Raw genomic sequence first — 72,089 nt, forward strand, 5'->3', positions numbered from 1 at the left:
TGATCGGTCAAGACCACAATACGGTGCTTGGCTCCCTCAAGCCAATGTTGGCATTCCTCAAACGCCCACTTCATAGCCAACAACTCCCGATTGCCGACATCATAATTGCGTTCAGCAGGTGAAAACTTACGGGAAAAGAATGCACATGGTTTCATCAAGGAACCATCAGAATTCCTCTGAGACAAAACGGCCCCTGCCCCAATCTCAGAGGCGTCAACCTCAACCTGAAACAGAAGAGAAACATCCGGCTGACGCAACACCGGGGCAGAAGTAAATCGGCGTTTAAGCTCCTGAAAGGCAGAGACAGCCGCAGAGGACCAATTCGTCACATCAGCGCCTTTCTTCGTCAAATCGGTCAGGGGTTTAACCACACTGGAGAAGTTAGCAATGAAACGGCGATAAAAATTAGCAAAGCCCAAAAAATTCTGAAGGCTCTTCACGGATGTGGGCTGAATCCAATCATGAATGGCCTGAACCTTAACCGGATCCATCTCTATAGATGAGGGAGAAAAAAGGAAGCCCAAAAAAGAAACCTTCTGCACTCCAAAGAGACACTTAGACCCCTTCACAAACAAGGCATTATCACGAAGGATCTGAAATACCATCCTGACTTGTTTCACATGAGACTCCCAATCATCGGAAAAAATTAAAATGTCATCCAAATATACAATCATGAATTTATCAAGATAATTCCGGAAGATATCATGCATGAAGGACTGAAAAACAGATGGAGCATTAGAGAGCCCGAATGGCATCACAAGGTATTCAAAATGGCCTTCGGGCGTATTAAACGCAGTTTTCCATTCATCACCCTGCTTAATACGAACAAGATTATATGCCCCCCGAAGGTCAATCTTAGTAAACCAACTAGCCCCCTTAATCCTAGCAAACAAATCGGAAAGCAAAGGTAAAGGGTATTGAAACTTGACCGTGATCTTATTCAAGAGGCGATAATCAATACAGGGTCTCAAGGAGCCATCCTTCTTAGCAACAAAAAAAAATCCCGCTCCCAATGGTGAAGAAGATGGCCGAATATGCCCTTTCTCCAAAGACTCCTTAACATAACTCTGCATGGCGGTATGTTCAGGCACAGACAGGTTGAAAAGTCGGCCCTTAGGAAACTTACAGCCTGGAATCAAGTCAATAGCACAATCACAGTCCCTATGCGGTGGAAGGGAACTGGACTTGGGCTCATCGAATACATCCTGAAAATCAGACAAAAACTCAGGAATTTCAGAAGAGGAGGAAGAGGAGATTGACATCAAAGGAACGTCATTATGAACCCCCTGACAACCCCAACTAGTCACAGACATAGACTTCCAATCCAACACAGGATTATGTACCTGCAACCATGGAAAACCCAGCACAATAGCATCATGCAAATTATGCAACACCAGAAAACGACAATCTTCCTGATGGGCTGGCGCCATGCACATGGTCACCTGTGTCCAAAACTGGGGTTTATTTTTAGCCAAAGGTGTAGCATCAATGCCCCTTAAAGGAATAGGGTTCTGCAAAGACTGCAAGGGGAAACCACAACGCCTGGCAAATTCAAAGTCCATTAAGTTCAAAGCGGCCCCTGAATCCACAAACGCCATGAGAGAAAATGACGACAATGAGCAGATCAAGGTCACAGATAACAGAAATGTAGGTTGTACAGTACTGATGGTAACTGAACTAGCGATTCTCTTTGTACGCTTAGGGCAGACTGAAATGACATGAGAAGCATCGCCACAATAAAAACACAACCTATTCTGACGTCTGAATCCTTGTTGTTCCGTTCTAGACAGAATCCTATCACACTGCATAGGCTCAGGCATCTGCTCTGAGGACAACGCCACAGCGCGCACAGTTCTGCGCTCCCGCAAGCGCCGATCAATCTGAATGGCCAGAGACATAGAATCGGACAGACTGACAGGCGTGGGATACCCCACCATAACATTTTTAGTGGATTCAGAAAGACCCTTTCTGAAAATTGCCGCCAAAGCCTCCTCATTCCATTTAGTCAGCACAGACCATTTTCTAAATTTCTGACAATACAATTCTGCCGCTTCTTGACCCTGAGACAGGGCCAACAAGGTCTTCTCCACTTGATCCACAGAATTTGGTTCATCATATAATAATCCTAGAGCATGAAAAAAGGCGTCTACATTAAGCAAGGCCGGATTCCCAGATTCCAGGGAAAATGCCCAATCCTGAGGATCGCCACGCAGCAGGGAGATGACAATTTCAACCTGCTGAATGGGATCACCAGAGGAACGAGGTTTCAGAGCAAAAAACAGTTTACAGTTGTTTTTAAAACTCAAAAATTTGGACCTGTCCCCAAAAAACAAATCAGGAGTAGGAATCCTAGGCTCTAAAACCGGAGTCTGAACAATATAATCAGAAATACAGCAAGCTGGTCTACACGAGAAGCTAATCTCTGAACATCCATGCTAGCACAAGTCTCCTCAGTCACCCAGAGGAAAAGAGGGAAGGAAAGACAAAACAGGCTACAGAAAAAAAAATGGCTCAACACCTTTCTTCCCTTCTTCTGAGATGCATTTAACTCATTGTTGGCCAGTTGTACTGTTATGATCCGGTGACCTTGGAGCCACATGAGAGACTTTCTCAGGAGTAGGTGGTACCTGTACTGACCGCAAACCCTAAACTGACACCGCAACTAGAAGTAGCCGTGGGGTGTACCTAACACGTCCTAGACACCTCGACACAGCCGGAGGACTAAATACCCCTATAGATGGAAATGGGAATTCTATCTTGCCTCAGAGCAGAACCCCAAAGGATAGGCAGCCCCCCACAAATATTGACTGTGAGTATAAGAGGAAAGACACACGCAGGCAGAAAACAGGATTTAGCAAAAGAGGCACTTCTAGCTAAATAGAAAAGGATAGGACAGAATTCTAAGCGGTCAGTATTAAAACCCTAAAAATATCCACAGCAGATAATACAAATATACTACATCTAACTAAAGACATAGAATGTATATCTGCATCTCCTGAGAATCCAGCATGACTGAAAAATCCAAACCAAGTCTAAGCTGGACAAAAACACAATAAATTGCACTGAATTGTAAAGCACACTGCATGTGTGCTGCAGAGACAAAAACCAGACACTTTTCTTAGCTGAATTGGCAGCAGGGCTTGAGGAACCAGAGATGCAATCCCTCCAAGAACAATGGACAACTGGCAAGGACTAATGGATCCTGCACACCTAAATACCTAGTAGAGCTGCAATCAGCAGAAACACCTGCCCTGGATTACAACCCAGAGACAACTGCACTACCACCAACAACCAACGGAGGGAGCCCAAGAACAGAATTCACAACACAGGTGAGTATAATGTAGAGGATGAGCAGCATTGCACGATATTCACCTGTCCCCGTTCCACCACTCGGCTCCCTCTTCCGCGTCCTCTGCTGTGACGCTCAGGTCAGAGGGCGCGATGACGTGGTTAGTGCACACCCTCTGCCTGAACGTCAGTGCAGAGGACGCTGAAGACGGAGCCCGGCAGTGGAACGAGGAGAGGTGAATATTGCAAGTGCCGGGGGCCTGAGCGACGAGAGGTGAGTATGTCTTTTTTTTTATCGCAGCAACAGCATATGGGGCAAATATCTCTATGGAGCATCTTATGGGGCCATAATCAGCATTTGTGCAGCATTATATGGGGAAAATATCTCTATGGAGCAACTTATGGGGCCATAATCAGCATTTGTGCAGCATTATATGGGGCAAATATCTTTATGAGCATCTTATGGGGCCATAATCAACATTTGTGCAATGCAGCATTATATGGGGCAAATGTCTCTATGGAGCATCTTATGGGGCCCTTATTATCCTTTATGCAGCACGGTATGGGGCAAATGTGTCTATGGAGCATCTTATGAAGCCATTATTAACCTTTGTGCAGCATTATATGGGGCATATTTTAATATGGAGCATCTTATGGGGCCCATCATAAATTTTATGGAGCATTACATGGGGCGTATTTTGTATGGAGCATCTTATGGGGCCCATCAAGAACTGTATGGAGCATTATATGGGGCTCCTGATTCAATTTGGATATTCAAAAACACTTAACCTACTGATATCTCAATTAGTTTTACTTTTATTGGTTTCTATTTTTATTTTTGAAATTTACCGGTAGCTGCTGCATTTTCCACCCTAGGCTTATACTCGAGTCATTAAGTTTTCCCAGTTTTTTGTGGCAAAGTTAGGGGTCTCGGTTTATACTTGGGTCGGCTTATACTTGAGCATATATGGTACACATATACGTACATGCGTATTTATTTATGCTTCTTGTTTTGTTCACTCAATGCTTTTTTCCACTTTTTTTCCACATTTATGCATTTGACTTCACATTTACAACTTTGGTGCATCAGTTTTCACATTAAGTCACATTTCACACATCCACACATTTAATCTACATGCATCCACACATTTTATATTATTTAAACGCCTTCCTCCTTTTTTTGTGCCTCTGTTCACTTTTACATATATACAGTGAGCTAATTTTCCCACCTATAAAGAGTGGAGAGGTCTGTAATTTTCATAGTAGGTACACTCCAACTGTGTTAGGGCTAGCGGAACGCACCGAGTAAATAGAGATGTTTTTATTGATATTGGTGCGTTCGCAGCCCGGGGTCCACCGTGCAGGAGTACCTGCTGCTAGCAAACGGCGGCACTATATGGCGGTATGGACAACCTCAGTTAATTATCCGAGTAGCCGTGAAAGCAAAGCACTGTGCCCTGTTAGACTTCACAGAGGCACAGGCTAACTGCCCAAACAGAGAGCAGTCAGTGGTCATGCATGCACACAAAACTCCTCGCCGGAGGTGCCAGCATTCTAGGGGCTTATTTCAGCCAGGTCCCTGAATACATACAAACACAAACTCCTCACCGGAGGTGCCGGCATTCTAGGGGCTTATTTCAGCTGGGTCCTTGAACATACTCTCATGTGACCTCACTGGCGCAAAGCACATAACAAAGAACAATACTAGCGCATGGCCGTGCGGCCATGCGAGCCTTAAATAGTTGCAGCACATACAGGACCTTCCTAATAGGACCAATGAGAGGTTGCCACAGAGCGTGAGCACCTACAGGACCTTCCTGAAGGACCAATGGCCTAGCTGCAGTATCTGATCATGTGACCCTCGATCTCCACTGAGATATCTTACTCTGGGCATGCTCAGAACGAGAAAAGCAGGACTTAGTCCCAGAAGCGTCTGCTCACCACTGCCCAGCACTGTCTTCAATGGCAGAAGCAGGAAAGGCAGCAATAACTCTTTGTACAGAGTCAGACTGAGCGAGATGCTTGGACCGACGTCTCTGCTGAGCAGGCTCCACTGCGGCAGGAGAAGAATGGGAGACCGCAGCGGAGATGGCCCGAGATTCCCCCTGTGCAGAGGCAGGAACTTGACCCCTAACAAACTGTGAGTCAGAATCTATAAATAAAAAACAGAAAATTGCATTGTATGATTTTTAAATAATGAAATTGCAATTTATAGCATGAAATACGTATTTCATCACCTACCAATCAGCAAGATTTCTAGCTCTCATAGACCTGTTTGTTTCTTTTTAACAAGCCCTCCTACTCTGCACTCATTGCCTCATTACTGAACTCGTTAACTATATAAAAGACACGTGTCCACACACTCAATCCATCACACTTCATCCTCTCTACTATGTCCAAGAACAAAGAGTTGCTCAAGGACACTAGGGACAAAATTGTAGAACGGCACAAAGTTGTGATCCGCAGGGCAATAAGCATGCAGCTTGGTGAGAAGGCAACAACTGTTGACACAATTATTAGAAAATAAACACTGAAAGTCCCAACAGGCTGATTAGAGCAAAAAGGGGATCATAGGGTATATTAGAATATAGGAAATAGAAAAAAATCCAGCTCAACGAGGTGGTGAAAAAGCAAAGTCTTGGTACTTTATTCACTTCATATCAAAAAATAGAGGATAAAACAACAGCACAATATAATTAAAAACACTATCTACGCGTTTCTGGTGACATGGCACCCTTAGTCATGAACTAGTCATGACTAAGGGTGCCATGTCACCAGAAACGCGTAGATAGTGTTTTTAATTATATTGTGCTGTTGTTTTATCCTCTATTTTTTGATATGAAGTGAATAAAGTACCAAGACTTTGCTTTTTCACCACCTCGTTGAGCTGGATTTTTTTCTATTTCCTGCATTCCTCACGCCTTGACACAGTGTTTCCGTGCTCCGAGCCTCCAGGGACTACAACTATGGTGAGCTGGATTTTTTCTTTTATATTAGAATATGCAGACAAATTTTATTAACACGAAATAACATTCCATTAAAACAAATGCAAACAGAGTATCACTACCAACGCAGGAACTGATTGGGTTTCCATGATAAAGAATGTACCGTATTTTCCAGCGTATAAGACGACTTTTTAACCCCTGAAAATCATCTCAAAAGTCGGGGGTCGTCTTATACGCCGGGTACAGCGTGTGCAGGGAGTGGTCCTGGATGGTTCCCAGGGTCGCGACCGCGACATCATCTAAGGTCTTTCGCTCAATGCATCCTTAGGAACAGAGGCCGCCGCTTGCACCGCTGAGAGCTGGGGGCCGTCGGAGGGCAAGTATATCCCATATTTTGTATCTTTATTCTTTTTTTTACATGAATATGGATCCCAGGGCCTGAAGGAGAGTCTCCTGTCCTCCAGACCATGGGAACCATCCGGACCGCACATGCCGTATAAGATGACTGGGCGTATAAGATGACCCCCATCTTATACGCCGAGTATATCCCAAACTCCATATTTTATATGGAAAAGTTGGGGGTCATCTCATACCCCCCAGTAGTCTTATACAACAGAAAATACGGTACTTGAAAACCATATATACAGCTCTGGAAAAAATTAAGAGACAACTGCAAAATATTCAGTTTGATGTTTCTCTTTATAGGCATATTTTTGAGTAAAATGTAAATTGTTCTTTTGTACTATAAAGTTCTGACAACACGTCTCCAAATTTCGAAAGCAATAAATTTTGTATTTTTTTTCTGACAAAGAAAAATGTTCGAAATTTTTTAAAAAACTGTACTTTCAGACCTCAAATAATGCAAAGAAAACAAGTTCATAATAATTTAGAAACAACAATACTAATGTTTTAACTCAAGATGAGTTCAGAAATCAATATTTTTTTTGAATAACCATGATTTTTAATCACAGCTTTCATGCGTCTAAGCATGCTTTCCACCAGTCTTTCACACTGCTTCTAGCGCAAAAAATGTAAGCAGTTCTTTGTTTGATGGCTTGTGACTATCCATAATCCCCTTGATTACATTCTAGAGGTTTTCAATGGGGTTCAGGTCTGGAGATTAGTCTGCCCATGACAGGGTTTTGATATATCAATATATACAGTTATATGAAAAAGTTTGGGCACCCCTATTAATCTTAAGCTTAATGTTTTATAAAAATTGTTTTTTTGGCAACAGCTATTTCAATTTCATATATCTAATAACTGTTGGACACAGTAATGTTTCTGCCTTGAAATGAGGATTATTGTACTAACAGAAAATGTGCAATCTGCATTCAAACAAAATTTGACAGGTGCATAAGTATGGGCACCCTTATCTTTTTCTTGTTTTAAATACTCCTACCTACTTTTTACTGACTTACTAAAGCACTTTATTGGTTTTGTAACCTCATTGAGCTTTGAACTTCATAGCCAGGTGTATGCAATCATGAGAAAAGCTACTTAAAGTGGCCACTTGCAAGTTGTTCTCCTGTTTGAATCTCATCTGAAGAGTGGCATCATGGGCTCCTCAAAACAACTGTCAAATGATCTGAAAACAAGGATTATTCAACATAGTTGTTCAGGGGAAGGATACAAAAGGCTGTCTCAGAGATTTAACCTGTCAATTTCCACTGTGAGGAACATAGTAAGGAAATGGAAGAACACAGGTACAGTTCTTGTTAAGGCCAGAAGAGGCAGGCCAAGAAAAACATCAGAAAGGCAGAGAAAAAGAATGGTGAGATCAGTCAAGGACAATCCTCAGACCACCTCCAGAGAGCTGCAGCATCAACTTGCTGATGGTGTCACTGTGCATTGGTCAACTATACAACGCACTTTGCACAAGGAGAAGCTGTATGGGAGAGTGATGCGAAAGAAGCCGTTTCTGCAAGCACGCCACAAACAGAGTCGGCTGAGGTATGCAAAAGCACATTTGGAGAAGCCAATTTATTTTTGGAAGAAGGTCCTGTGGACTGATGAAACCAAGATTGAGTTGTTTGGTCATACAAAAAGGCGTTATGGATGGTGGCAAAAAAACACAGCATTCCAAGAAAAACACTTGCTACCCACAGTAAAATTTGGTGGAGGTTCCATCATGCTTTGGGGCTGTGTGGCCAATGCCGGCACCGGGAATCTTGTTAAAGTTGAGGGACGCATGGATTCCTCTCAGTATCAGCAGATTCTTGACAATAATGTTCATGAATCAGTGACAAAGTTGAAGTTACGCAGGGGATGGATCTTTCAGCAAGACAATGATCCAAAACACTGCTCCAAATCTACTCAGGCATTCATGCAGAGGAACAATTACACTGTTCTGGAATGGCCATCCCAGTCCCCAGACCTGAATATCATTGAACATCTGTGGGATCATTTGAAGAGGGCTGTCCATGCTAGGCGACCATCAAACTTAACTGAACTGGAATTGTTTTGTAAAGAGGAATGGCCAAAAATACCTTCATCCAGGAACCAGGAACTCATTAAAAACTATAGGAAGCAACTAGATAGAGGCTGTTATTTTTGCAAAAGGAGGATCTACTAAATATTAATGTCACTTTTCTGGTGAGGTGCCCATACTTATGCACCTGTCAAATTTTGTTTGAATGCAGATTGCACATTTTCTGTTAGTACACTAAACCTCATTTCAAGGCAGAAACATTACTGTGTCCAACAGTTATTATATATATGAAACTGAAATAGCTGTTGCAAAAAAAACTATTTTTAGAAAACATTAAGATTAAGATTAATAGGGGTGCCCAAACTTTTTCATATAACTGTATATACATTATATATATATATATATATATATATATATATATATATATATATATAGTGCCATGTGAAAATATTCGGCCCCCTGGAACTTTTCAACCTTTTCCCACATATCATGCTTCAAACATAAAGATGCCAAATGTAAATTTTCCGTGAAGAATCAACGAGTGGAACACAATTGTAAAGTAGAACAAAATTTATTGGTTATTTTAAACTAGATGGTGGCCCGATTCTAATGCATTGGGTATTCTGGAATATCTATGTATGTATGTATATAGCAGCCACATAGTATATAGCACAGGCCATGTAGTATATCGCAGACAAATACTACGTGGCCTGTGCTATATACTATGTGGCTGCTATATACATACATACATATTGTAAAATACCCGATGCTTTAATACAGGCCACACAGTATATAACTGTGGCCACGCAGTATATAACACAGCCCACGTACTCTATAACACAGCAGGGTCTCTGCCGACTACAGAAGGTAAGAATAGCAGGTTTTTTGTTTTTTTATTATTTTTAACATTACATCTTTTTACTATTGATGCTGCATAGTTGGGGACACACAGGGTTAATAGCAGCGTTAACGGAGTGCGTTACCCGCGGCATAACGCGGTCCGTTAATGCTGGCATTAACCCTGTGTGAGCGCTGACTGGGGGGGACTTGGGAGTATGGAGCGGGCGCCGGGCACTGACTGGACGGAAGTAGGGAGGGACTAATCGGACTATGCCCGTTGCTGATTGGTCGCGGCAGCCAGGACAGGCAGCTGGCGAGACCAATCAGCGACGCGGGATTTCCGGGACAGACAGACAGATGGAAGAACCCCTTAGACAATTATATAGTAGATTTTTGTGGAAATTCAAAAACTGAAAAGTGGGACGTGCAATATTATTCGGCCCCATTACTTTAATGCAGCAAACTGACTCCAGAAGTTCATTGTGGATCTCTGAATGATCCAATGTTGTCCTAAATGCCTAATAATGATAAATATAATCCACATGCATGTAATCAAGTCTCCGTATAAATGCACCTGCTCTGTGATAGTCTCAGGGTTCTGTTTGAAGCACAGAGAGCATCATGAAGACCAAGGAACACAACAGGCAGGTCCGTGATACTGTTCTGGAGAAGTGTCTGAGGACTTGAGAACTCAAATTGTTGAAAACTATCAACAATCTCAAGGTTACAAGAACATCTCCAGAGATCTTGATGGTCCTTTGTCCATGATGCACAACATTGTCAAGAATATTACAAGTTTATACAGGCACTCTTCTTCTGGTATATCCAGTTTTTTATGTCTTATAGTCTATTTCTATTTTAAATTAATACTATTAAAGCTAAGTGATTTTATCTCTTGAAGCTGGATTCCCTTTTTTCCACATGTGCATCTCTAGGCATCTGCAGAGACGCGAATCCGTTCTCAAGATTTCCTGGACTCATAAGAAAATTCATCTAAAGGGTGAGCTGAATTCATCTTTTTTTCTGCAAGAATATTACAACCCATGGTAATTTAGCTAATCTCTATGGATGTAGATGGCAGGGGAAAATTGATGAAAGGTTGCATGTTCCGATTCTGGATAAGCAGCCCCAATCACATTCCAAATTAATTCAAGCTGTCCTGCAGGCTCAGGGTGCATCAGTGTCAGCTTGAACTATTCGTTGACATTTAAATGAAATGAAACGCTATAGCAGGAGGCAGAGTAGGACCCCACTTCTGACACAGAGACATAAAAAAGCTAGACGGCAGATTGCAAAAATGTACGTGAGTAAGCCAAAATCTTTCTAGGAAAGCATCTTGTGGACAGATGAGAGCAAGATAGAGCTTTTTGCTGAAGCACATCATTCCACTGTTTATTGAAAATGAATGATGCCGACAAAGAAAAGAGCATAGTACCTACAGTAAAATACAGTGGAGGTTCAAAGATATTTTGGATTTTTTTTGCTGCCTCTGGCACTGGGTCCCATAACTGTGTGAAAGGCATCATGAAAGCTGAAGATTACCAAAGGAATTTGGGTTGAAATGTAGTGTCCAGTGTCAAAAAGCTGGGTTTGCATTCAAGGTCATGGATCTTTCAGCAGGACAGTGACCGAAAACATACTTCAAGAAATACCCAACAATGGAAGGAAACAAAGCCAGCAGTGACAGAGCCAATTTGGTACTTAACCCCTTCACCCCCAAGGGTGGTTTGCACGTTAATGACCGGGCCAATTTTTACAATTCTGACCACTGTCCCTTTATGAGGTTATAACTCTGGAACGCTTCAACGGATCTTGGCGATTCAGACACTGTTTTCTCGTGACATATTGTACTTCATGATAGTGGTAAAATTTCTTCGATATAACTTGCGTTTATTTGTGAAAAAAACGAATATTTGGCGAAAATTTTGAAAATTTCGCAATTTTCCAACTTTGAATTTTTATGCCCTTAAATCACAGACATATGTCACGCAAAATACTTAATAAGTAATATATGTGCAAGTAGAGATAGAATGGCACCAGGTGTTTTCACCACCGATTAAATATCACGTGGAACTTGCCTTGATCTCAGATTCCAAATGTGGACAAAAAAAGACTTGATTTAGAAACACTACGGCGTGCATTTAAGCAATAGCGTTGGGGCGGTGCTCAACATCAGCAGCAATGCAAATCCAAAATGTGAAGAAAAAGAAGTGGCACTCACCCGATGATGCTGTACAAAAAATGTCCTTTATTCAGAGTATACACTCACAGACATATAATGGAGAGGCGGCTGGTGAGGAGAGGAGTGCAAGGGGAGGCAAGAGGACGACGGCCGTTTCACGCCTGCGCGCTTCCACGGGTCCAGGTGCGTGAATTAAGAACGTCATATCCTATATAGGAGACTAAACATCTTAATGTGAACAGGTGATACAGTTAAAAACACATTTGGATGCATGCACCAAATTACGCTGATAAGTAAAATAAACAAATTCATTAACATTATACATATAGAGAATACAAAAACTATAGCTTTTAAAGGAAAATAGCCATATCCAATTTGTCATTCAGTCCGATAGCGCCCTGAGCGTTTGTTTCAATGATCCACCTCGCTTCACATTGCAGCAGCATTTTTCCGCGATCGCCCCCATTTTGAGGAGTTTTTACAATTTCCAGACCCGCAAATCGCAATATATTCGGGTCTGCACAATGAGCTTCACGTATGTGTTTTATGAGGCGAGGACAGCCCTTTCCAGATGAGACTGAATTATAATGTTCTCTGAATCTATGGAACAATGGGCGAATAGTCTTGCCAATATAAAAGAAATGGCATGGACATGTAATTAAATAAACTACATATTGTGATCTACATGTTATCAATTGACGGACTGTATGACAAATGGGGCCGATACGAATGGGATTATCAAGCAATCTAAATTGGCAATAACTACAGTTTCCACATTTGTGGTTACCTGTAGGTTGTAATTTCTTTAACCAATTAGAATTTTCGTTAGCTGTCAAACGATTTTTTACTAAAAGATCACCCAAATTCTTTGTGCGTTTATAGGCGAAAGTTGGCTGGTTCATTGTCAAAGATGATAGTTCCCTGTCAGATTGTAAAATATGCCAATTTTTCTGTATAGCCGCATAAATTACTTTATTCATTGGGCTATGCATGAACGTAAATACAAACTTATTATTGGCGCTATCAGTATGAGGATATTTAGATTTGTTGCGGCTTTTAAGCAAGTCATTCTGTTCTAATTTTCTGACCCTATTTTCCGCTCTGGATAATATTTTAGGGGGATAATTTCTTTTCAGAAAATTAGTTTTAAGCTCAGTTATTTGTTGATCAAAAGCTTCCTCATTGTTGATAATTTTCCTATATCTGACCATCTGGCTGTAGGGTATACTATTTTTTGTGTGAAAAGGATGAGCGCTATTAAAATGCAATAGACTGTTTGTCGCTGTGGGTTTTTTATATACACATGTATTGATTTTACCTTCTACTATTTCAATTTTGACATCGAGAAATTCTAGCAATGACCCCCCAAAACAAGCAGTAAATTGCATATTATCTAAGCTATAGTTTTTGTATTCTCTGTATGTATAATGTTAATGAATTTGTTTATTTTACTTATCAGCGTAATTTGGTGCATGCATCCAAATGTGTTTTTAACTGTATCACCTGTTCACATTAAGATGTTTAGTCTCCTATATAGGATATGACGTTCTTAATTCACGCACCTGGACCCGTGGAAGCGCGCAGGCGCGAAACGGCCGTCGTCCTCTTGCCTCCCCTTGCACTCCTCTCCTCACCAGCCGCCTCTCCATTATATGTCTGTGAGTGTATACTCTGAATAAAGGACATTTTTTGTACAGCATCATCGGGTGAGTGCCACTTCTTTTTCTTCACATTTTGGATTTGCATTGCTGCTGATGTTGAGCACCGCCCCAACGCTATTGCTTAAATGCACGCCGTAGTGGTTCTAAATCGAGTCTTTTTTTGTCCACATTTGGAATCTGAGATCAAGGCAAGTTCCACGTGATATTTAATCGGTGGTGAAAACACCTGGTGCCATTCTATCTCTACTTGCACATATATTGTTTAAACTTTGATACTTTTTGAATAGAGCACGAGTGTTATAGAAAGCCGAACTCAGTAAAATGGACATTAATCATGAAGATAACATGGACTCGGACCCAGGCTTGTTATTGGAGGATGGTTTACAGGCTGGTAGAGAGGGTGCAGGGGAGTTCTTTATGGATTGCAACCATAAAGATGAATTATTGCTGATAAGTACAAAAACGTTGGAAACTAAAATATACTCTCTGGCTGAGAGGGAAATTAGACTTTATTGGACCATCCAATCGTTAAAATCATATACAGAATGTGGACGTGTCCCAAGGGGACTGCGCGTTTATAAAGAAATATCACAATTTAGTGGCGATGAATCATTCCAGAAAGCGTGGGAGGATATTCACTTGCAGTGTTCCCGGAGCCTCTTGGCACTAGTAATTTCACAAAATGAAAAGGAATACGCTGCATTGTGTGAACAGTTGGATGGCGCTAAACAAGAGTTGAATTCACGTGTTACAGAAATCCAAAATAAGGCATTTTTAAAGAAACTTAATAAAAAATTGGTTTTAATACAGATTGAAACAAAACAAAAGAAAAAAGATAAATTTTTGAGAGATAAAAATGATTTTGCCACAGGGCAGATTTTTTCCTGGAACAAGTATAACAACAAAAAAAGAAATTTTCAGAGAAATCAGTCTTTTAGAAGGTTTAATAAGCGTAAAATGCAAAGAGATGGATGGGTAACAGATTCCGACTCCAGTGGGGTTGAAGAAAGTCTAGAAAATATGGGTGTTACATCTGCTTCTCTGCAGGGAGATATCCCTTTAGGAACAAGACCCGACGTGGCGGACGAAAAAAGAAACCCACAAAAGAAACGCAAACAAGTGTCCTGGAGAAAGTGACAACTGATAGTAATGAATTACAGATAATAAACCTCTCCAAAAGAGTGCTTACTCAGGAACAAAAACATGTACTATCGTTGGGTTTAAATTTTTGTGTTCCAGAGGAGTTTAATTTTACAGATTTTAAGATCGATTTGTTTAAAGCTACAAGAAAGCTGCACCTAAAAAAATTCTTTTCGAGCGTTAAAGAGAAAAAATCCTCTATTGATGTTTCTACGGAAAGCCCGGCCCTTATTGGGAGCCTAGGCTTTATGGCTTTTCCACCTGCCGATCAGAAAGACATTGAGGATGCATGGCTTCTTGCTAATCTGGACGAGTCAACCACCCCAATACGTGACTTTAAAACTACTGCAGAAGTTACCCCTGACATAGAACCCTTTAAAGGAGGTACAAAATCTACGTTTATGCCACCCATTTCACCAGGGAACGTTGTGGACTTGTTCCAGGACATGGTCATAAAAGATGTGGAAGCCATCCTATATCGGCATCCCCAAAAAAATTTATCCAAGAAGGAAGAGAGTGCTATTTATGAAATGCAACAGTGGAATGATACAATCATAAGGAGAGCGGACAAGGGCGGTAATATAGTTATTCTAGACAGAAGTTATTACATCGAGGAAGCGATGTCCCAGTTGAATGATAAATCTACATACGCCCCTTTGGAATCTAACCCTACTTTGAAATTCAAAGAAAAATTGAGAAAATTATTGAATAAATATGTAACAAAAGGTGTATTACTAAAAAATAAAGCGGAGAAATTACTTCCTGAACACCCTACCATTCCCAACTGGTACAGTCTGCCAAAGATTCACAAACATGCCACTAGACCGCCCGGAAGGCCAATAATATCTGGCATTGGCTCCTTAACGGAACCCTTGTCCAAATTCCTTGATTGGCTACTCAAACCCCTGTTGCATAAAATTCCCTCTTTCGTTAAAGACTCTGGGGACTTTTTATTAGCTTTACGTACTTTGGATTGGCAGCCCACTTTTTCATTAGTCTCAATTGATATTGTCAATTTGTATACACGTATCCCCCACGATAAAGGCATCGAGGCTATAAGTATGATCCTGCAGAATTGTAACAAAGACCAGGACTTCATTGATTTTATCACTGAAAGCCTGGACTTTGTCTTATCGCATAACGCATTTAGGTTTATTAATAAATGGTTCTTACAACAGACCGGAACCGCGATGGGTACGCCCGTCGCGTGTGTATTTGCAAACTTGTTTCTTGCAGTATTTGAAGAAAAATATATAACTTCAACCACTAATCCCTTTTTGCGGTTCATACGTGCCTATTATAGGTTTGCGGATGATGTCTTTATCGTGTGGGATAGCTCAAAACAGAACTTTGAGAATTTCGTTTCTTATTTGAATAATAATAATGAAGATAATATGCAATTTACTGCTTGTTTTGGGGGGTCATCGCTAGAATTTCTCGATGTCAAAATTGAAATAGTAGAAGGTAAAATCAATACATGTGTATATAAAAAACCCACAGCGACAAACAGTCTATTGCATTTTAATAGCGCTCATCCTTTTCACACAAAAAATAGTATACCCTACAGCCAGATGGTCAGATATAGGAAAATTATCAACAATGAGGAAGCTTTTGATCAACAAATAACTGAGCTTAAAACTAATTTTCTGAAAAGAAATTATCCCCCTAAAATATTATCCAGAGCGGAAAATAGGGTCAGAAAATTAGAACAGAATGACTTGCTTAAAAGCCGCAACAAATCTAAATATCCTCATACTGATAGCGCCAATAATAAGTTTGTATTTACGTTCATGCATAGCCCAATGAATAAAGTAATTTATGCGGCTATACAGAAAAATTGGCATATTTTACAATCTGACAGGGAACTATCATCTTTGACAATGAACCAGCCAACTTTCGCCTATAAACGCACAAAGAATTTGGGTGATCTTTTAGTAAAAAATCGTTTGACAGCTAACGAAAATTCTAATTGGTTAAAGAAATTACAACCTACAGGTAACCACAAATGTGGAAACTGTAGTTATTGCCAATTTAGATTGCTTGATAATCCCATTCGTATCGGCCCCATTTGTCATACAGTCCGTCAATTGATAACATGTAGATCACAATATGTAGTTTATTTAATTACATGTCCATGCCATTTCTTTTATATTGGCAAGACTATTCGCCCATTGTTCCATAGATTCAGAGAACATTATAATTCGGTCTCATCTGGAAAGGGCTGTCCTCGCCTCATAAAACACATACGTGAAGCTCATTGTGCAGACCCGAATATATTGCGATTTGCGGGTCTGGAAATTGTAAAAACTCCTCAAAATGGGGGCGATCGCGGAAAAATGCTGCTGCAATGTGAAGCGAGGTGGATCATTGAAACAAACGCTCAGGGCGCTATCGGACTGAATGACAAATTGGATATGGCTATTTTCCTTTAAAAGCTATAGTTTTTGTATTCTCTATATGTATAATGTTAATGAATTTGTTTATTTTACTTATCAGCGTAATTTGGTGCATGCATCCAAATGTGTTTTTAACTGTATCACCTGTTCACATTAAGATGTTTAGTCTCCTATATAGGATATGACGTTCTTAATTCACGCACGTGGACCCGTGGAAGCGCGCAGGTGCGAAACGGCCATCGTCCTCTTGCCTCCCCTTGCACTCCTCTCCTCACCAGCCGCCTCTCCATTATATGTCTGTGAGTGTATACTCTGAATAAAGGACATTTTTTGTACAGCATCATCGGGTGAGTGCCACTTCTTTTTCTTCACATTTTGGATTTACTTAATAAGTAACATTTCCCACATGTCTACTTTACATCAGCACAATTTTGGAACAAAATTTTTTTTTGTGACGGAGTTATAAGGGTTAAAAGTTGACCAGCAATTTCTCATTTTTACAACACCATTTTTTTTTAGGGACCACATCTCATTTGAAGTAATTTTGAGGGGTCTATATGATAGAAAATACCCAAGTGTGACACCATTCTAAAAACTGCACCCCTCAAGGTACTCAAAACCACTTTCAAAAAGTTTATTAACCCTTCAGGTGTTTCACAGGAATTTTTGGAATGTTTAAATAAAAATAAACATTTAACTTTTTTTCACACAAAATTTATTTCAGCTCCAATTTGTTTTATTTTACTAAGGGTAACAGGAGAAAATGGACCCCAAAATTTGTTGTACAATTTGTCCTGAGTACGCTGATACCCCATATGTGGGGGTAAACCACTGTTTGGGCGCATGGCAGAGCTCGGAAGGAAAGGAGCGCCATTTGACTTTTCAATGCAAAATTGACTGGAATTGAGATGGGACGCCATGTTGCATTTGGAGAGCCCCTGATGTGCCTAAACATTGAAACCCCCCACAAGTGACACCATTTTGGAAAGTAGACCCCCTAAGGATCTTATCTAGATGTGTGGTGAGCACTTTAACCCAACAAGTGCTTCACAGAAGTTTATAATGCAGAGCCGTAAAAATAAAAAATCATATTTTTTCACAAAAATTATCTTTTCGCCCCCAATTTTTTATTTTCCCAAGGGTAAGAGAAGAAATTGGACCCGAAAAATTGTTGTGCAATTTGTCCTGAGTACGCTGATACCCCATATGTGGGTGTAAACCATTGTTTGGGCGCAGGGCAGAGCTCGGAAGGGAAGGAGCGCCATTTGACTTTTCAATGCAAAATTGACTGGAATTGAGATGGGACGCCATGTTGCGTTTGGAGAGCCCCTGATGTGCCTAAACATTGAAACCCTGTACAAGTGACACCATTTTGGAAAGTAGACCCCTGAAGGAACTTATCTAGATGTGTGTTGAGCACTTTGACCCAACAAGTGCTTCACAGAAGCTTTTAATGCAGAGCCGTAAAAATAAAAAATCATATTTTTTCACAAAAATGATCTTTTCGCCCCCAATTTTTTATTTTCCCAAGGGTAAGAGAAGAAATTGGACCCGAAAAATTGTTGTGCAATTTGTCCTGAGTACGCTGATACCCCATATGTGGGTGAAAACCATTGTTTGGGCGCATGGCAGAGCTCGGAAGGGAAGGAGCGCCATTTGACTTTTCAATGCAAAATTGACTGGAATTGAGATGGGACGCCATGTTGCATTTGGAGAGCCCCTGATGTGCCTAAACATTGAAACCCTGTACAAGTGACACCATTTTGGAAAGTAGATCCCTTAAGGAACTTATCTAGATGTGTGTTGAGCACTTTGACCCAACAAGTGCTTCACAGAAGTTTATAATGCAGAGCCGTAAAAATAAAAAATCATATTTTTTCACAAAAATGATATTTTCGCCCCCATTTTTTTATTTCCCCAAGGGTAAGAGAAGAAATTAGACCACAAAAATTGTTGTGCAATTTGTCCTGAGTTTGACGATACCCCATATGTGGGGGTAAACCACTGTTTGGGCGCATAGCAGAGCTCGGAAGGGAAGGAGCGCTATTTTACTTTTCAATGTAAAATTGACTGGAATTAAGATGGGATGCCATGTTGCGTTTGGATAGCCCCTGATGTGCCTAAGCATTAAAAACCCCCACAAGTGACACCATTTTGGAAAGTAGACCTCCTAAGGAACTTATCTAGATGTGTTTTGAGAGCTTTGAACCCCCAAGTGTTTCACTACAGTTTATAACGCAGAGCCGTGAAAATAAAAATTCTTTTTTTTTTCACAAAAATGATTTTTAGCCCCCAGTTTTGTATTTTCACAAGGGTATCAGGATAAATTGGACCCCAAAAGTTGTTGTCCAGTTTGTCCTGAGTACGCTGATACCCCATATGTGGGGGGGAACCACTGTTTTGGCGCATGACAGAGCTCGGAAGGGAAGGAGCGCCATTTGGAATGCAGACTTAAATGGATTGGTCTGCAGGCGTCACGTTGCATTTGCAGAGCCCCTGATGTACCCAAACAGTACAAACCCCCCACAAGTGACCCCATATTGGAAAATAGACCCCCCAAGGAACTTATCTAGATGTGTTGTGAGAACTTTGAACCCCCAAGTGTTTCACTACAGTTTATAACGCAGAGCCGTGAAAATAAAAATTCTTTTTTTTTCACAAAAATGATTTTTAGCCCCCAGTTTTGTATTTTCACAAGGGTATCAGGATAAATTGGACCCCAAAAGTTGTTGTCCAATTTGTCCTGAGTACGCTGATACCCCATATGAGGGGAGGAACCACTGTTTGGGCGCATGACAGAGCTCGGAAGGGAAGGAGCGCCATTTGGAATGCAGACTTAAATGGATTGGTCTGCAGGCGTCACGTTGCATTTGCAGAGCCCCTGATGTACCCAAACAGTACAAACCCCCAAGTGACCTCATATCGGAAACTAGACCCCCCAAGGAACTTATCTAGATGTGTTGTGAGAACTTTGAACCCCCAAGTGTTTCACTACAGTTTATAACGCAGAGCCGTGAAAATAAAAAATCCTTTTTTTCCCACAAAACTTATTTTTTGGCCCCCCGTTTTGTATTTTCCCAAGGGTAGCAGGAGAACTTGGACCCCAAAAGATGATGTCCAATTTGTCCTGAGTACGCTGATACCCCATATGTTGGGGTAAACCCCTGTTTGGGCACACGGGAGAGCTCTGAAGGAAAGGAGCACTGTTTTCCTTTTTCAACGCAGAATTGGCTGGAATTCAGATTGGATGCCATGTCCCGTTTGGAGAGCCCCTGATGTGCCTAAACAGTGGAAACCCCCCAATTATAACTGAAACCCTAATCCAAACACACCCCTTATCCTAATCCCAACAGTAACCCTAACCACTCCTCTAACCCAGACACACCCAACCCTATTCCCAACCGTAAATGTAATCCAAACCCTAACCCTACCTTTAGCCCCAACCCTAACTGTAGCCCCAACCCTAGCCCCAACCCTAGCCCTAACCCTAGCCCTAACCCGAGCAATAACCCTAGCCCTATCACTAGCCCTATCACTAGCCGTAACACTAGCCCTAACCCTAGCCCTAACCCTAGCCCCAACCCTAGCCCTAACCCTAGCCCTAACCCTAGCCCAACCCTAGCCCTAACCCTAACCCTAGCCCCAACCCTAGCCCCAACCCTAACCCTAGCCCTAACCCTTGCCCTAACCCTAGCCCTAACCCTAGCTCTAACCCTAGCCCTAACTCTAGTCCTAACTCTAGTCCTAACTCTAGCCCTAACCCTAACCCTAATGGGAAAATGGAAATAAATACATTTTTTAATTTTTCCCTAACTAAGGGGGTGATGAAGGGGGGTTTGATTTACTTTTATAGCGGGTTTTTTAGCGGATTTTTATGATTGGCAGCCATCACACACTGAAAGACGCTTTTCATTGCAAAAAATATTTTTTGCGTTACCACATTTTGAGAGCTATAATTTTTCCATATTTGAGTCCACAGAGTCATGTGAGATCTTGTTTTTTGTGGGACGAGTTGACGTTTTTATTGGTAACATTTTCGGACACGTGACATTTTTTGATCGCTTTTTATTCCGATTTTTGTGAGGCAGAGTGATCAAAAACCAGCTATTCATGAATTTCTTTTGGGGGAGGCGTATATACCGTTCCGCGTTTGGTAAAATTGATAAAGCAGTTTTATTCTTCGGGTCAGTACGATTACAGCGATATCTCATTTATATCATTTTTTTATGTTTTGGCGCTTTTATACGATAAAAACTATTTTATAGAAAAAATAATTATTTTGGTATTGCTTTATTCTCAGGACTATAACTTTTTTATTCTTTTGCTGATGATGCTGTATGGCAGCTCGTTTTTTTGCGGGACAAGATGATGTTTTCAGCGGTACCATGGTTATTTATATCAGTCTTTTTGATCGCGTGTTATTCCACTTTTTGTTCGGTGGTATGATAATAAAGCGTTGTTTTTTGCCTCGTTTTTTTTTTTTTTTCTTACGGTGTTTACTGAAGGGGTTAACTAGTGGGGCAGTTTTATAGGTTGGGTCGTTACGGACGCGGCGATACTAAATATGTGTACTTTTATTGTTTTTTTATTTTATTTAGCAAAAGAAATGTATTTATGGGAATAATATATATATTTTTTTTTTATTTAGGATATTTTTTTTATTTATTTTTTTACACATGTGGGGAATTTTTTTTTTACTTTTTTACTTTGTCCCGGGGGGGACATCACAGATCATTGATCTGGCAGTGTGCACAGCACTCTGCCAGATCTGCGATCTGCTGTGCAGGGCTGCAGGCTTACCAAGTGTCTGCTCTGAGCAGACACTCGGTAAGCCACCTCCCTCCCTGCAGGACCCGGATGCCGCGGCCATCTTGGATCCAGGACCTGTGGCGAGGAGGGAGGTAGGAGACCCTCGGAGCAACGCGATCACATCGCGTTGCTCCGGGGGTCTCAGGGAAGCCCGCAGGGAGCCCCCTCCCTGCGCGATGCTTCCCTATACCGACGGTACACCGCGATCATGTTTGATCGCGGTGTGCCGGCGGTGTGCCGGGGGTTAATGTGCCGGGGGCGGTCCGTGACCGCTCCTGGCACATAGTGCCGGATGTCAGCTGCGATATGCAGCTGACACCCGGCCGCGATCGGCTGCGCTCCCCCCGTGAGCGCGGCCGATCGCGTATGACGTACTATCCCGTCGGTGGTCATATGGGCCCACCCCACCTCGACGGGATAGTACGTCAGATGTCAGGAAGGGGCTAATGACCGAGCCAATTTTTACAATTCTGACCACTGTCACTTTATGAGGTTATAACTCTGGAACACTTTAACGGATCCCGCTGATTCTGAGATAGTTTTTTCATGACATATTGTACTTCATATTAGTGGTAACATTTCTTCGATATTACTTGAGATTATTTATGAAAAAAATGGAAATATGGCGAAAATTTTTAAAATTTTGCAATTTTCAAATTTTGTATTTTTATGCCCTTAACTCAGAGAGATATGTCACACAAAATAGTTAATAAATAACATTTCCCACATGTCTACTTTACATCAGCACAATTTTGGAAACAAAATTTTTTTTTGTTAGGGAGTTATAAGGGTTAAAAATTGACCAGCAATTTCTCATTTTTACAACACCATTTTTTTTTAGAGACCACATCACATTTTAAGTCATTTTGAGGGGTCTATATGATAGAAAAAACCAATTGTGACACCATTCTAAAAACTGCACCCCTCAAGGTGCTCAAAACCACATTCAAGAAGTTTATTAACCCTTTACGTGCTTCACAGGAACTGAAACAATGTGGAAGGAAAAAATTAACATTTAACTTTTTTTGCAAACATTTTAATTCAGAACCATATTTTTTTATTTTCACAAGTGTAAAAACAGAAATTTAACCATACAATGTGTTGTGCAATTTCTCCTGAATATGCCGATACCCCAATGGGGGATAAACCACTGTTTGGGCGCACCGCAGAGCTTGGAAGAGACGGAGCGCCGTTTGACTTTTTCAATGCAGAATTGGCTGGAATTGAGATCGGATGCCATGTCACGTTTAGAGAGCCCCTGATGTGCCTAAACAGTGGAAACACTCCACAAGTGACACCATTTTGGAAACTAGACCCCTTACGGAACTTAACTAGATGTGTGGTGAGCACTTTAAACTCCCAAGTGCTTCACAGAAGTTTATAAAGTAGAGCCGTGAAAATAAAAAATCTCATATGTTTACACAAAAATGATCTTTTCGCCCACAAATTCTTATTTTCACAAGGGTAACAGGAGAAATTAGACCACAAACCTTGTTGTGCAATTTCTCCTGAGTACGTCGATACCCCATATGTGGGGGTAAACCACTGTTTGGGCGCACCGCAGAGCTAGGAAGAGAAGGAGTGCCGTTTTACTTTTTCAATGTAGAATTGGCTGGAATTGAGATCGGACACCATGTCGCGTTTGGAGAGCCCCTGATGTGCCTAAACAAAGGAAACCCCCCACAAGTGACACCATTTTGGAAACAAGACCCCATATGGAACTTAACTAGATGTGTGGTGAGCACTTTAAAACCCAAGGTGCTTCACAGAAGTTTATAATGTAGAGCCGTGAAAATAAAAAATCAATTTTTTTCTACAAAAATGACCTTTGGCCCCCAAATTTTTATTTTCACAAGGGTAACAGGAAAAATTAGACCACAAAAGTTGTTGTGCAATTTCTCCTGAGTACATAAATACCCGATATGTGGGGGTAAACCACTGTTTGGGCGCACTGCCAAGCTTGGAAGAGAAGGAGTGCCGTTTTACTTTTTCAATGTAGAATTGGCTGGAATTGAGATCGGACACCATGTCGCGTTTGGAGAGCCCCTGATGTGCCTAAACAGTAGAAACTCCCCACAAGTGACCCCATTTTGGAAACTAGAACTAGACCCCTTAAGGAACTTATCTAGATGTGTGGTGAGCACTTTAAACCCCCAAGTGCTTCACAGAAATTTATAACGTAGAGCCGTGAAATTAAAAAATCCTTTTTTTTCCCTCAAAAATGATTTTTTTAGCCTGCAATTCTTTATTTTCTCAAGGGTAACAGGAGACATTGGACCCCAAAATCTGTTGACCAGTTTGTCCTGAGTACGCTGATACCCCATATGTGGGGGGGCACTATTTGGGTACCCATCAGGGCTCGGAAGGGAAGGAGCGCCGCTTGGAATGCAGACTTTGATAGAATGGTCTGCGGGCATTATGTTGCGTTTGCAGAGCCCCCGATGTACCTAAACAGTAGAAACCCCCCACAAGTGACCTTATTTTGGAAACTAGACCCCCCAAGGAACTTATCTAGATGTGTTGTGAGAACTTTGAATGCCCAAGTGCTTGACAGAAGGTTATAATGCAGAGTCGTGAAAATAAAAAAAAAATATTTTTTCCACAAAAAAGATTTTTTTAGCCCCCAAATTTTTATTTTCACAAGGGTAACAAGAGAAATTGGACGCCAAAAGTTGTTGTCGAATTTGTCCTGAGTACACTGATACCCCATATGTGGGGGGACCACTGTTTGGGCGCATGGCTGAGCTCGGAAGGGAAGAAGCGCCGTTTTGGAATGCAGACTTTGATAGAATGGTCTGCGCGCGTTATGTTGCATTTGCAGAGCCCCTGATGTACCTAAACAGTAAAATTTTGGCCCGGTCATTAACGTGCAAACCACCCTTGGGGGTAAAGGGGTTAAAGACTTACAGAAAACGTTTGACTTTTGTCATTGCCAAGAAAGGATATCTAGCAAAATATTGAGATGAACTTCTGTTAATGACCAAATACTTATTTTCCACCATAATTTGAAAATTCAGACAAGGTGATTTTCTGGACTTGTTATTTCTAAACTGTATCTAAACTATCTGAATAATATATACTCGCCTAGATAACTAACTAAAAATAAAAGTGTATCCTGAATTATATGTATTGGTGAAACTATATAATATGTGCAAACCCCGCATAATCTATAATAAATATATTTATATAAAACAATTGTACAATTATCGCGCATAAGGTACAATAAATGCACAATATCACACACAATAATATTTCTTATATAATATTAAATAACAAAATAATTATATAAATAACACCATATATATAACAAATGACTAAAAACAATATAAATACATTATAATTACAATACCAATATATAGTGTCCATAAATAAACTATAAAGTGACATACAAATATACATAATAACATGATGCTCAAAAAGAATACATGAAAAAATCCTCCCACATATCTACATTGAATCCACTACCCATAAATAAACAGCCCCATAAAGTACCTACTCCCTAATTAATTATTGATGAAAAATAGAACAACATACACTGCATAATAAAATAGTCCATAACGAATGAATCTGTAAAACCGGACCCAATAATGTTCTGAAGGTACGAAGGACAGACGAAGTAGAACTACTTGATGAGCCGCATCTAATTAATAAAACAACGAAAATTAGAAGTTAAAACCAACAAACACACAAATTAAAAACAGAATAAACAATTGGAGAAATGTTGAACAATTATAAAAATGCAGAAAAGCCCATGGTTTCATTAAGGCCCTGTGGAACCATAGTACTCAACAAACAGATCCAGCGACTCTCTTTCTGTGCCAAAATTCTACCAAGATTATCACCTCTGAAGCTCAAATTTACCTGATCTATGGCTTGAATCTTAAATTCACTTGGATCACAGTTGTGATGTGATCTAAAATGTTGTGGCAGAGTCTTTAGTCCACTTATATCTTCTATAGTACGGGCCTTCTCAATGTCCCTTATATGTTCTCTAGTTCTAATTTTCAACTCTCTAGTCGTCATCCCTATATATATTTTACCACAGGGACACCGGGCATGGCAAACGACCCCTTTCGAAGAACATGTAAGCATTGTGCGTATATCAAATGTCCTTGATCCATCCCAATTCTCAAAAGTTTTGCTTTTAAAGTGATTCCCACAAACCTTGCAGGAATTACACGGGAAGAAACCATGCAACTCTACATTCAGTTGCTTCAATGGAGTTGCAGAATAGTGACTACGCACTAAAAGATCTTTTAGATTTCTTTAACGTCTTGCAGTCATCAACGGATTATTGGGCAACAATTTTCTCAAAATGGGGTCTGATTGTAATATTCCCCAATGTTTCCGCATGATACTTACCAGTTCTGACCATTGCTTATTGTAGCCTGTGATGAACCGAACATGATTAGCAACTTTTGCCTTCTTTTTCCTCCTATTACCATAGAGTAACTCGTTCCTAATTGACCTTTCTGTAATCTTAAACCCATTCTTTATTTGCCTTTTGCTGTATCCCCTATCCACAAATCTATGGGCCAAGTCAGATGCCTGTTCTTTATATTTCTTATCAAGGGTACAGATTCTTTTAATCCTCATGAACTGACCAATGGGAACACCTTTAATTGTAGATCCGTGATGGGCAGAAGAGGCATGTAATAAAGTGTTAGTTGCTGTTTGTTTTCTAAACACACTTGTAACGAGTTTACCATCCGAAAGCGCCTCTATACTTAAATCCAAAAAATCAACTTTCTTACCAAAATTAAAAGTCAATTTGATATTTAAATTGTTCTGATTTAATTCCCCCATCAAAGACAACAAATTATTGGTAGGGCCTTCCCATATGAACAGGATGTCGTCGATGTATCGACTCCATCCATGTATTGCATCAACACCCTGGACTCCGTCTAACTGGAAGATCATCCTTTCCCAGTACCCCATAAATAAATTGGCATACGAGGGGGCACAAGTGGCCCCCATCGCAGTAGCTTGTTGCTGCAAATAAATATCATTATTGAAAGTAAACACATTGTGCTCCAATACAAATTTCAATAAAGTCAAAATCAGCTCAATAAGTGGCGGGTCCAAATTGCTTTCATATAGATAATGTGCCACTGCAACCAAACCATCAGTATGCCTAATAGAGGAATATAACGCTTCCACATCAGCTGTAACTAAAATTGCATCTTCATCTAAATGCAAAGAGTCTAATCTTTGAAGCATCATGGTGATATCTTTAATATATGAAGGCAGGCTGTCATGGTTCCCAATGGCAAGGGAACGTAAGAAACATATAAGTAACGAACGAGCTCTCGGGTGATGGAAACTCGAGTTGACCGTGAGCTAAATCTACCACACAACTAACAGTAGCCAGGGAGCATACCTACGGCTTCCTATATGCCACGCGCCAGCCGGAGGACTAACTACGCCTGGTAGAGGAAGAAACAGACCTGGCTTACCTCTAGGGAAATCCCCCAAAAGATGATAGCAGCCCCCCACATGTAATAACGGTGAATTAAGAGGAAAAGACATACACAGTATGAAAGTAGATTTAGCAAAGAGAGGTCCACTTACTAGATAGCAGAAGGATACAAAAGAGGACTTCACGGTCAACTGAAAACCCTTTCAAAAACCATCCTGAAATTACTTTAAGACTCCTGTGTCAACTCATGACACAGGAGTGGCAATTTCAGCCCGCAAGAGCTTCCAGCTACAGAGAATTACAAAAACTGCAAACTGGACAAAAGGTACAAAACAAAAGGACAAAGTCCACTTAGCTGATCAGCAGACTAGTAGCAGGAACATGCAACCGAAGGCTCTGGTTACAATGATGACCGGCAAGGAAATGACTGGAGAGCAAGGCTAAATAGGAAACTCCCAAACACTGATGGAAGCAGGTGAACAGAAGCAGCAAAGTGCAAACAAGTCACCAGTACCACCAGCAACCACCAGGGGAGCCCAAAAAGCGGATACACAACAGTACCCTCCCCTTAAGGAGGGGGCACCGAACCCTCACAAGAACCGCCAGGGCGATCTGGATGAGCCCTATGAAAGGCACGAACCAAATCCGAGGCATGAACATCAGAGGCAGTTACCCAAGAATTATCTTCCTGACCATAGCCTTTCCATTTAACCAGATATTGAAGTCTCCGTCTGGAAATATGGGAGTCCAAGATCTTCTCTACGACATACTCCAATTCACCCTCCACCAGCACAGGAGCAGGAGGTTCAGTAGAAGGAACCACCGGTACCTCATATCTCCGCAACAACGACCAATGGAACACATTATGGACAGCGAAAGATGCCGGGAGGTCCAAACGAAAGGAAACAGGGTTAAGAATCTCCAAAATCCTATAAGGACCGATGAACCGAGGCTTAAATTTGGGAGAAGAAACCCTCATAGGGACAAAACGGGAAGACAACCACACCAAGTCCCCAACGCGAAGGTGGGGACCAACACGACGACGACGGTTAGCAAACTGCTGAGTCCTCTCCTGGGACAATTCCAAATTATCCACCACTTGTCCCCAAATCCGATGCAACCGATCCACCACCGCATCCACTCCAGGACAATCCGAAGATTCAACCTGACCAGATGAAAAACGCGGATGAAACCCTGAATTGCAAAAGAAAGGAGAAACCAAAGTGGCAGAACTAGCCCGATTATTAAGAGCAAACCGCCAACGGCAGAAAGGCAACCCAATCATCCTGATCCGCAGACACAAAACACCTCAAATAAGTCTCCAAAGTTTGATTAGTTCGCTCCGTCTGGCCATTGGTCTGAGGATGGAATGCAGACGAAAAGGACAAATCAATGCCCAACCTGGCACAGACTGCCCGCCAAAATCTAGACACGAACTGGGTACCCCTGTCAGAAACGATGTTTTCCGGAATACCATGCAAGCGAACCACATTTTGAAAAAACAGAGGGACCAACTCAGATGAGGAAGGCAACTTAGGCAATGGCACCAAATGAACCATTTTAGAAAAACGGTCACACACCACCCAGATGACAGACATCTTCTGAGAAACAGGGAGATCCGAGATAAAGTCCATAGAGATGTGCGTCCAAGGCCTCTTCGGAATAGGCAAGGGCAACAACAACCCACTAGCCCTAGAACAACAAGGCTTGGCCCGAGCACACACATCGCAAGACTGCACAAAAACACGCACATCTCGAGACAGGGAAGGCCACCAGAAGGATCTAGCCACCAAATCTCTGGTGCCAAAAATTCCCGGATGACCTGCCAGAGTAGAAGAATGAACTTCCGAGATGACTCTAGTGGTCCACTCGTCAGGAACAAACAGTCTACCAGACGGACAACGATCAGGTCTATCCGCCTGAAATTCTTGCAAAGCACGTCGCAAATCTGGAGAGACAGCAGACAAAACCACTCCATCCTTAAGGACACCAGCAGGTTCAGAATTCCCAGGAGAGTCAGGCTCAAAACTCCTAGAAAGAGCATCTGCTTTCACATTCCTAGAACCCGGTAAGTACGAGACCACAAAATTAAACCGGGAAAAGAACAACGACCAACGTGCCTGTCTAGGATTCAGGCGCCTGGCAGACTCCAAATAAATCAAATTCTTGTGATCAGTCAAAACTACCACCTGATGTCTGGCACCCTCAAGCCAATGACGCCACTCCTCAAATGCCCACTTCATGGCCAAAAGCTCCCGATTACCAACATCATAGTTTCGCTCGGCGGCCGATATTTTTCGCGAAAAGAACGCACAAGGTCTCATCACTGAGCAGTCGGAACTTTTCTGCGACAAAACCGCCCCCGCTTCGATCTCGGAAGCATCGACCTCAACCTGAAAGGGAAGAGAAACATCAGGCTGGCGCAACACAGGGGCAGACAAAAAGCGGCGCTTAAGCTCCCAAAAGGCCTCCACGGCAGCAGGGGACCAATTGGCAACATCAGCACCCTTTTTAGTCAAATCCGTCAGAGGTTTAGCAACGCCAGAAAAACCAGCTATAAATCGACGATAAAAATTAGCAAAGCCCAAGAATTTCTGGAGACTCTTCAGAGAAGTAGGCTGCATCCAGTCGTAAATAGCCCGAACCTTGACAGGGTCCATCTCAATAGAAGAAGGGGAAAAAATATACCCCAAAAATGAAATTTTTTGAACCCCAAAAACACACTTCGAACCCTTCACACACAAAGAATTCTCCCGCAAAACCTGAAAAACCCTCCTGACCTGCTGAACATGAGACTCCCAGTCATCAGAAAAAATCAAAATATCATCCAAGTACACAATCATAAATTTATCCAAATATTCACGGAAAATATCATGCATTAAGGACTGAAAGACAGAAGGTGCATTAGAAAGGCCGAAAGGCATTACCAAATACTCAAAATGGCCCTCAGGCGTATTAAATGCGGTCTTCCACTCATCCCCCTGCTTAATTTGCACCAAATTATACGCCCCACGAAGATCAATCTTAGAGAACCATTTAGCCCCCCTTATGCGAGCAAACAAATCAGTCAGCAAAGGCAACGGATACTGATATTTGACTGTAATTTTATTCAAGAGACGATAATCAATACAAGGCCTCAGAGAGCCATCCTTTTTAGAGACAAAGAAAAAACCAGCTCCTAAAGGTGATGAAGAAAGACGAATATGTCCCTTTTCCAGGGACTCCTTAATATACTCGCGCATAGCAGCATGTTCAGGTACAGATAGGTTAAACAAACGACCCTTTGGAAATTTACTGCCAGGAATCAGATCTATGGCGCAATCACAATCCCTGTGAGGAGGGAGTGAACCAATCTTAGGCTCTTCAAAAATATCACGATAATCAGACAAAAATGCCGGAATCTCAGATGGAATAGATGACGAAATGGACACCATAGGAGTGTCCCCATGAGCCCCCCGACATCCCCAGCTTAACACAGACATAGCCTTCCAGTCAAGGACTGGGTTATGAGACTGTAACCATGGTAATCCAAGCACCAAAACATCATGTAAATTGTACAACACAAGGAAGCGAATCACCTCCTGATGGTCTGGAGTCATACGCATAGTCACTTGCATCCAGAACTGTGGTTTATTACAAGCCAAAGGTGTAGAATCAATACCCTTCAGAGGTATAGGGACTTCCAGAGGCTCTAAATCAAACCCACAGCGCCTGGCAAAGGACCAGTCCATAAGACTCAGAGCGGTGCCAGAGTCCACATAGGCATCCACGGTAATAACTGATAATGAACAAATCAAGGTTACAGACAAAATAAATTTGGACTGTAAAGTGCCAATTGAAATGGACTTGTCAACCTTCCTAGTACGCTTAGAGCATGCCGATATAACATGAGCAGAATCACCACAATAGAAGCATAACCCATTTTTACGCCTATAATTCTGCCGCTCGCTTCTGGACATAACTCTGTCACATTGCATTTTCTCTGGCGTCTCTTCAGAAGATACCGCCAAATGGTGCACGGGTTTGCGCTCCCGCAAACGCCGATCAATCTGAATTGCCATTGTCATGGACTCATTCAGACCTGTAGGCGCAGGGAACCCGACCATAACATCTTTAACGGCATCAGAAAGGCCCTCTCTGAAATTTGCCGCTAAGGCGCACTCATTCCACTGAGTAAGCACAGACCACCTACGAAATTTTTGGCAGTATATCTCCGCTTCATCTTGCCCTTGAGATAGGGCTATCAAAGCTTTTTCAGCTTGAATCTCCAAATTAGGTTCCTCATAAAGCAACCCTAAAGCCAGGAAAAACGCATCCACATTGAGCAACGCAGGATCCCCTGGTGCCAATGAAAATGCCCAATTTTGAGGGTCACCTCGCAGCAAAGAGATTACAATCTTAACCTGCTGGACAGGATCTCCTGAGGAGTGAGGTCTGAGAGAAAGGAATAATTTACAATTATATTTGAAATTCAAAAACCGAGATCTATCTCCGGAAAACACCTCTGGTGTAGGGATTTTAGGTTCAGAAATAGGAGCATGTATAACAAAATCTTGTAAATTTTGAACCTTCGTAGCAAGATTATTTAAACCTGCAGCCAAACTCTGAGGATCCATCTTTAAACAGGTGAGCTCAGAGCCATTCAAGGATTATAAGGAGAGAAAGGCAAAGGCTGTAATTAAAGCTGAAATACAACTGATCCAACTATGGAGTAAGCATAGAGGAAAAAGGGAAAAAAAAAAAAAATTTACAGACTTCTTTTTTCTCTCCTTTCTTCTGCCAATAAGTTTAACACTGGCTGGTCATACTGTCATGGTTCCCAATGGCAAGGGAACGTAAGAAACATATAAGTAACGAACGAGCTCTCGGGTGATGGAAACTCGAGTTGACCGTGAGCTAAATCTACCACACAACTAACAGTAGCCAGGGAGCATACCTACGGCTTCCTATATGCCACGCGCCAGCCGGAGGACTAACTACGCCTGGTAGAGGAAGAAACAGACCTGGCTTACCTCTAGGGAAATCCCCCAAAAGATGATAGCAGCCCCCCACATGTAATAACGGTGAATTAAGAGGAAAAGACATACACAGTATGAAAGTAGATTTAGCAAAGAGAGGTCCACTTACTAGATAGCAGAAGGATACAAAAGAGGACTTCACGGTCAACTGAAAACCCTTTCAAAAACCATCCTGAAATTACTTTAAGACTCCTGTGTCAACTCATGACACATGAGTGGCAATTTCAGCCCGCAAGAGCTTCCAGCTACAGAGAATTACAAAAACTGCAAACTGGACAAAAGGTACAAAACAAAAGGACAAAGTCCACTTAGCTGATCAGCAGACTAGTAGCAGGAACATGCAACCGAAGGCTCTGGTTACAATGATGACCGGCAAGGAAATGACTGGAGAGCAAGGCTAAATAGGAAACTCCCAAACACTGATGGAAGCAGGTGAACAGAAGCAGCAAAGTGCAAACAAGTCACCAGTACCACCAGCAACCACCAGGGGAGCCCAAAAAGCGGATACACAACAGCAGGCCCTGTACTAGTGGTTGTAAGTAATGGTCAATTACCTTGCATATAATTTCACACAAGTTACCCACACCCAAAACAATGGGCCTCCCCGGCGGATCCACCGGATTCTTGTGCAGTTTAGGCAGCAGATAGAAGGTGGATAGTTTTGGCTGCAACTTAGTGATCACTTCCACCATTTTTTTTGTGATGATCCCATCTTCATAGGCCGTTTCCAAGATAGTAATTAATTTTCACTGAAATTCTGTTAAAGGGTTATACTGCAATTTTTTATAACATTCAGTGTTGCCCAAGATCTTTACTGCCTGTTTCTCATACATATCATTCGGCCATATGACGGTATTACCGCCTTTATCGGCCTGTTTTATGACAACACCATCCATTGCCTGTAATTCCCTTAATGCTTTACTTTCATCTCTAGACAAATTAGATATCCAACCTGGGACCAACGGTAAGTTCTTTACCTCTTTGGTCACCATTTTAACAAAAATTTCCACAGCAGAACAAGTGTTCAAACTGGGAAATTTCTGAGACTTCCCAAGTAAGTGAGTCGGGAACTTACCCTCCTCATTCATTTCACTTTCCTCCAGAAGATCTTCCACATTTTTCAAAGCCTCCTTTTCTAGCTCAGTGGGAAACATCAGATCCAGATCACTTCTGAAGTGTAATTTTTGTAAAATTACTTTGCGTGCAAATAGGTGTAGATCTTTCACTATTTGGAATTTATCTAAATGTGTAGAAGGGGAAAAAGTGAGACCCTTTTCCAATACCCTAATTTGTACATCACTCAGAATATGATCAGACAAATTAATTACCTTGGACTTATTATTATTACGCCTGTTGCCCTTTCTTTGATTGAAAATTTCTGGGAATTTTTTATTTTCCCGGTTATGGGTTCTTGTTTGCATACGGTAATCATTAATGCTTTCCGCCTCACTACATGAGGTGCTGCTTTCTGCATAAGAAGGCCCCTCACGTCCCAGATTACCAGATTTGCATGAGGCACCAATGGCTTTTTTCTTAGGGAGCTGCCATCTAAAAATCTTATCAGTTTCAAAATCAGTTAAATCTCTCATAAATTTCTTAAGCTTCAATTCACTGATATCATTCTCCCACTTGTCAATATCCTTCTCCATCATACTAATAAAATTTTCCATTTTGTCCACAGCAAGCTGTTTTTTCAAAGTTTTATGCAGTTCATTAATTTCCTCACCCAATGCATTCATACATGCTGTGTTTTTATCAATAATGATCTTTATAAATTCAAACGAACATGCAATAGCTGCCCTTTTCCATCTCTGAATCAATTCCGAGTTGTTGTGAATTCGGTTTGTGGGCTCCCCCGGTGGTCTGTTATGGTAGTGTCTCTTATGTGCCTTCCTCCATCTCTGATTACCTGTCGCCACCCTCTAGGGGAGTTTCCTATTTAAGGCTGCTTGGCTGTTAGTCACATGCCGGCCAACAATGTGCTAGTAGCATTCTGTTGCATTCACCTGCCTCAAGTCCCAGTTCAGCTAAGTTGAATTTTGTTTCTTGTTTTGCTATTTTTGTCCAGCTATCTGCAATGTGACTCTTCAGTGCTGGAAGCTCTGGTGGACAGAAAATTACTACTCCAGTGGCATGAGTTGTCACTGGAGTTTAAAGTAATTTCTGGATGGTGTTTTTGAATAGTGATTTTTAGGTCGACCGTGAAGTAACTCTTTCCTGTCCTTCTGCTATCTAGTAAGCGGACCTCACTGTGCTAAATCTGCTGTTCATCCTACGTATGTCATTTCCTCTGAACTCACCGTCAATATCTGTGGGGGCCTACTATCATCTTTTGGGGTTCCTCACTGGAGGTAAGGCAGGCCTGTATATTCCTCTTATAGGGGTAGTTAGATCTCCGGCTGGCGCGTGGTGTCTAGGGCATCGTAGGTACATCCCCCGGCTACTGTAAGTGTTGGGTCAGGTTCAGGTCACGGTCGACCTTAGTTTCCATCACCCGAGAGCTAGTCCGTTTTGTATTTTTTTCCCATGGTCATTGGGGTAACCATAACAGTTTGGCCGGCCCATAAAAAATCTATGTGTTAAAATATGCACTAAAGTAGGAAGGAGAAGAAAAGGTTTTTTTTTTTCTGTGTTTGAAAGTGCACCTTAGTTTGATCATTTGTATTCCTTGCTTAAACTGCAGTCTTCAGCCTTTTTTTTTTCTCCTCTCCTCTTAACCTCTGAATGCTTGGGTTACACCCATTTGAAACATGGATCCACAGAGTTTAGTTGCAGGTTTGAATAACCTTGCGACAAAAGTACAGAACCTACAAGATTTTGTTATACGTGCTCCAATGTCTGAACCTAAGATTCCTCTGCCTGAATACTTTACCGGAGACAGATCCCGGTTTTTGAGTTTCAGAGAAAATTGCAAATTGTTTTTGTCTCTGAGATCTCACTCTGCTGGTGATCATACTCAACAAGTTAAAATTGTTATCTCTCTACTGCGCGGCGACCCACAAAGTTGGGCATTTGCATTATCGCCAGGAGATCCTGCGTTGTTAAATGTAGATGCGTTTTTTCAGGCTTTGGGGTTGCTTTATGAAGAACCTAATTTGGAGATTTTGGCTGAGAAAGCCTTGATAGCTCTTTCCCAAGGGCAAGATGAAGCTGAGATATACTGCCAGAAATTCCGTAAATGGTCGGTGCTTACTAAATGGAATGAGTGCGCTTTAGCAGCTAATTTCAGAGAAGGTCTCTCTGATGCCGTGAAGGATGTCATGGTGGGGTTCCCTGTGCCTACAGGTCTGAATGATGCCATGAAATTGGCTATCCAGATTGATCGGCGTTTGCGGGAGCGCAAATCTGTGCACCATATGGCGGGGTCTTCTGAGGAAAAATCTGTGCACCATATGGCGGTATCTTCTGAGCAAAAACCTGTGCACCATATGGCGGTGACCTCTGAAAAGGCATTAGAGCATATGCAATGCGATCGTGTTTTGTCTAGAGGCGAACGTCAAAATTACAGGCGCAAAAATGGATTGTGCTTCTACTGTGGAGATCCAGCTCATGTTATATCAGCATGCTCTAAACGTATAAATAAGGTTGATAAAAAGGTTGATAAATCTTTTTCTACAGGTACCTTGCAGTCAAAATTTCTTTTGTCCGTGACATTGATTTGTACCTTATCATCTGTGACTGTGAATGCTTATGTGGATTCTGGCGCCGCTCTGAGTCTCATGGATTGGTCCTTTGCCAAGCGTTGTGGGTTTGATTTGGAGCCGTTGGAAGTTTCTATTCCCCTGAAGGGTATTGATTCTACACCTTTGGCTAGCAATAAACCACAATATTGGAGTATGTGGTGGAAAAGATCTTGGACTCCCGTGTTTCCAGACGGAAACTTCAGTATCTGGTTAAGTGGAAAGGTTATGGCCAGGAGGATAATTCTTGGGTGACAGCATCCGATGTTCATGCTCCCGATTTGGTTCGTGCATTTCATAGTGCTCATCCAGGTCGCCCTGGTGGTTCTGGTGAGGGTTCGGTGCCCCCTCCTTAAGGGGGGGGTACTGTTGTGAATTCGGTTTGTGGGCTCCCCCGGTGGTCTGTTATGGTAGTGTCTCTTATGTGCCTTCCTCCATCTCTGATTACCTGTCGCCACCCTCTAGGGGAGTTTCCTATTTAAGGCTGCTTGGCTGTTAGTCACATGCCGGCCAACAATGTGCTAGTAGCATTCTGTTGCATTCACCTGCCTCAAGTCCCAGTTCAGCTAAGTTGAATTTTGTTTCTTGTTTTGCTATTTTTGTCCAGCTATCTGCAATGTGACTCTTCAGTGCTGGAAGCTCTGGTGGACAGAAAATTACTACTCCAGTGGCATGAGTTGTCACTGGAGTTTAAAGTAATTTCTGGATGGTGTTTTTGAATAGTGATTTTTAGGTCGACCGTGAAGTAACTCTTTCCTGTCCTTCTGCTATCTAGTAAGCGGACCTCACTGTGCTAAATCTGCTGTTCATCCTACGTATGTCATTTCCTCTGAACTCACCGTCAATATCTGTGGGGGCCTACTATCATCTTTTGGGGTTCCTCACTGGAGGTAAGGCAGGCCTGTATATTCCTCTTATAGGGGTAGTTAGATCTCCGGCTGGCGCGTGGTGTCTAGGGCATCGTAGGTACATCCCCCGGCTACTGTAAGTGTTGGGTCAGGTTCAGGTCACGGTCGACCTTAGTTTCCATCACCCGAGAGCTAGTCCGTTTTGTATTTTTTTCCCATGGTCATTGGGGTAACCATAACACCGAGTCCTCTAACTCAAATGAAGGATATACTTGCCCCCTTAATAAAAAACACAGCAAGTATGAATGCACTGGATGAGGAAATTAATGAACTGCATAAAACTTTGAAAAAACAGCTTGCTGTGGACAAAATGGAAAATTTTATTAGTATGATGGAGAAGGATATTGACAAGTGGGAGAATGATATCAGTGAATTGAAGCTTAAGAAATTTATGAGAGATTCAACTGATTTTGAAACTGATAAGATTTTTAGATGGCAGCTCCCTAAGAAAAAAGCTATTGGTGCCCAAAGCAAATCTGGTAATCTGGGACGTGAGGGGCCTTCTTATGCAGAAAGCAGCACCTCATGTAGTGAGGCGGAAAGCATTAATGATTACCGTATGCAAACAAGAACCCATAACCGGGAAAATAAAAAATTCACAGAAATTTTCAATCAAAGAAAAGGCAACAGGCGTAATAATGATAAGTCCAAGGTAATTAATTTGTCTGATCATATTCTGAGTGATGTACAAATTAGGGTATTGGAAAAGGGTCTCACTTTTTCCCCTTCTACGCATTTAGATAAATTCCAAATAGTGAAAGATCTACACCTATTTGCACGCAAAGTAATTTTACAAAAATTACACTTCAGAAGTGATCTGGATCTGATGTTTCCCACTGAGCTAGAAAAGGAGGCTTCGAAAAATTTGGAAGATCTTCTGGAGGAAAGTGAAATGAATGAGAAGGGTAAGTTCCCGACTCACTTACTTGGGAAGTCTCAGAAATTTCCCAGTTTGAACACTTGTTCTGCTGTGGAAAGTTTTGTTAAAATGGTGACCAAAGAGGTGGAGAACTTACCGTTGGTCCCAGGTTGGATATCTAATTTGTCTAGAGATGAAAGTAAAGCATTAAGGGAATTACAGGCAATGGATGGTGTTGTCATAAAACAGGCCGATAAAGGCGGTAATACCGTCATATGGCCGAATGATATGTATGAGAAACAGGCAGTAAAGATCTTGGGCAACACTGAATGTTATAAAAAAAATTGCAGTATAACCCTTTAACAGAATTTCAGGGAAAATTAATTACTATCTTGGAAACGGCCTATGAAGATGGGATCATCACTAAAAAAATGGTGGAAGTTATCACTAAGTTGCAGCCAAAACTATTCACCTTCTATCTGCTGCCTAAACTGCACAAGAATCCGGTGGACCCACCGGGGAGGCCCATTGTTTCGGGTGTGGGTAACTTGTGTGAAATTATATGCAAGATAATTGACCATTACTTACAACCACTAGTACAGGGCCTGCCTTCATATATTAAAGATATCACCATGATGCTTCAAAGATTAGACTCTTTGCATTTAGAGGAAGATGCAATTTTAGTTACAGCTGATGTGGAAGCATTATATTCCTCTATTAGTCATACTGATGGTTTGGTTGCAGTGGCACATTATCTATATGAAAGCAATTTGGACCCGCCACTTATTGAGCTGATTTTGACTTTATTGAAATTTGTATTGGAGCACAATGTGTTCACTTTCAATGATATTTATTTGCAGCAACAAGGTACTGCGATGGGGGCCACTTGTGCCCCCTCGTATGCCAATTTATTTATGGGGTACTGGGAAAGGATGATCTTCCAGTTAGACGGAGTCCAGGGTGTTGATGCAATACATGGATGGAGTCGATGCATCGACGACATCCTGTTCATATGGGAAGGCCCTACCAATAATTTGTTGTCTTTGATGGGGGAATTAAATCAGAACAATTTAAATATCAAATTGACTTTTAATTTTGGTAAGAAAGGTGATTTTTTGGATTTAAGTATAGAGGCGCTTTCGGATGGTAAACTCGTTACAAGTGTGTTTAGAAAACAAACAGCAACTAACACTTTATTACATGCCTCTTCTGCCCATCACGGATCTACAATTAAAGGTGTTCCCATTGGTCAGTTCATGAGGATTAAAAGAATCTGTACCCTTGATAAGGAATATAAAGAACAGGCATCTGACTTGGCCCATAGATTTGTGGATAGGGGATACAGCAAAAGGCAAATAAAGAATGGGTTTAAGATTACAGAAAGGTCAAGTAGGAACGAGTTACTCTATGGTAATAGGAGGAAAAAGAAGGCAAAAGTTGCTAATCATGTTCGGTTCATCACAGGCTACAATAAGCAATGGTCAGAACTGGTAAGTATCATGCGGAAACATTGGGGAATATTACAATCAGACCCCATTTTGAGAAAATTGTTGCCCAATAATCCGTTGATGACTGCAAGACATTCAAGAAATCTAAAAGATCTATTAGTGCGTAGTCACTATTCTGCAACTCCATTGAAGCAACATGGTTTCTTCCCGTGTAATTCCTGCAAGGCTTGTAGGAATCACTTTAAAAGCAAAACTTTTGAGAATTGGGATGGATCAAGGACATTTGATATACGCACAATGCTTACATGTTCATCAAAAGGGGTGTCCCTGTGGTAAAACATATATAGGGATGATGACTAGAGAGTTGAAAATTAGAACTAGAGAACATATAAGGGACATTGAGAAGGCCCGTACTATAGAAGATATAAGTGGACTAAAGACTCTGCCACGACATTTTAGATCACATCACAACTGTGATCCAAGTGAACTTAAGATTCAAGCCATAGATCAGGTAAATTTGGGCTTCAGAGGCGGTAATCTTGGTAGAATTTTGGCACAGAAAGAGAGTCGCTGGATCTATTTGTTGAGTACTATGGTTCCACAGGGCCTTAATGAAACCATGGGCTTTTCTGCATTTTTATAATTGTTCAACATTTCTCCAATTGTTTATTCTGTTTTTAATTTGTGTGTTTGTTGGTTTTAACTTCTAATTTTCATTGTTTTATTACCGTATATACTCGAGTATAAGCCGAGATTTTCAGCCCAAATTTTTGGGCTGAAAGTGCCCCTCTCGGCTTATACTCGAGTCACGGTCGGCGGTGGGGTCGGCGGGTGAGGGGGAGAGGGCGCTGAGGCATACTCACCTAGTCCCGGCGATCCTGACGCTCCCTCTGCCTGTCACACTGTCTTCGGGTGCCGCAGCTCTTCCCCTGTTCAGCGGTCACGTGGGACCGCTGATTAGAGAAATGATTATGGACTCCACTCCCATAGGGGTGGAGCCGCAAATACATTTCTCTAATCAGCGGTGCCAGTGACCGCTGACAGAGGAAGAGCTGCAGCACCCGAAGACAGTGTGACAGGCAGGGGGAGCGCCAGGATCACCGGGACTAGGTGAGTATTTTATATTCACCTGTCCACGTTCCACACGCCGGGCGCCGCTCTGTCTTCGCGTCCTCTTGCTCTGACTGTTCAGGTCAGAGGGCGCGATGACGCATATAGTGTGCGCGCCGCCCTCTGCCTGATCAGTCAGTGCAGAGAGAAGCCGGGACGGGACGCTGAGGAGCTGCAAGCAAGAGAGGGGAGTATGTGTTTTTTTTTTTATTGCAGCAGCAGCGTTATATATGGCACAGATTTATGTGGAGTATCTATGGGGCAACGGTGCAGAGTAGGGTTGAGCGAAACGGGTCGGCAATTTTCAGAAGTCGCCGACTTTTGGCAAAGTCGGGTTTCATGAAACCCGACCCGACCCTTGTGTGGGGTCGGCCATGAGGTCGGCGATCTTCTGAATCTGGAATCGGAATTCCGATACCGATTCCCGATATGTTTAGGATATCGGGAATTGGTATCGGAATTCAGATTTAAGTGTAAAATAAAGAATTAAAATAAAAAATATCGCCATACTTACCCTCTGACGGGCCCTGGTACTAACCGGGAACCTTCCTTCCTTAGAATCAGCCTTCCAGGACCTTGCGGTGACGTCACGGTGACTGTTGTGAAATTGGATTTTGGGCTCCCCCGGTGGCCACTGGTGGAATTGAACTGGTGTGCATCATCCCCTCTGTTCACCTGTTTCCATCAGGATGTGGGAGTCGCTATTTAACCTTGCTCCTCTGTCACTTCCATGCCGGTCAACATTGTAATCAGAAGCCTTTCTGTGCATGTTCCTGCTGCTAGACAACTCCCAGCTAAGTTGGACTTTAGTCCTCGTTTGTTTTTGCATTTTGTTCCAGTTCACAGCTGTAGTTTCGTTTCTGTGTCTGGAAAGCTCTTGTGATCTGAAATTGCCACTCTGATGTTATGAGTTAATACTAGAGTCTTAAAGTAATTTCAGGATGGTATTTTGATAGGGTTTTCAGCTGACCATGAAAGTGCCCTTTCTGTCTTCCTGCTATCTAGTAAGCGGACCTCAATTTTGCTAAACCTATTTTCATACTACGTTTGTTCATCTAAATCACCGCCAATATATGTGGGGGCCTCTGTCTGCCTATCGGGGAAATTTCTCTAGAGGTGAGCCAGGACTATATTTTCCTCTGCCAGGATTAGTTAGTCCTCCGGCCGGCGCTGGGCGTCTAGGGATAAAAAACGTAGGCAACGCTACCCGGCTACTGTTAGTTGTGCGGCAGGTTTAGTTAATGGTCAGTTTAGTTTCCATCCTTCCAAGAGCTAGTACTTATGTTTGCTGGGCTATGTTCTCTTGCCATTGAGAACCATAACAGTTTGACCGGCCAGAAAGGGTTAAATTAATTGACAGAGAAAGGAGAGAAAAGAGAAGTCTGCTGAAGATTTTTATTTTTTTTTTTCCCCTTCCCTTCAGTTCTGAGTGTGCTTGTAATTGAATCTCTTGCAAGTCTGCCTATATTGCAGCCTTTCTCTCTCTCTCTCTCTCCTTCTAATCCTGGAATGGCTCTGTGTTCACCTGTTTAAAATGGATATTCAGAGTTTAGCTGCAGGTTTGAATAATCTCACCACGAAAGTTCAAAATTTACAAGATTTTGTTGTTCATGTTCCTATATCTGAACCTAGAATTCCTTTGCCTGAATTTTACTCAGTGGAATGAGTGCGCCCTGGCAGCGAATTTCAGAGAGGGTCTCTCTGATGCCATTAAGGATGTTATGGTGGGGTTCCCTGTGCCTGCGGGTCTGAATGAGTCCATGACAATGGCTATCCAGATCGATAGGCGTCTGCGGGAGCGCAAACCTGTGCACCATTTGGCGGTGTCTACTGAGAAGACGCCAGAGAATATGCAATGTGATAGAATTCTGTCCAGAAGTGAACGGCAGAATTTAAGACGAAAAAATGGGTTGTGCTTCTATTGCGGTGATTCAACTCATGTTATATCAGCATGCTCTAAGCGTACTAAGAAGCTTGATAAGTCTGTTTCAATTGGCACTTTACAGTCTAAGTTTATTCTATCTGTGACCCTGATTTGTTCTTTATCATCTATTACCGCGGATGCCTATGTCGACTCTGGCGCCGCTTTGAGTCTTATGGATTGGTCCTTTGCCAAACGCTGTGGGTATGATTTGGAGCCTCTTGAAACTCCTATACCCCTGAAGGGGATTGACTCCACCCCATTGGCTAGTAATAAACCACAATACTGGACACAAGTAACTATGCGGATTAATCCGGATCATCAGGAGATTATTCGCTTTCTTGTGCTGTATAACCTACATGATGTGTTGGTGCTTGGATTGCCATGGCTGCAATCTCATAACCCAGTCCTTGACTGGAAAGCTATGTCTGTGTTAAGCTGGGGATGTAAGGGGACGCATGGGGACGTACCTGTGGTTTCCATTTCATCATCTATTCCCTCTGAGATTCCTGAATTCTTGACTGAATTTCGTGACGTTTTTGAAGAACCTAAGCTTGGTTCATTACCTCCGCACCGGGAGTGCGATTGTGCCATAGATTTGATTCCGGGTAGTAAATACCCTAAGGGTCGTTTATTTAATCTGTCTGTGCCTGAACATGCTGCTATGCGAGAATATATAAAGGAGTCCTTGGAAAAGGGACATATTCGTCCTTCATCATCTCCCTTAGGAGCCGGTTTTTTCTTTGTGGCTAAGAAAGATGGCTCTTTGAGACCGTGTATTGATTATCGGCTTTTGAATAAAATCACGGTTAAATATCAATATCCGTTGCCACTGCTGACTGATTTGTTTGCTCGCATAAAGGGGGCCAAGTGGTTCTCTAAGATAGATCTCCGTGGGGCGTATAATTTGGTGCGAATTAAGCAGGGGGATGAGTGGAAGACCGCATTTAATACGCCCGAGGGCCACTTTGAGTATTTGGTGATGCCTTTTGGTCTTTCAAATGCCCCTTCAGTCTTTCAGTCCTTTATGCATGACATTTTCCGTGAATATTTGGATAAATTTATGATTGTGTATCTGGATGATATTTTGATTTTTTCGGATGACTGGGACTCTCATGTCCAGCAGGTCAGGAGGGTTTTTCAGGTTTTGCGGTCTAATTCCTTGTGTGTGAAGGGTTCTAAGTGCGTTTTTGGGGTTCAAAAGATTTCCTTTTTGGGATATATTTTTTCCCCCTCTTCCATCGAGATGGATCCTGTCAAGGTTCAGGCTATTTGTGATTGGACGCAACCCTCTTCTCTTAAGAGTCTTCAGAAATTTTTGGGCTTTGCTAACTTTTATCGTCGATTTATTGCTGGTTTTTCTGATGTTGTTAAACCATTGACTGATTTGACTAAGAAGGGTGCTGATGTTGCTGATTGGTCCCCTGCTGCTGTGGAGGCCTTTCGGGAGCTTAAGCGCCGCTTTTCTTCCGCCCCTGTGTTGCGTCAGCCTGATGTTGCTCTTCCTTTTCAGGTTGAGGTCGACGCTTCTGAAATCGGAGCTGGGGCAGTTTTGTCGCAGAGAAGTTCCGATTGTTCCGTGATGAGACCTTGTGCCTTTTTCTCGCGTAAATTTTCGCCCGCCGAGCGGAATTATGATGTTGGGAATCGGGAGCTTTTGGCCATGAAGTGGGCTTTTGAGGAGTGGCGTCATTGGCTTGAGGGGGCTAGACATCAGGTGGTGGTATTGACTGACCACAAAAATCTAATTTATCTTGAGTCCGCCAGACGCCTGAATCCTAGACAGGCGCGCTGGTCGTTGTTTTTCTCTCGGTTTAATTTTGTGGTGTCCTACCTGCCGGGTTCTAAGAATGTTAAGGCGGATGCCCTTTCTAGGAGTTTTGAGCCTGACTCCCCTGGTAACTCTGAACCTACAGGTATCCTTAAGGATGGAGTGATATTGTCTGCCGTTTCTCCAGACCTGCGGCGGGCCTTGCAGGAGTTTCAGGCGGATAGACCTGATCGTTGCCCACCTGGTAGACTGTTTGTTCCTGATGATTGGACCAGTAAAGTCATTTCTGAGGTTCATTCTTCTGCGTTGACAGGTCATCCTGGAATCTTTGGTACCAGGGATTTGGTGGCAAGGTCCTTCTGGTGGCCTTCCCTGTCTCGAGATGTGCGAGGCTTTGTGCAGTCTTGTGATGTTTGTGCTCGGGCCAAGCCTTGTTGTTCTCGGGCTAGTGGATTGTTGTTGCCCTTGCCTATCCCGAAGAGGCCCTGGACGCACATCTCGATGGATTTTATTTCGGATCTTCCTGTTTCTCAGAAGATGTCTGTCATCTGGGTGGTGTGTGACCGTTTCTCTAAGATGGTCCATTTGGTTCCCCTGCCTAAGTTGCCTTCTTCTTCCGAGTTGGTTCCTCTGTTTTTTCAAAATGTGGTCCGTTTGCATGGTATTCCGGAGAATATCGTTTCTGACAGAGGAACCCAGTTCGTGTCTAGATTTTGGCGAGCATTCTGTGCTAGGATGGGCATAGATTTGTCTTTCTCGTCTGCTTTCCATCCTCAGACTAATGGCCAGACCGAGCGGACGAATCAGACCTTGGAGACATATTTGAGGTGTTTTGTGTCTGCAGATCAGGATGATTGGGTTGCTTTTTTGCCTTTAGCGGAGTTTGCCCTCAATAATCGGGCCAGCTCTGCCACCTTGGTGTCTCCTTTTTTCTGTAATTCGGGGTTTCATCCTCGATTTTCTTCTGGTCAGGTGGAATCTTCGGATTGTCCTGGAGTGGATGCTGTGGTGGAGAGGTTGCATCAGATTTGGGGGCAGGTAGTGGACAATTTGAAGTTGTCCCAGGAGAAGACTCAGCTTTTTGCCAACCGCCGGCGTCGGGTTGGTCCTCGGCTTTGTGTTGGGGACTTGGTGTGGTTGTCTTCTCGTTTTGTCCCTATGAGGGTTTCTTCTCCTAAGTTTAAGCCTCGGTTCATCGGCCCGTACAAGATATTGGAGATTCTTAACCCTGTGTCCTTCCGTTTGGACCTCCCTGCATCTTTTTCTATTCATAATGTTTTTCATCGGTCATTGTTGCGCAGGTATGAGGTACCGGTTGTGCCTTCCGTTGAGCCTCCTGCTCCGGTGTTGGTTGAGGGCGAGTTGGAGTACGTTGTGGAAAAAATCTTGGACTCCCGTGTTTCCAGACGGAAACTCCAGTATCTGGTCAAATGGAAGGGATACGGTCAGGAGGATAATTCTTGGGTGACTGCCTCTGATGTTCATGCCTCCGATCTGGTCCGTGCCTTTCATAGGGCTCATCCTGATCGCCCTGGTGGTTCTGGTGAGGGTTCGGTGCCCCCTCCTTGAGGGGGGGGTACTGTTGTGAAATTGGATTTTGGGCTCCCCCGGTGGCCACTGGTGGAATTGAACTGGTGTGCATCATCCCCTCTGTTCACCTGTTTCCATCAGGATGTGGGAGTCGCTATTTAACCTTGCTCCTCTGTCACTTCCATGCCGGTCAACATTGTAATCAGAAGCCTTTCTGTGCATGTTCCTGCTGCTAGACAACTCCCAGCTAAGTTGGACTTTAACCCTCGTTTGTTTTTGCATTTTGTTCCAGTTCACAGCTGTAGTTTCGTTTCTGTGTCTGGAAAGCTCTTGTGATCTGAAATTGCCACTCTGATGTTATGAGTTAATACTAGAGTCTTAAAGTAATTTCAGGATGGTATTTTGATTGGGTTTTCAGCTGACCATGAAAGTGCCCTTTCTGTCTTCCTGCTATCTAGTAAGCGGACCTCAATTTTGCTTAACCTATTTTCATACTACGTTTGTCATTTCATCTAAATCACCGCCAATATATGTGGGGGCCTCTGTCTGCCTATCGGGGAAATTTCTCTAGAGGTGAGCCAGGACTATATTTTCCTCTGCCAGGATTAGTTAGTCCTCCGGCCGGCGCTGGGCGTCTAGGGATAAAAAACGTAGGCAACGCTACCTGGCTACTGTTAGTTGTGCGGCAGGTTTAGTTAATGGTCAGTTTAGTTTCCATCCTTCCAAGAGCTAGTACTTATGTTTGCTGGGCTATGTTCTCTTGCCATTGAGAACCATAACAGGTGACGTCGCGGCTTGTGATTGGTCGCGCGGCCCCCATGTGACCGCTCGCGCGACCAATCACAAGCCGCGACGTCACCGTGACGTCACCGAAGGCCCTGGAAGGGCTGATTCTTAGGAAGGAAGGCTGTCGGAAAGAAGCAGGGCGTGTCCGAGGGTGAGTATATACCTAATAGGAATATACTCACCCTCGGCTTCGTTCCGGCAGCCTTCCTTCCTAAGAATCAGCCCTTCCAGGGCCTTCGGTGACGTCACGGTGACGTCGCGGCTTGTGATTGGTCGCGCGAGCGGTCACATGGGGGCCGCGCGACCAATCACAAGCCGCGACGTCACCGCGACGTCACCGCAAGGTCTTGGAAGGCTGATTCTAAGGAAGGAAGGTTCCCGGTTAGTACCAGGGCCCGTCAGAGTGTAAGTATAGCGATATTTTTTATTTTAATTCTTTATTTTACACTTAAATATGGATCCCAGGGCCTGAAGGAGAGTTTCCGCTCCTTCAGACCCTGGGAACCATTGGAAACCCAATGCACTGCATTGGGTTTCGAGTTTCGGCCGACCCCGACCCCGACTTTTTTATAGGATCGGCCGATTTCACTCGACCCGGCTTTTGAAAAAGTCGGGTTTCGTGAAACCCGACCCGATCCTATAAAAGTAAAGGTCGCTCAACCCTAGTGCAGAGCACTATATATGGCACAGATTTATATGGCACATCTATGGGGCAACAATGAACAGTGCAGAGCATATATGGCACTGCTTTATAAGGAGCATCTATGGGGCAATAATGAACAGTGCAGAGCATATATGGCACTGCTTAATAAGGAGCATCTATGGGGCAATAATGAACAGTGCAGAGCATATATGGCACTGCTTTATATGGAGCATCTATGGGGCCATAATGAACGGTGCAGAGCATTGTATATGGGGCATCTATGGGGCCATAATGAATGGTGCAGAGCATTATATATGGCACAGCTTTATAAGGAGCATCTATGGGGCCATAATGAACGGTGCAGAGCATTATATATGGCACAGCTTTATAAGGAGCATCTATGGGGCCATAATGAACGGTGCAGAGCATTCTATATGGCACAGCTATATATGGATCATTTATTGTGGCAAAATTAGGGGGGTCGGCTTATACTCGGGTCGGCTTATACTCGAGTATATACGGTAATTCGTTGCGGCTCATCAAGTAGTTCTACTTCGTCTGTCCTTCGTACCTTCAGAACATTATTGGGTCCGGTTTTACAGATTCATTCGTTATGGACTATTTTATTATGCAGTGTATGTTGTTCTATTTTTCATCAATAATTAATTAGGGAGTAGGTACTTTATGGGGCTGTTTATTTATGGGTAGTGGATTCAATGTAGATATGTGGGAGGATTTTTTCATGTATTCTTTTTTGGGCATCATGTTATTATGTATATTTGTATGTCACTTTATAGTTTATTTATGGACACTATATATTGGTATTGTAATTATAATGTATTTATATTGTTTGTAGTCATTTGTTATATATATGGTGTTATTTATATAATTATTTTGTTATTTAATATTATATAAGAAATATTGTGTGTGATATTGTGCATTTATTGTACCGTATGCGCGATAATTGTTGTACAATTGTTTTATATAAATATATTTATTATAGATTATGCGGGGTTTGCACATATTATATAGTTTCACCAATACACATAATTCAGGATACACTTTTATTTTTATATTATTTTTTTGTTTGCCAACTTTGGATTAATATGCCCATAAATATATGTTGTTTTTATTAAGAAATCCCCAGTTTCTGTAACAGTGGCAATTGTTTATCTGCCCATACTTTCCCGAGTATATTCATCTCAGCGATTTGTTTCTCGGTGTCCGGTGAGCGCATGCGCACTTCAGGAGCTTCCCCGTGACTTCCTGCCTCGCTCACTATGGTAACGCATAGTGTTTTTACACTTGCGTTCCAGATGCGAAGAGCAGGAAGTCTCTTTTTCACAAAGGAGGAACTCCAGGGACCGGCGCATGCGCAATGTACCACCGGTAATGCCAACATGAGAATCAGCTGTGTACAGGGTATTTATCAGCGGCCAGTTCGGCCAGCAGCACACATGCCCCCTATCGAGGAAGCAATCACGGCGAAACGGCGCTGTCGGGGTTTTTGAGGGTATTACCACCGGGACAATATTTTTGTAAGTATTTGTACTTGGTTTATATCTGGACATGGAATTATATTGAGACACCTTCTTTGCACTATGCACTTTTTTACCTTAATCATCTCATTGCTTGCAGTAGGGAGGAAAGGTTTTTACATTTAAGCCTGCTCTACTGTTTTATACTGGCAATAGGGATGCGTACAATGGATTAGGTGTGTTATTTATACTCATAGCTGTCCAATCCTTTTGTTTGTTCCGGGTTGTTGTGCTACCCTCATTTATTGGTGATTGTCCCTTGTATGTATTTTTTAATATTTATATAATAAAAGATATTATTTTATTGATACGTTATTTTTTGTCTTTCCTCTCATTTCCTCTTTATCATATATATATGGGGGATTTTGATTAGTTGTATCGGTTTGGAGGTTGTTTTCATCATTTTGGACATTGGATATGTATGGATTTGGATGGTGTTGCGTGTGTGATAACCTGCCAAAGGGAATCTCACTTGTCTCCAGGCATAGCACTACCCTCCCCGAGAGGAAGGCAGCACTACTGTGGTACTCGAACTACTGGGGTGCCGAACTCTTGGCTTGACTTTGGGCTGAATTGGCCTGGTCCTATAACAATCGGGTCCACACCATCATGTGTTATAACCCTTACATGCTACTGTTCAGTAGAGTCGGGTGAGAAATCATCAAACTAAATTTGGAACAGCCTGAGAATCTATTCAAATGATCTACCACCTCATGGGTGAAAGAACATCGTCGATGACTTCATACCCTCCGCCGGCTAACAGGCCAGTGGTTATAGGAGAAGATGTATAACAGCTGACCTCCAATTCAGGAAGTTTCACTCCAGCCTGGAGACCAGGTTCTGGACTGGGAAAAACATCCCAAAGGCAAATTGAGTAAACTTTGGGAGGTGCAACCATATAAAGTGAGAGTGTACCCCAACTGTCCGGTGTACAAAGTACAAGCTGAAAATGAGGAATCTTGACTGACTCAGGAATATATTATGGGCATGCTGTTCTAAAGATCCCACACATTTACTGAGAGCTACTCATCATGTTCCTTCATCAAGCCTGGTTTTCCCAGACAGTGACTCTAGTGAAGACTGGTGGACCATTCCTGAGACTGCGGAAGGTCCCCAGTCCATAAATTCTGACATTCATGACAGAACCAATTCCAGCTCACAGAGGAGAGTTACCCCAGGCCCGATCTGATCCTTCAGCTGAAGAGGACAGTCCTACTGTTACTGTTCCCATTGAAGAGAGCAAATACCTCTGGAGATCCAGTAAGCCTAATGCAGGGGTTCCACCAAATAGGTACAATATTGATTAGTTTATTTGGTCCACCTGTATATATTGTGATCAATGGTGTACTGCTGTGTAAACAGTTGCATAGAGGCTTTAATTCTTCTTTCTGGACTATGCAACAAGGCTGAGGATGACCGCCTTTAAGTGGCTAGGTATATAGGGGGTCGGCACTTGCAGGCACTAAATTACACTGTGACTTTAAGAGATCATGCTCCCCTCTGATTTGATCTCGTGTCTGAGGGAGTCTGACAGGATTGGTGTTACTCTGAGAGACTGATATAAGTGAACTAACGGCTTCAAGGTAGACGATAGCGCCTGTTCACTGCAGGATTCATCACCGGTACCTTGTTCAAAGAGGGAAAGAATCACATTGTCTATCCAGGGCAGTTTTCCTGAAACACTTCTAACCCAAAAGGAAAATAGCACTGTGGTAGCAGCCATCTCTCCACATTGAAAGAGAGAACTAGACTTTCCCAGATCCAGGAAAGAGAGATGCATTAACCTGAAGGAAGAGCTCAACACAACCAACTCAACTCAGCTGCATCAGGACCAAGTAACAGCTACCAAACTTTCTTCTAAGTCTAAAGAAGTGTGAGTTACTCGGGTGTTAACTGTGTTAGGGTGAAGAGCAAGCTTCTTTGTCTAGGACACTGTAGCAGTGTGGCCCAATTATCGGAAGCCAGGTAGTAAATTAGAATAGACTATTTTGTGAAACTTGTTTGTAATGAACTGCGCATTACCATAGCTGGAGTGCAGCTTGTGTGACACATTCCAGCTATCTCTCTTTGTATCTAATATTAATGTTCTCATTACAATGACTGTTAACCTTATTGCCTGGCATATAATCCTCTGTTTTTTCATAAAGCCGGGGTTTAGTCTGCGCCTCCTCATCTGATGTACCGTTTTTGAGTCCAGTTTGGCGGTCTAGTGCAGTCATCACTTTAAAAGCATGAAATAAGTGTATCAGCTTCAGCTAATACGCTGAATTACTAAATTTCTCTATTAGTGATTAGTCTCTTTGTTTTAGCTTTTTAGGACACATTTATCTTTTATTAAGTATTGTACTTTCTACTTTAAGGCTTTACTGAATAATGATATAATATAATAAAATCAGTGAGAATTTACTGTGGATTTTGGATGAAAACTCAAATGCTGCCAAGACTGTTTTACCATTTGTGGTTCTTGCTGTAAAAAAGTTGTCATGATTAGGAACCTGAGGTCGATTTATTCACTTTGGTTTCCAGCCTGATTTAACATAGCTGTAGAAAATAGTTATCCCAATATTTTATAAAGTATTATTAGTTAGGACACTTGTAGTTGGCTAGTGTCATGTAGAGAAAAGCCAATTTCTTCTTGTTACAAATGTGAACGGTAACTCACATTGGCATTATATAACCTCGTGGGAATCTAGCCATGACAATATTTTTTCATCAAGCTTTTACTAGCAATGATAAAATTAGATGGCATCAGACTGGAAAGTCACTTTCACAATACATTTTCCTAGTATGCTGTGTGTATATTTTTTTATAAAACAGATTTAATGAAACACATAAAATCATAAAATCGTATTGGTTTTTACCTGGAAATATAGTAAAGATATTTTCTGGATTTGCAAAACCTCTATCAGCTGTACATTGTTTGTTTGTTTGTTTGTTTTTTTAATCATTGGGCTTCACTCACCTTAACAGGGTCCAGCTTTGAGTCTCCACTGCTCCTTCTGGAGTCTGTTTTTGTCTGCTATGTTCATATTACATCAACAGTGCAGCAAATAACGGAGCTTAGCTTGGGCAGAGCCATTGACGTGACATCAGTACTGCAGACAATTCCAGACATCCGGAGCAATGGTGGAGGCTCAGACCTGGACGTTGGGAGGGAGAGCAAAGTGAGCTTTTTTAAAGACAACCAGAAGCTGAGGGACAGGTGTTTTCAGAAGCTGGGAAGTCACTTTAAGCCCATCCTAAGTCAACACCACTTGGTCTGTTCATTTACTATTAATAGCTAGTTATGACATTTTAATATTAAAACCTAGTAAATTTTTTATGTCAGATGAAGTTCTTTATGCTAACTTGGCCAGTTATAATTTTTCCATCTAAAAATTCACATGGTATCTAAAATTTATGACTGCATGACAATTTTTCCCCCATCCAGTTCTATTCTTTGATGCTACTTGACTTTATTTATATACTTCTTAATGTTTGTCTGCACAAATATCAAACAGTAACAAGGGATGTCAGTGGTTACATCGGAATCAAAAGAAGTTGTCACCATTAGGGATGAGAGCACCCGAACATGGACTTCTAAAATTAAAATCTGTGTTACTGTTTGGGTTCACCAGCCAAATAAAGTGCAGCCAATTAACAAGCCTTAAGGCTGTCCACACTTCCAGCCTCATCACAGCCATGTAAAGTATGGACATAGCTGTGATTGGCTGGCTCACCACGTGACCCAACCTGTATAAAAGCTGGATCACGTGTTCCACTGCCATTCTGTGTTCAGAGCCTGGTGCTTTAAGAGCGTGGTGCAGAGTTTAAAAAATAAATTGTCTAGCGTGCCCTCTACAATTGCGTAGAGTGCCATAACAGCCTGGTGCAGCATGCCCGTAATGCAGCCTGGTGCAGCGTACTGGTAATACTGGCTGGTATAGCGTGCCTGGAATAAAAACTGGTGTAGCTTGTCCGTAATACTGGCTGGTGTAGCGTGCCCATAATAAAGTCTGGTGTAGCATGCTCATAATAAAGGCTGGTGTAGTGTGCCCATAATAAAGCCTGGTGTAGCATGTCTATAATACAGTCTGGTGTAGCATGCTTGTATACAGCCTGGTGTAGCATATAAATTAAATCTTTAAAACAGAATATATAGTAATAGTAGGTCAAGGCCCATAGAAAGTGGTGAGGGGATTATATTAGCAGGCGATGCTCCCATAATGAATGAAATCAATGGAAAAAGGAAATAGCAAAAGATATCCTATAAAAATTATGTCAAAGTTTATTCAAAAGATCAATATATATAACTAGATGGAGGCCCGATGCTATCGCATCGGGAGGGCGGCAATGTCACGATGCAGGCAGGTTTTACAGCGTTGAGAATCTCTCCCCCCACCCTATCCACTCTCTATTTCCCCGTGTGCTGACTTCTCCCATCTGTGCTCTCTTCTTTGACCTGTCTACACCATGTGCTATCCCCTTTGTCTGCTGTCTCTCTCTTTACTGTGCTATGTTCTCCCCTCAAAGACAATACTGACATTAACCCCTTTACCCCCAAGGGTGGTTTGCACGTTAATGACCAGGCCAATTTTTACAATTCTGACCACTGTCCCTTTATGAGGTTATAACTCTGGAACGCTTCAACGGATCCCAGTGATTCTGACAATGTTTTCTCGAGACATATTGTACTTCATGACAGTGGTAACATTTCTTTGATATTATCTGCGTTTATTTGTGAAAAAAATGGAAATTTGGTGAAAATTTTGAAAATTTCGCAATTTTCCAACTTTGAATTTTTATGTAATTAAATCACAGAGATATGTCACACAAAATACTTAATAAGTAACATTTAGTAACTTAGTAACCAATATTTTTTTGTTAGGGAGTTATAAGGGTTAAAATTTGACCAGCAATTTCTCATTTTTACAACACCATTTTTTTTTAGGGACCACATCTCATTTGAAGTCATTTTGAGGGGTCTATATGATAGAAAATAACCAAGTGTGAAGCCATTCTAAAAACTGCACCCCTCAAGGTGCTCAAAACCACATTCAAGAAGTTTATTAACCCTTCAGGTGTTTCACAGGAATTTTTGGAATGTTTAAATAAAAATGAACATTTAACTTTTTTTCACAAAAAATTTATTCAGCTCCAATTTGTTTTATTTTACCAAGGGTAACAGGAGAAAATGGATGCCAAAAGTTGTTGTACAATTTGTCCTGAGTACGCCGATACCCCATATGTGGGGGTAAACCACTGTTTGGGCGCATGGCAGAGCTCGGATGCGAAGGAACGCCAGTTGACTTTTCAATGCAAAATTGACTGGAATTGAGATGGGACGCCATGTTGCGTTTGGAGAGCCCCTGATGTGCCTAAACATTGAAACCCCCCACAAGTGACACCATTTTGGAAAGTAGACCCCATAAGGAACTTATCTAGATGTGTGGGGAGCACTTTGACCCATTAAGTGATTCACAGAAGTTTAAAATGCAGAGCCGCAAAAAGAAAAAATCATATTTTTTCACAAAAATTATCTTTTCACCCCTATTTTTTATTTTCCCAAAGGTAAGAGAAGAAATTGGAACCCAAAAGTTGTTGTACAATTTGTCCTGAGTATGCTGATACCCCATATGTGTGGGTAAACCACTGTTTGGGTGCATGGGAGAGCTCGGAAGGGAAGGAGCGCCGTTTGACTTTTCAATGCAAAATTGACAGGAATTGAGATGGGACGCCACTGATGTGCCTAAACATTGAAATACACCACAAGTGACATCATTTTGGAAAGTAGACCCCCTAAGAAACTCATCTAGATGTGTTGTGAGAGCTTTGATCCCCCAAGTGTTTCACTACAGTTTATAACACAGAGCCGTGAAAATAAAAATTCTTTTTTTTTCACAAAAATTATTTTTTAGCCCCCAGTTTTGTATTTTTCCAAGGGTAACAGTTGAAATTGGACCCCAAAAGTTGTTGTACAATTTGTCCTGAGTACGCTGATACCCCATATGTGGTGGGGAACCAGTGTTTGAGCACAGGGCAGAGCTTGGAAGGGAAGGAGCGTCATTTGGAATGCAGACTTAGATGGATTGGTCTGCAGGCGTCACATTGTGTTTGCAGAGCCCCTAATGTAGCTAAACAGTAGAAACCCCCCACAAGTGACCCCATATTGGAAACTAGACCCCCCAAGGAACTTATCTAGATGTGTTGTGAGAACTTTGAACCCCCAAGTGTTTCAGTACAGTTTATAACGCAGAGCTGTGAAAATAAAAAAATCTTTTTTTTTCCACAAAAATTATTTTTTAGCTCCCAGTTTTGTATTTTTCCAAGGGTAAGACAGTTAAAATTAGACCAAAAAAGTTGTTGTACAATTTGTCCTGAGTACGCTGATACCCAATATGTGGGGGGGAATCACCGTTTGAGCACATGGCAGAGCTCGGAAGGGAAGGAGCATCATTTGGAATGCAGACTTAGATGGATTGGTCTGCAGGCGTCACATTGCGTTTGCAGAGCCCCTAATGTGCCTAAACAGTAGAAACCCCCACCAGTGACCCCTTTTTGGAAACTAGACCCCCCAAGGAACTTATCTAGATGTGTTGTGAGAACTTTGAACCCCCAAGTGTTTCACTACAGTTTATAGCGTAGAGCCGTGAAAATATTTTTTTTTCCACAAAAATTATTTTTTTAGCCCCCCGTTTTGTATTTACCCAAGGGTAACATGAGAAAATGGACCCGAAAAGTTGTTGTCCAATGTGTCCTGAGTACGCTGATACCCCATATGCTGGGGTAAACCCCTGTTTGGGCGCACGAGAGAGCTCAGAAGGGAAGGAGCACTGTTTTACTTTTTCAGCGCAGAATTGGCTGGAATTGAGATTGGACGCCCTGTCGCGTTTGGAGAGCCCATGATGTGCCTAAACAGTGGAAACCCCCCAATTATAACTGAAACCTTAATCCAAACACATCCTTAACCCTAATCCCAATGGTAACCCTAACCACACCCCTAACCCTGACACACCCCTAACCCTAATCCCAACCCTATTCCCAACCATAAATGTAATCCAAACCTTAACTCTAACTTTAGCCCCAACCCTAACCCTAAATTTAGCCCCAACCCTAACTGTAGCCCTAACCCTAGCCCCAGCCCCAACCCTAACCCTAGCCCTAACCCTAGCCCTAACCCTTGCCCTAACCCTAACCCTAGCCCTAACCCTAACCCTAGCCCTAACACTAACCCTAGCCCTAACCCTAGCCCTAACCCTAACCCTAACCCTAATGGGAAAATGGAAATAAATACATTTTTTAAATTTTTTAATTTTTCGCTAAATAGGGGCATGATGAAGGTGGGTTTGATTTACTTTTATAGTGGGTTTTTAGCAGATTTTTATGATTGGCAGCTGTCACACACTGAAAGACGCTTTTTATTGGAAAAAATTGGTCCACAGAGTCATGTGAGGTCTTGTTGTTTGTGGGACGAGTTGAAGTTTTTATTGATAACATTTTCAGGCACGTGACTTTTTTGATCGCTTTTTATTCCGATTTTTGTGAGGCAGACCAAAAACCAGCTATTCATGAATTTCTTTTGGGGGAGGCGTATATACCGTTCCACATTTGGTAAAATGGATAAAGCAGTTTTATTCTTCGGGTCAGTACGATTACAGCGATACCTCATTTATATAATTTTTTTATGTTTTGGCGCTTTTATATGATAAAAACTATTTTATAGAAAAAATAATTATTTTTGCATCGCTTTATTCTGAGGACTATAACTTTTTTATTTTTTCTTTCATGATGCTGTATTGCGGCTTGCTTTTTGCGGGACAAGATGTCGTTTTCAGCGGTACCATGGTTATTTATATCCGTCTTTTTGATCGCGTGTTATTCCACTTTTTGTTTGGCGGTATGTTAATAAAGCATAGTTTTTTGCCTGTTTTTTTTTTTTGCATGGTGTTCACTGAAGGGGTTAACTAGTGGGACAGTTTTATAGGTCGGGTCGTTACGGACGCGGCGATACTAAATATGTGTACTTTTATTGTTTTTTTTATTTAGATAAAGAAATGTATTTATAGGAACAATATATATGTAAAAAAAAAATTGGTGATTTTTTATTTTTTTTTTACACATGTGAATATTTTTTTTTACACTATAACATTGCCCCGGGGGGGGCATCATGTTATAGTGTAAGATCGCTGATCTGACACTTTGCTGTGCATTGTGTCAGATCGGCGATTTCACGTGCACAGCTCCAAGCTTCCCGGCGCCTGCAGGCGCTGTGAAGCCACCTCTCTGCAGGACCCGGATGCCGTGGCCATTTTGGATCCGGGCCTGCAGCAGGGAGGAGGTAAGAGACCCTCGGAGCAGCGCGATCACATCGTGTTGCTCCGCGGGTCTCAGGGAAGCACGCAGGGAGCCCCCTCCCTGTGCGATGCTTCCCTATACCGCCGGAACACTGCAATCATGTTTGATCGCAGTGTGCCGGTGGTTAATGTGCCGGGGGCGGTCCGTGACCACTCTTGCCACATAGTGCCGGATGTCAGCTGCGGTAGTCAGCTGACACCCGGCCGTTATCGGCCGCGCTCCCCCCATGAGCGCGGCCGATCGCATATGATGTACTATCCCGTCGGTGGTCATACGGGCCCACCCCACCTCGACGGGATAGTACGTCTAATGTCAGAAAGCGGTTAAACCAGGAGAATGCAGATAATACATTTTGTGATGTAAAATATTGTTTAAAAACAGCCAGTGAAATATTTCCTCTGTGATCCCTTGGTGTAATCTCAGTATTGTCTTTTTGCTTCATCCCCAGCCCAGGAGATGTGGTATGCACCGCATACGGTCAGACACAGACAATTTTTAAAATGAACTTTAGTTCTTGGGAAAATCCCTTTAATGTGACCGACTTCCTCTGCCTGTAGACACGTTGCGCATCTGCTGCTGGGATCAGCTGAATAATTCACTGTGCCTGCGCGGAATTAACGCAGGTGCAGTAAATCAGACCGCTGCCATCTTTGTGCAGACAGATAGTGGCGGTCACATTAAAACTGCGCATGCACTCCTTCTGTATAAAGATGGTAGTGGTCAGTGAATCATTCGGCTGATCCCAGCGGCGTGTTTGCGATAGTGTTCCACTGGTGGTACCGCGCAAGAGGGTGTGTATGGTGTATACAATGTGTGTGTGGTTCGTACGGAGTATACAGTGGGTGTACGTTGCATACGACATATGCAGTGTGTTTGTGTTGTGTGTGGTGCGTACAGCGTATACAGTATGTGTGTGTGTGTGTGTGTATCTGTGTGTGTGTGGGGTGCACTGGTGTTCAGCTGGTGGTATCGCTCAAGAAGCTGGTACCACCAGCAGTTTGCATATTGAGACACCCATCAGTTGGGTGTCCCAATATGGAGGTTGGTGAACTTCCGCCGCTTGGAATTCTGGGATCCGGACACATCTGGATGGAACAGGATGTGAAGACATTACAAGGTAAATTGTACATTCACTCTGAAGACATCAAAACTATGAATTAACACATGTGGAATTATATACTTAACAAAAAAGTGTGAAACAACTGAAATTATGTCTTATAATTCTAGGTTCTTCAAAGTAGCCACCTTTTGCTTTGATGACTGCTTTGCACACTCTTGGCATTCTCTTGATGAGCTTCAAGAGGTAGTCACCGGGAATGGTTTTCACTTCACAGGTGTGCATTGTCAGGTTTAATAAGTGGGATTTCTTGCCTTATAAATGGGGTTGGGACCATCAGTTGTGTTGTGCAGAAGTCTCATGGATGCACAGCTGATAGTCAAGAAAAGCAGCTAAGTAAAGAAAAATGAGGGCCATCATTACTTTAAGAAATGAAGGTCAGTCAGTCCGAAAAATTGGGAAACTTTGAAAGTGTCCCCAAGTGCAGTGGCAAAAACCATCAAGCGCTACAAAGAAACTGGCTCACATGAGGACCGCTCCAGGAAAGGAAGACCACGAGTCACCTCTGCTTCTGAGAATTCTGAGATTAGAGACCAGGTCAATGCCACACCGAGTTCTAGCAGCAGACACATCTCTACAACAACTGTTAAGAGGAGACTTTGTGCAGCAGGCCTTCATGGTAAAATAGCTGCTAGGAAACCACTGCTAAGGACGGACAGGCAACAAGCAGAAGAGACTTGTTTGGGCTAAAGAACACAAGAAATGGACGTTAGACCAGTGGAAATCTGTGCTTTGGTCTGATGAGTCCAAATTTGAGATCTTTGGTTCCAACCACCGTGTCTTTGTGCAACGCAGAAAAGGTGAACGGATAGACTCTACATACCTGGCTCCCACCGTGAAGCATGGAGGAGGAGGTGTGATGGTGTGGGGATGCTTTGCTGGTGACACTGTTGGGGATTTATTCAAAACTGAAGGCATACTGAGCCAGCATGGCAACCACAGCATCTTGCAGCGGCATGCTATTCCATCCGGTTTGCGTTTAGTTGGAACATCAATTATTTTTCAACAGGACAATGACCCCAAATACACCTCCAGGCTGTAAGGGCTATTTGACCAAGAAGGAGAGTGATGGGGTGCTACGCGAGATGACATGGCCTCCACAGTCACCAGACCTTAGCCAATAGCTGGCATTGGTTCTTTGACAGAACCCCTTTCCCATTTTCTGGATTGGCTACTGAAACCACTGCTGCAGAGTATACCATCATTTATCAAAGACAGGAGATTTTTTGATTGCTTTGCAATCATTGGATTTTGTAATATTTTGGTACTATTTTTGTAATATCTTTGTAATATTCTATGACAATACTATTATGATTATTATTACACTGGCTCTCTGATGCTGTATGGCTTATAATGCTGATTTGTATTTGTGCTTGTTAACTCTGTTTTTTGCACACAAACCAATGTGTTTTTAATCTCACACCTGCTCACATTAAGCTGTCTAGTTCCCTATAAAAGAAATGACGATTTTACCCTGTGCACCTGGACCCGTGGAAGCGCACAAGCGCGAAACGATCGTAGTCCTGTTCTCTTTCCCCGCACCGCTGATCTCTCCCAGCCACCTCTCCTTGCTATGTCCGTTGTCAAGTTATGATGAATAAAGGACTTTAATTTGCAATTCATCAGGGTGAGTGCCGCATCTTCTCTTTTCTTCTTTGATATATATACTGTATATATATATATATATATATATATATATTTCATGTAGATCTCACTTGCATATATACTCATATACACACACAGCTAATACTGTAAATACACCATAAGCAGTTGCATAAAATGGATGAGATAAGCTGATATAAGCCAGTCAGACTGTTTGGGGCCTTTCAGATGAAAAAGCAGAACAACTCTAGATGTGCTAGATGTGCTAAGTGATGAGTAGACATCTCAACTTTGTCCTAGTTGCAGAAAAGGCGACAGTTACACTTTAGTTGCTTAATCAGCATTCATATGTGCATTAATCTCAATATTCCATATATTTTTAGATAACCAATAGAATTGAAGCCCAACAATATTGTAATTAACTAACCACCCCTAACCACCTTTCTATATGCAATTATGAAACCATGTTTGTACAATAAACCATCAGTATTTGATGGAATATTATTCTTTCACCAAGTGTGTACAGTGTCATTCTTGATGAGCGCCCAAAATACTCAGTCTAATTGGGAATGGCTGCAGCACACAAAGATAGATTTATCCAAACTACATTTCCATAATATCTGGCACCCAATGTTGGGCAATGGATGAAATGCTCGGGGACCCTGCTGACTGGAGAGATGGGGGTGTCAGCCATGGCCTTGGCTCAAGGGATGGAGACTGCAGCTCCATAGTAAGGTAAGAAAATCTTGTCATCTTACGTGAATGTCTCCTGTGCCAAGTCTGGGTCTATACCTCTTGCTGGTCAGGTGTGGTCACCACCGCATTCCCAGGTAGTGCAAAAAGTCCATGCCTTTATCCAAACCCTGGAATATAAGCCAAGGTGTCTGCTGTGTGCCGTGTATGTGTTCTATTTCTGTGTAGATCCGGGGGATAGTTGGAACAGTGACTGATTTTGCTTGTGGTGGCTGGGAAACTGATAACAGGAATTCAAATCGTTCAATAAGTTATCACAGATTCCCATGCATAGGAGGGACAGGTGCTCCCAGAAGTCCAGGCTCGGATGGTTATAACTTAGAGGGATATGACAGATTCCTGCAGCCGGTGAGCCAGGCAGGACGGCCAGAGCGGAGGGTGGTAGGCCTGAGCATTTGAGTGCTCTGTGCAATTGGCATTGACTTCTCTTGGACGTCTGTTCATGAGTTCTTGTTTATGTCTCGTACTGTCGCTTTAAATGTAGAGTTGCAATAGAAAGTTTTTCCTTCACACTTCCCGTTTGTTGTTAGCAAGGAAATATATCTTGTAAATCACACTGTCACATCTGTTTTGTACTCTGTTTCTTGTTGTTTTTTGTATTCTGAGATTTCTAGCTGTAGTGTAGCATAGGAGTTTTGAGGAACTGAAACTGAGCGGTATCTGTGACTGCTGTGTGATACTTGTTTTTAGCTATGTGATTTTAGGGACTTTAGATACATCAGCTAAGGAAAGGGGAAGTGTGTGTGTCTGAATGTGTCTGAGTGTATCTGAACACAGACTGAAGTTTTAGAAGTTGCACCAACTTTTTTTGAAGTTTTTGACATGGGGAATAAGTTGGAGGGTCTCTTATTTCCTGGAGAAACTGCCACCCAGATAGTGGCAGAACAAGAAGGTGTTAAGTACGTGAAGAATTTTAGAAGGTATAAAGTGAAATTCACCAGAAAGGCAGATTCCAGGCAACACAGTGGTATGTCGCATTGAGAAAGGAAAAAGGAAAGTTATTTGATGCTAAATTGCTGAATGATGCACAAAAACATGGTATAAAGTAGCTTACATCGTTCAGGAGGTACAGAAAGATATGTGAACAATCCAGGAAATGATTTTTTTGTGTATGACATGGGGAAAGGTGTTAAGCCATCAGCACCTCCCCATATTGGGATGGGAGATATTGGACATGTGCAGTCTGCTCCCAACAGAATCCATGGTATTGGGAGTTTTGCGCAGTATGTGGGTGCTCCCCGTCTCTCCCTGCAGGGAGAGGGCATTATTGTTCTAACCACACCCTTGCAGGCTGACCAAAAGGTGGAGGAATTGTCTCTTCTCTCCTCCCTCTCTCTCACTCTTTCTCTCCTCCTTCTTTCCTACACTCTTCACACTTGTCTCTCCTCTCTCCTCCCCAACACACCTCTTTCCCTCTATCCCCTCTTCCTCCTTCTCCACCACACCTCTTTCCTCCCCCTCTTTGTCTCCTCCTTCTTCACTCCCCTTTCCTCTTTTTTCACACCTCTCTCCTCCTCTCCTCTTCCTTCATACCCCTCTCCTATTTCTCCACACCTCTTTCCTCTTTCTCTCTCTCTCCTCCTTCACCTTCTCCACCACACCTCTTTCCTCCCTCCCTCTCTCTCCTCCTTCACTCCCCTCTCCTTTCCCTTCACACCTCTCTCCTCCCTTCTCTTTCCTCACTCCCCACTTCTTTCTCCTCTTCATTCTCCTATTTCCTTACTAGCTGGGCCAACGCCAAATCCAAACAGCATGGTGTCCCTGTATCTAGTGCTTACAGCACAAGGCACTTTTTATGTCACAAGCACAGCACAACTACTGCCCACTATGATATCAGGAGAAGAGTGTGACCCCCCAGCAACAGAAACATTAGGCTGCAGACAGCTGTGTCCAGGGTACAGAGAGGGAGACACCATCATCTGCTGATAATGTACAAATTCAGTACCGGTCAGAGCCACCAACATTTACATCAACATGGAACTATAATCCTAATCCACCACAGCCTCAGGGGGGACATCCTCAAAAAAAGGCAACTTCTAACACCAAATATCAGGCTGTGCATGACCCAAACACACACACACACACAGTACTAGGGTAAGGAACCCACAGGCATCAAGAAAGCATGGGCAGATAGAGGCACCACTCTTATGCTATGTGCACTTTACCCCAAGACAGGTGACCAGTAGCCTGACCATGAGATGCATCCAAAGATGCATCCAATGCCAGTTTACCGAATAATGCTACAGAAACAGCGAAAATATGCATAGACAAATGTTTGCCACAGACCTTTGTGCATTGATTAAGGGAGCCAATCAGGAAACCACTGATAGTGGCCAGACCCGAGTACAGGTCAATAGCAATGGACACCCTGCTCACAGTAGCCAAAGGGATTGAGTCCCAACCAGGAGTGCGGAAGACACCCTCTTATGGTGACCACTGGCTGGGAAGAGCAACCACCCTACAAATAGAGAAGTGTCAAGTGTTACAACTGTGGCAAGTTTGGCCATTTCCGGAACCAGTGCAGAGCACCCATGCAACCCAAGATTTGGCCCAGATAAACAGGTCAAGGAAGAAGCACAGAAATCAGTGAAGAGCTCTGCCAATAGTACAGGGGCAAGGCAGGTCCACAAGACACCATGTTCCTAACATGCAATACCCCACAGGTGGGACCAATACCTCAAATTGCCCTGAAAGTGGATGAGTTGTAAGATCTTTTCTTGTGGACACTGGTGCAGCTAGAAGTGTGATATGTAACTCCCCGACCCCACCTGCCTATCAGAATCCTCTGTGTCTTGCGTGGGGATTGATGGTCAAGTCAGACATTGCCAGCTTACAAAGCCCCTGAGCATGTGGACTCAGCCAGGACACTCTATTCTGTCCCAGTTTGTGATGTCAAGGACCTGTCCACTCAACCTGCTGGGAGCGGACCTACTGCTGAAGCTGAAGGCGATCATAGTGTTCCATGAAGATAGGACCTCTGTGCTCCAAGTTTGGTCATTGGAGGCCGGTTTACTTTTTTGTGGCTGTGTGATACTCAAATTCTATACAGCGCTATTTAGCATCCAAAAAAATTGAAAGGCAACAGATTTGCCAGTGTGGTATTTCCGTTATACCCGTCAACCGTTATATATCTCTGTGCTCCAAGTTTGGTCATTGGAGGCCGGTGTACTTACTTTGTGGCTGTGTGATACTCAAATTCTATACAGCGCTATTTAGCATCCAAAAAAATTCAGAGGCCACAGATGTGCCAGTGTGGTATTTCTGTTACAACCCCCATATATCTCTGTGCTCTAAGTTTGGGCATTGGAGGCAGGTGTACTTACTTTGTGGCTGTGTGATACTCAAACTCTATACAACTCTATTTAGCATCCAAAAAAATTGAAGGGCCACAGATTTGCCAGTGTGGTATTTCCGTTACAGCCGTCAACAGTCATATGTCTCTGTGCTCCAAGTTTGGTCATTGGAGGCCGGTGTACTTATTTTGTGGCTGTGTGATACTCAAATTCTATGCAGCGCTATTTAGCATCCCAAAAAATTCCAAGGCCACAGATTTGCCAGTGTGGTATTTCTGTGAGAGTTCTCATATATTTCTGCTTCAAGTTTGGGCATTGTAGACCGGTGTACTTATTTTTTGGCTGTGTGATTCTCAAATTCTATACAGCACTATTTTGCAGAAATTATCTTTAAAAAAAAATAAAATAAAACATTGAATACAGTCTGTTAGGTCAGGCTGAGGCCTGGCTGGTGTTTGGGTTTGAAAAATCGTAGATTTGCAGGCATACTGATCACATATTATTTCGCTACTAATAAAAACATTTGTGTTGAACATTTGAAATAGTGCAGTAGTCCATTTAAAATGGTTAAGGCAAGGGTCAAGGGATGGGGAAGTGGACGTGATGCTGATGGTGCATCCAGAGGAAGAGGCCGTGGGCAAGGTGAAAGTGGGCAACAACAAAGACCCACATCTTCTCGCTCGAACTTCCTGTCCCAGTTTCTAGGGGACTGCAGAACACTGCTATTGAAGCCAGAGCAGTGTGAATCGGTTGTTGGTTGGATAGCGGTTAATGCTTCCAGTCACTAAAGGTACGGTCACACTCAGCAACTTTCCAACGATCACGACCAGCGATACGACCTGGCCGTGATCGTTGGAAAGTCCTTGTGTGGTCGCTGGAGAGCTGTCACACAGACAGCTCTCCAGCGACCAACGATGCCGCAGTCCCCGGGTAACCAGGGTAAACATCGGGTTACTAAGCGCAGGGCCGTGCTTAGTAACCCGATGTTTACCCTGGTTACCAGTGTAAATGTAAAAAAAAAAAACACATACTCACATTCCGGTGTCTGTCACGTCCCCGGGCGTCCGCTTCTCTGCACTCCTCCTGCATCCTGTGTAAGCACGGCCGTAAAGCAGAGCGGTGACGTCACCACTGTGCTCTGATGTACGGCCGGCCGGCACTGACACAGGATGCAGGAGGAGTGCAGGGAAGCAGACGCCCGGGGACGTGACAGGCACCGGAATGTGAGTATGTGTTTTTCTCTTTTACATTTACAATGGTAACCAGGGTAAACATCGGGTTACTAAGCGCGGCCCTGCACTTAGTAACCCGATATTTACCCTGGTTACCAGTGAAGATATTGCTGCATCGGCGTCACACACGCCGATGCAGCGATGTCAGCGGGTGAGCCAGCGACGAAATAAAGTTTCAAATGATCTGCTACGACGTACGATTCTCAGCGGGGTCCCTGATCACAGTAGCGTGTCAGACACAGCGAGATCATAACGATATCGCTGGAACGTCACGGATCGTGCCGTCGTAGCGACCAAAGTGCCACTGTGAGATGGTACCCTTAGCCACCACCACCTCCTTGTCTTCCACACGGTCAAGTCTGAGTAGCCATGAGTGTGGCCAGGATATTCCTCACCCTGATCATCCTTCCGCCCACCATGCTGAGTGCCCTGAGACATCTGATCCCACACTTGGACACTCTGAAGAGCTGTTCAGTTCTCCATTGCAAGATTCAGAAATCGCTGCCGGTCAACTTGAAGTGGGGAAAGATTAGATCGCATGTAGAGCTGCCCAAAGCAATGACCAGCCCCGGTCACATGAAGGCGATGGTGGGAAAGTGTCACAAGAGGTGGGCGATGATGAGACAAAATTGCCAGAAAGTCAGGAGGAGGAGAAGGGTGCGGATATGGAAGACGAGGTGGTGGATGACATAGTGACTGACCCAACCTGGCAAGAGGACATGCATAGCGAGGACAGCAGCACAAATGGGGAAGGAGGCATATCCCCCAACAGGCAGGAAGAAGCAGTGTGGCGGTCACAGACAGAAGGTGTGCATCCATTACCAGTAACACCAAAATGAGTGACGTTGCCATTCCACCTGTGAGATCTTCCCGAGTCTGGCTATTTTTTAAAGACTCTGCCGATAACCCCAAACAGGCCATTTGAAGCACCTGCCATGCCTGCATCAGCAGGGGTAGCAAAACAACCAGCCTGACCACCACCAGCATGATCAGGCACATGCAAGCAAAGCATCTGACTTTGTGGGCCAAACCCCAGGCTCCAAGACCACTGCCTGCTGGTCCCACCACTGCTTCTTCCACTGTTTTGCATAGAAGCCAATCCCCAGTACACCGTGCATGTGAAGATGCCTCTAGTCCTGCACCTGTTGTGGCCCACAGTCAAGCAGCACCATAAGCAAGCGTGTCCACGTCCTTGTCCCAGCACAGCCTTGAGTTGTCTATAACCCAGCCTTGGGAACGCAAGCGGAAAACCCAGCCAACGCCCCACAGGCCACAGTCCTAAATTCTAATATTTCTCTTCTGCTTGCGCTAGAAATGCTGCTTTTTAGGCTTGTTAAGACGGAAGTTTTCTGCAACCTGATGGCGGCGGCCGTCCTAAGGTACTCGGTCCCCAGTCGACACTATTTCTCCCGGTGTGCCGTACCGCACTGCACACCAGCATGTGTCCCACAACATTGCCCGTGCCCTTAACAATGCTGTTACCGGGAAAGTCCACCTAACCATGGAAACGTGGACAAGTGCTTGTGGGCAAGGATGGTACATGTCAATGATGGCATACTGGGTTAACATAGTGGAAGCCGGGAACCAGTCTGACCTTGGGATGGAACACATTCTCCTCACGCCAAGGATTGCTGGCCCTATGTCAATCAGGGTTGCCCCCACAGTCTACAGCTCCTGAAGCTAATCTGCCTAGGTGGCAAACTGCACAATGAGTTTTTGGACAGCGCTGAAAGAGCAGTCAGATGTTTGGATGACACTGCTGAACCCACAACCTGGCATAGTCATGTGTGACAATGGCCGTAACCTGGTGGCGGCTCTGAGACAAGGTGAGCTCACACATGTACCTTGCTTGGCCCATGTGCTTAACCTGGTGGTTCAATGTTTTCTGAAAAGCTACCCAGAGCTGCCGGATCTGCTAGCGATAGTACGCCGTCTATCTGCCCATTTTAGAAAGTCAGCGACAGCTTTAGCTGCCCTTGCTGTGCTTCAGCAGCGTTTGCAGCTTCTGGCTCATCGACTGGTGTGTGATGTCCCCATGTGTTGGAACGCTACACTGCATATATTGGAAAGGATTTGTGAGCAGAAGAGGGCCGTTGTTGACTACCAACATCAACTAGGCCGTCGAATTTCAGGTCAGACTCCACACATAAGACCTCCGGAGTGGACATATGTAACATCCTTCAAAACTTTGAGGACTGCGCCAAGATGGTGAGCGGCGATGACGCCATAATTAGCATCACCATCCCGCTTCTCAGCATTCTGAAAACTCTCTGCTCACAATCAAAGAGGATGCAGTGCAGATGGAGCACAAGGACATGGTGCAAGGAAACATACAGGGGATTACACTCAGCCCAGCCTCATGCCTTCTCAATGTGGATTAGTAGGCAATGAGGAAGAACAGGAGCTACTTTCATGCGATATAGATGGTACTACACATCTGTATTAGCTTCTGTTCAGCGGGGATGGCCTGAGGACAGGGAGGAGGAGGATGAGGATGAGGATGAAGAGGACAGCATGGTCAGTCGTCCTGTTGGTGAGGAAAGGGAAGTCTTGCCTGTTAGCAGTCTGGCACACATGGCAGACATTATGTTGCACTGCGTGTAACATGACCCTCGCATTAAAAAAATTTGGGTGACACTCATTACTGGTTGGTAACACTTCTAGACCAACGCTACAATCTCTTCTGCCTGAGGCAGAGAGGTGTACTAAAATGTTGCAGTACGACAGGGCCCTTGTAGCGGAATTACTTAGAAAATTCTCATGTGAGAACGCTGGCAGCAGACATCAGTGTTTGTTGTACAACCAAGGACACCAAGCGAGAGTGTAAGGATTCCGGACTTCCCTTGTTCCTGTTCGCCCTGATCCAAGATGGAGTCTTCCTGTCTGTCCTGATTATTTAAGTCCGAGTCATGTGGTGTTCTGTGCTCAGTATTTTGTGCTGCTGGCTCCTAAGCTTCTGCCTGTGGTCCGGGGAACTCCCTGCTTCAACTACTCATTATTCGGTGGTCTGCCTTGCCCCTTTCATCTGCATCTCTCCTCTAGATCTGCTGTGACAGGCAGTGCACCTGTGGAAGGATTTCCCTTGTTTGCTAAACTTTTCCCAGTGTTGTGCCTCTTTGCACAACCACATCACGTGAGCAAGATTCTAGTGTTGCTTTTCTCACCAAGAGAGTTTTTACTCATCTACTACGCTTAGATAGCCCTCTCCCTCTTTTTCCCTTCATCCTCTTTCCCCAGGACTCCATGCTCAATGCACCACCTGCATATTACTGAAATTCCACAAACAAGTGCTGTGCGCACATATGATCAAGTTTTGCTGGACTTCCTCGTTTAAAGCACTGTGTGCATTTCTACTTCACTTCTGCTGGATTCCCAAGTTTAAGTACTGTGTGCATTTACTCAAATAACCTACTGGACTTCCTTGTCAAGTGTCTTGTTTGCTCCCTCGTCATATCCTTGCTGGACTGGTTCATATAAGCGGTCGCATCCCGCTATTCACTGTGCTGTGATTACCATATTGTGCTGAGCACCTCGTTACAATTGCAGGAATATCTGTGTTAGTTCTGTTTGCAGTTCTGTTTTGTTTAAATACATATTTTACTGCAGCTTTGCTCTCAGACTGGCTTTATCCCATGCTATCAGATTCCTTAGTACCTACATAATTATTACAGGATACTCAGGCCATTTAGGAATCTGCGGGGATAGTGTCGGCTAAGACAAAGTTGGATCAGTTGTTTTCTATGATCAACTCCTGACAAGGGGACGTAGATGCTCTGCAAAACAAAGTGGCTAACTGGGAGGCCCATTTCAGGCAGGCGCTGCAGGATTTAGATAATCAAGTAACAGCACGGGCACATCCACCTCAGGGGCAGTTACTGCCAACTAGTCCTCCCAAGTTACCGCCATTTAGATTTAATGGCGAACGCTACAAATTTCGTGGGTTTATAAATCAATGCATTTTGTATTTTGATGTACATGCTGCCCACTTTCACACAGATTGATCCAAGGTTTTGTGTATAATTATGTTACTTACTTCCCGAGCTATCGCATGGGCGAATCCACTAATTGAGACTCGTGACCCTCGCTTAAATAATCTGGATGATTTTCTTGCTGCAATGTCTATGATGTTTGATGATCCAAATCGTTGCACTACAGCTGAAACTGCATTGATGTCTTTACGTCAGGGTAAGCGTTCCGTTGTTGAATACGCCATAGAATTTAGGCGGTTAGCAGTGGATACAGTTTGGGACTGTTATGCTCAATTGCCCATTTTTAAGAAGGGACTTTCTAGTGCGATTAACCCCTTCATGACCTTGGGATTTTTCGTTTTTCCGTGTTCGTTTTTCACTCCCCTCCTTCTCAGAGCCATAACTTTTTTATTTTTCCGTCAATTTGGCCATGTGAGGGCTTATTTTTTGCAGGACGAGTTGTACTTTTGAACAACATCATTGGTTTTACCATGTAGTGTACTAGAAAACGGGAAAAAAATTCCAAGTGCGGTGAGATTGCAAAAAAAGTGCAATCCCACGCTTGTTTTTTGCTTGGCTTTTTTGCTAGGTTCACTAAATGCTAAAACTGACCTGCCATTATGATTCTCCAGGTCACTACGAGTTCATAGACACCTAACATAACTAGGTTATTTTTTACTTAAGTGGTGAAAAAAAATTCCAAACTTTACTAAAAAAAAATAAATACAAAATTTGCGCCATTTTCCGATACTTGTAGCGTCTCCATTTTTCATGATATGGGGTCGGTTAAGGGCTTATTTTTTGCGTGCCGAGCTGATGTTTTTAATGATTCCAATTTGGTGCAGATATGTTCTTTTGATCACCCGTTATTGCATTTTAATGCAATGTCGCGGTGACCAAAAAACCGTAATTCTGGCATTTCGATTTTTTTTCTCGTTACGCCGTTTAGCGATCAGGTTAATGCTTTTTTTTATTGATAGATCGGGCGATTCTGGATGCGGCGATACCAAGTATGTGTAGGTTTGATTTTTTTTATTGATTTATTTTGATTGGGGCGAAAGGGGGGTGATTTAAACTTTTATATTTTTTTCACATTTTTTTTACTTTTTTTTTTACTTTTGCCATGCTTCAATAGCCGCCATGGGAGGCTAGAAGCAGGCACCACTTGATCGCCTCTGCTACATAGCTGTGATCTGCTGTTCGCTGCTATGTAGCACAAAATCAGGTGTGCTGTGAGCGCCGACCACAGGGTGGCGCTCACAGCTACCGGCGATCAGTAACCATAGAGGTCTCAAGGACCTCTATGGTTACAATGGAGAAGCATCGCCGATCTCCGATCATGTGACGGGGGTCGGCGATGCGCTCATATCCGGCCGCCCGGCCGGATGCGGTAGTTAAATGCCACTGTCTGCGTTTGACAGCGGCATTTAACTAGTTAATAGCGGCGGGTGAATCGCGATTTCACCCGCTGCTATTGCGGGCATATGTCAGCTGTTCAAAACAGCTGACATGTCCTGGCTTTGATGCGGGCTCACCGAGGAGCCCTGCATCAAAGCAGGGGAGCTGACCTCAGACGTACTATCCCGTCCGAGGTCAGTAAGGGTTAAGGACGAATTAGCCCATGCGGATTCTCCTCAAGAGTTAGAGGCGTTCATACAACATTGTGTGCGCATTGACATACCTGTCACTGAACGTAGACAGGAGAAAGTTGCAGCCTTTAACCGTGTTTCTAACTCTCCCCTTCCCTCCAAAGAACTTGCAGGCAAAACCTCTTGGGAAGCTGAACCAGTCCCTATGCAAGTGATTGCTTTACAGTGCCGTGAGAGTAACAAGCGCAGGGAGCATCGCTTTTGTGAGAGTTTGTTTTTATTGCAGTCAGTCTGACCATTTCTTTATAAACTGCCCTAAGCGGCCTCGCAAGTTACTAGCTGCTGTAGGGGAACATGAGAATCAGGATGATGAAACTGTCATTTCTGAGTCCAGCTTTTCTGTGAATGCTGTGTTTCATTCCCTAGCAATGACTGCAGCTCCCAAGACACGTAAGGATAAGAATACACATTGTTCCCTTCCCATTAAGATCTTGTTGTCGGGACAATGGATCTCATGTGCAGCTATGGTGGATTCTGGAGCAGGGGGTAACTTTATGGACATCACATTTGCCAAGGAGCATGGCATTCAGTGTCAACAGCGAGCCACTCCAGTAACCATGGAAACAGTAGATGGTTCCCCCTTAGCCTCTGGACCGGAGGATCAGGAGACGGTACCCCTGGAGATTTACATAGAGCCTAATCATCGGGAGGTGCTTTCTTTTATGCTAATTTCTTTGCCACATTTTCCTTTGATTTTAGGAATTCCCTAGCTTCAGGCACAGAACCCAATCATCAACTGGGAAACCAAGGAGATCACCTTCCCCCCAAAGGATACACCAGTAACAGGTCAGGTAAATTCTTGGGATGCAGAATGCATCACTGGAGTACCTATTTTACCACCCATTTACAATGAATATACTGATATCTGTGATAAAAGGTTGGCAGATCAGCTTCCTCCTCATAGATCCTATGACTGTCCTATAGAGCTTCTTCCAGGGGCGGCTATTCCGTTTAAAAATGTTTACCCACTAGCAGCTCCAGAGCTTCAGGCTTTGAAAGAATACGTTGATGAAAATCTGGCTAAGGGTTTCATGCGCCCCTCTTCTTCACCGGCAGGAGCACCCATCTTTTTCGTAAAGAAAAAGGATGGAACCCTGAGACCGTGCATTGACTATCGGGAGCTCAACAAGCTAACCATTCGTAATCGATACCCTTTACCATTAATTCCCGAGTTGCTGGAAAGAGTACGACACGCCAAAATTTTTTCTAAGTTGGACCTCAGAGGAGCATATAACTTAGTTCGGATCCGTTCTGGGGATGAATGGAAGACAGCATTTAGATGTCGTTATGGGCACTTTGAGTACCTTGTGATGCCTTTTGGTCTCTGCAACACTCCGGCCACCTTTCAACACTTGGCTAATGACATCTTTAGAGATTTGCTAGATCAATTTGTCGTAATCTATCTGGACGATATTTTGATTTTCTCTGATTCTTTGCAGGAGCATCAAGAACATGTTAAGACTGTTTTAAGACGCCTGAAAGAGAATCATCTCTACATCAAGCCGGAGAAGTGTGAGTTCCACCGCACTGAGATTAAATTTTTAGGCTATGTCATCTCGCCACAGGGGCTTAACATGGAGGCAAGTAAGATTCAGGCTATTCTTTATTGGCCTGCACCTAAGAATGTCAAGGAGGTACAACGCTTTATCGGGTTTGCTAACTTTTATATACGATTTATACGTAATTTCTCTGAGATCGTCCGACCTATTACACAACTAACCAAGAAAAAAGAGACTTTCTTGTGGTCTACACTGGCTCAGGAGGCCTTTGACTGTCTTAAGTCCCATTTTACATCTGTGCCGCTGTTGATTCATCCTA

Source organism: Ranitomeya variabilis, chromosome 1 (genome assembly GCF_051348905.1).
Source record: "Ranitomeya variabilis isolate aRanVar5 chromosome 1, aRanVar5.hap1, whole genome shotgun sequence".
NCBI lineage: Eukaryota > Metazoa > Chordata > Amphibia > Anura > Dendrobatidae > Ranitomeya > Ranitomeya variabilis.